Raw genomic sequence first — 72,089 nt, forward strand, 5'->3', positions numbered from 1 at the left:
GCAAGTGACAATGCCACTGAAATACCACCCGAAGTAGGTGCTAATTCCACCGAAAACACAGTTACCTCCACCCAAAAGGTGCAACCAGGGTGATGGAAATGAATCCACAGATTCAACCAATTGACCCTGAAAGGGAATGTAAGACCCACTCCTTCCCCCAAAACACACTTCCCTACACTGTACAGCCCCTAGCAGTAGCAAACGTCGAGATCAAGAACCTCCTGCTGTGCAATGAGTTCCAGAGGCATGCACAACAGCAGCACAGAGTACAAGCAGCAGAAAGGTGCGGGAGACATCTTGCTCAGCGAACGCCCAGTCCCCAGGTCAGACTTCACCCTGGGCACTAACCTATGCACAGCTGATAACACTCTACTGCCTTAACAGGGAGACCGTAGCAGAGCTAATCTCCCTGAAACAGCCAGATCTACAAAGCTGGATCAACATACGAACAGTCATCACACCACTGACGAAGCTTGCGTCAGTGTTGCACTTTTCTACCACATGTCGTAGCCCACATTTTCTATTGTGCTTGGCCAGCTGGTGGTTGTTCTCATGCAGCATGCACCCTAGCACATCTCCCTGCCCACTACCCCTGCACGGGTAAATGCAAAAAAGGCACCGTTCTATGCAGCAGCCCACTTCCTGAATGCCATTCCAAGTCTGGACTGCATGCATGTGACACTGATGGCCCCCAGGCATCGGAAGAGGCGTTCTGGAACAGGGAGCAACAACATTCCCTTAACGTACAGGTGATCTGTGATGCAGCTGTCACAGTGACCTACTGCTGTGTCCGTTTCCCCCCATGATGTGATGGCCCTGTGAAACAGTACACTGCCAGCATACCTAGAGATACACAGAGGACCACGGACCTGGGTCCTGGGTAAGTACAATCACCATCAAACAACACATACAGGCTTCTGAAGCACACAGGTTAGAAACAATGGGAATCACTTATTTGATGTCGATGTAATGGATGCTCTGTCACAGCACTGTGCATGAAGGTCCTGCCCTCTGACTTAACACATAAGAAGCTCTACCCTGTCATATAAGGCCCTTTAGGACACCAACAGGGCATGACAGAAACTCAAATGTACAAAGAGTGAACTTCAGAACCAAAATGCATAGGGAAACCATACCCAGACAGACACAGTACAGTTCTCCTGTGCAGGCTGACAGTGCAACACTGACAGAGTGTGCTGACATGAAGGCTGCACCCCATACATGCCAGATCCCAAGAGCATGATCCCTATCACAAAGTGCAAAAGGGTATCAGGGAGCATATCAGAGGACATGCATGAGTACCAGTACTGAAGATCCAGAGATAACATGGTCATTGGCAATCCAGATACACTTTATGTCTCTTACCTCTGGTGGTCCAGTGATGTGTGACATAACATATTCCCCCTAGTGAGAGTCACCCTTCCCCCTCATTCCATGATGCATAACATGATGTAGAGACAGAGGGACAACTTGTGAAAATGAAACATGATATATGTACAGTAGCCTAAATCATGTCACAACTACTTGCTGCACTTGCTGATTGTTCCGCAATGAACACCTATCCACATGGACTTTGCAGGGGACTCTAAGTATCCCCAGCTCCGGTGGCTGATGACATCTGTCTAGCATCCAAAGACAGCGCAGGAGGAGACGTACAATGAGGCACACATAAGGACCAAGTACTGCATAGGGCATACTTCTGGCCTGCTAAAGGGACAGTTCTGGTATATCCATCAGACAGGAGTTACCTACTGTACAAGCCAGACAAGGGGGACAACAATTTTGTTCTTTGTGCCATGCTGCACATCATGTGCATTAGTAGACATGCCCCCAGGCCTTCAGATGATGAGATGGCACTCCCAGAGGAGCATGATGACACACATGCTGGAGCCACTTGCGGCCGCATTGCACATCCAGTGAGCCACAGGGCCTGTGATGAGAGGGTGTGCCCCAGTTGCTTCTTCCACCAATCCTGCCTGGGCACTGTGTGACATGACCCAGATCTGCCAGACCTGCATCACAGGCAACCTGCACATAGACACAAGGTGAGTATTAATTAACATGAAGTTGCCGTCCGCCTTTTGCAGTAAAGCGCCTGTTGGTTCTTCAAGTAAAATAAATATATATGTGGAAGGATAGTTTAGAGGCCATTCACTTGCTTTTGGAACAAGAGGATGCAGTGCAACATGGGTTCAGTTCCCAGTGATTAGAAGCTGGAGGAGGCTGGCATTAAGCAACATATAAAGGACCAAAGAAAATAATAAAATGGGCCTTTTCTAGAGATTTCACAGAGATGCTGCTGTTTAGGTTTTAAAATTGTAAAAACATGCAATTACTGTGACATACAACAAATCCTTCCCCTCTATCTCCCATCTAATCAAAAAATGGTTGGTTACTTACCAAATAAGCAAAGAAGAAAGGTGATGGCTGGAAGGTTTCAATACATTCATAACCACTGTAAGAGCTCTGGGTTTAGGGTGTGTGCTTGGGGCTCAATGTTATGTAGACTAGTACTGAAGACTTAAGATGTTGTACTAGTGATTTACATATGTTGGTAGAGAGTGTCTGAGACGCAATGTGTTGTAAGAGAGAGTTGAAATGCATTGAATACAGATATAAGATGTTTGAGGAGGGTAACTGAGACACACTGTTGGGTTGTTGAAGGAGGGTACTGGAGACTTAAGTTGCTAGTTTGCTTAAGGTCGATGGTGTTGGATAATGCTAGAGACCTAAGTTCCTGGAGGGTGGCACTGTGTAAACATGAAGGTGTAAGGTGTTAGAGGGCAGGAGTGGGTGCCAGATATTTAAAGCTGTTGACGGAGGGCCTTAGCGGCTTGCAGTGGATGGTGGGGTGCCCCTGGTGAACATAGTTGGGGGATATCCAGGCTCTGGGTGACTGGTGGGAGTGGGTTGCTGTGCAATGGTTTAAAATGCACTGTTGAAAAGATAATCCCTGCACGTATTGTCCAAGTGTATAAACATGAAGTGGTACAGCCTCTGATTGTCCTCTGGTTAGACTTGTTGGTCAGTTGCTGGTTCCAGTCTGTGGTCAGACACTTGGCAGGCACTGGATGTCTGCACTTTGGGGTTTAGGACTTTTCGAAATGCTCTCGAAATGCTCTATCTATATCCAGTTTAGCCCGAGTGATGTACAATACTCCAGATTGTTGTGTTGGATGTCTGTTTACATTCACAGTAATTAGGTAAAATGGTCGTACCCACACTGATATTAACGCTACATATCATGATCCATTCTTGTATGAAATGTATATCATATTACAGTGATATAGTAACCATAATAGTTTTAGTGTACTGAGGAACAGTGTTATGTGATCAGACTTTCTGTTCTGTCATGGGGTGAAAGGTTGTGTGCCATCACTTCCTGTGATGTCACTTGGGGCTGGGGTCAAATGACATTCCTTCCTCTGATGTCATCACAAGCCAAAGGTCATGTGATGTCACTTCTTGTATCCCTGGCATTTCGGTGAAACAATGTCCCTGGGTGTGGTCACTAGTCTCCTCGGGGGCTTGCAGGCTCATGGGGCTGGAAGGTGGCGCTGCAGCATCTAAAGCCAGTCGTGATTGCCGGCATGTGGTGGGGCAACACTGGCAGAAGTGTCAGTGCTGGTAGTGTCAGTGCCCACAACTGTTGGGATGGGCTAGTGTGACTGGTGGGTGCAGCTTGCATGATGGTGCTGGTGCCAGGGGCTAATGAACTGGGCCCGGCTTCATCACCCTGGTTGGGCTGCAAACATGTTGGATGATGAATTATATGCAGTCACTCATTATGCAGACTGGTACATAACAAAGCAAGACACTCATGCATTTTGGAGGTTGATGACAATGGCTCGTGGGGTTAGGGAGGGTTCAGAATGACTACCCAACCATTGGTACATATGGCCTCTGACACGCACACCCCTTGCATGATGAGAGTGTTGACTTTCGTGTGTCATGGCCTTTGTTTTCATGTCCCCCATGTGGATTGCTCTGTGGAGTCAGCATGGTACAGTACCCTCATGGACAGGGTATTTTGTCAGGGTATGCACACAGCACTTGCAAGATTGGACTAGGGTAGGGAGACATGGGGACCCACCCCACTATTTAGGTAGGCATCATTGACAGATGCATTGCTCCTGTGACATTTACATGGGACATTGGTGTTTCCAATGTGCGTCAACAGTTATTTGGGTCTTGTACAGATGCATATGGGCAGAAGGGGTTTCAGGTGCCTGCATGGCCATAGGCTTCCCTCATAGGTGCATCTACAGATTGCATGAGGTCACATGTGCATATATGCAATGAAAGGTTTCTACTTTCAAAGCCATGTGGACAGGGTGTCCCCCCATGGATGGCACTTGCATGTTGTTGGCCCCGTTGTCTTTTGAGCAGAGCCCTGGCTAGGCCATTGTGTCCATCTGATTTTTCAGCCTGGAACATTCCTAGGCTAGGGAGTCAGGTAACTCAATCACATTATTGAGGTGTAATGCACACCAGGCTCTGGTTGACTGGCTGATCCGACCTCTGATCCTCCAATTCCCTCAATGCCAGCCACATGGAGGACACAGCAGGCCTTTTTCTCCCAGTTCATGAGGGTGAGTGGCTCGACTGTGCCACCGTCTATGGCAGCTGTCTCAGCTGTTAAATGGAGGGTAGGCTCTGTTTCTTAGCCTTCAGGTCACTCCACCTCTTTCAACAATCTTTGTTGTCCCGGAGTACAGGGCCAACTATTACAACCTTCTCCCATATCTCTGTCCAGATGGCTTTCTTCTCTGGACAGAGGTTCTTCATTGTTAGCCCACTAATAGCTCTTCGGCACGTTCACAGGGACCTGGAGCTCTGCCTCACTGAATTTGAGTTTTTGGGCCCGCATTGCAGGCAGCTTCCTTTCCCCTTTGTCAGCAGGAATGTTTAACACTGCTTCTAGGTTTGGATGATAACAGGAAATGGCTGATTCAGAATGTATTGGATTCTTAAACATGGACACTGCTGAGCTTCCCATTTGCGGCATGACTTCAGTCCCAGTCAGTGCTAGTTCTACCAGCAGGATTGCCATTCGGTAATTCCTCCAATTTTCCAGCAGTGATGCTAATTCTAATACTGATCAGTGTTGGTTTTCGGCACTAATTTCGGCTGACAGAATTAATATTACTACCGATTGTTTGGCTGTGCACACATGGACTAATAATGTGGCACTGGTTATCGCCAGATATTATTGCAGCAAAATGAATTCCTTATGGCGGATTTAGCCTTGGTTGTACTACTGCACTCATGATGAGGCCCAATGTCCCTAAACAGGTCATCATCATTAATTAGGGTGAGTTGACTAGAGTTACAAACATTTTGTTTGGCAAGGTAAGCCTCAAGTGATCTCCCAGCCATGTTGAATATGCACCTCATGTCAAAACTACTGTAGTGCTCTTTCTCTGTCTTATTTGGCAGACACCTCGAGTTCCACCAACTCTCTCCAGCATGAAGTGATGGAACTAAACTCAACTCCCATGAATGTATGACAAATTCAGCAATTCTCTATAATAGATCACAGGAAAAACCCTTGTTACCAAGGATATGGGAGCCTGCTGTTTCTATAAAAAATACAGTTGGCAAAATGACCACATTCTGTGGAGGTCTCAGCAGAGAGGAAGCGCCCTCCATAAATGCCTGGTGAGAGGGTGCTAGAAAAAGGCAGAATAAAGATTTGAGATCAGGTAAATAGCTATTAGGACAAATGTTTTAATAACTCAGCACCTCAATACCTTATCGAAAAATTCACAAAACACAACCCCTCATGAACCACAAGATCTAGCAACTCTGGCTGCCTAAGAGTCACCAGGTTTAAATTTTAAAAAGCAGGTGGCACCAGTTTTCCCGTTAGGGCTTCCAAACTCTGGAGCTCCCTTCTCGTCACTTTAAGAGCTGACCAATCCTTTCACAAATTCAGGAAAAATACCAAACTGTGGCTCACATCCAAAAACCTTACCAATATCTAGCCAATGCTGTATTTTTGGATATTACCTGCTGTACATTCACTGTATGCCATTTTCTGTTAATTATTGTATATACACACCTACCTATTAGGTATTATTTTTAATGTACCATAATGTGTTATCTTCTATATTGTAACTACGTTTCTGCATATTCTTGTAATGCGCCCAGATACCTCTGGGTGAGGAGTGCTTTAAAAATAAATAAACAAACAAACAAACAAAGGTATGGTGGCAGGATGGTCTGGCAAATGGCTCGCCTTGTGTTTTAGGATTAAATAAACTCCATAGATTCATTGTCAAAACATGTCAGGCCTAATTGTTATATTGGGTCTCTTTACCACCAAACTCGATTATAATTACTGCGACTTGGTACCGTGCTTTTACAATGGTATTTCATGTGGTGCTAATTCTCCATTCTTTTAGTCCATAGGATTCCATGGGGATTTTTGGTGGATTTACTGTCACAAAATGCACTGATGTTTGTAGGTAAAGTGAAGGATTTACCTCCAGCTTGTTGCTGGGGGGAAATCCTCCACTTTACCTCCAAAGCTACAATCCTGAAATGTGAAAAAAACAGAAGTATTTCTAATACCACCAAAGAAAGTGGAAGTAACTGAATCGCCACAACTTTTTCCCTACACAGCCGAACCGGGCCTCATTGCGTGTTTGGTGGTAATGCAGTAAATCCACCGAAATACCACCAAACTCGATTGCCATTACTGCCACTTCGCCCTGTGCGTTTTTCAGGGGATTACAAGTGGTGGTAATTTCCCCGGGAATTTTTGGTGTATTTTCTTCTGATGGGATTACTGTGTGTTAAATCCACTGATTTGTGGAGGTAAAATGGAGGATTTACCACCAGCTTGCTGCTGTAGGTAAATCCTCCACTTTACCGCCAAAGTTATAGTTGGGTGTTTTGTAAAAAAAAACAGTAGTAATTCCATTACCGACAAAAAAAGATTTGGTAACGGAATTACCTCCTATTTTTTCCCGCACCACCAAAGGTGTAATGAGGCCCATTGTGTCTACTGGACACCAGTGAGGATGTTTAAAACAGGCTTGTCAGGGGGAGATACATTTTGGGAATGCAAACACACTAGGTGCTCACTACTACAAAGGCTGTGAGGGCGTGAGAGGGCCACATAATTCTGAAATGGTGGAAGATTTAATATCAGCAGAGTACTGAGGCTGATAGTGACAGACATGTTTAATGTATTTATCTTGTCCCAGCACTCCCAGAGTTAACTTTCTGATAGGGGACTGCTTACGCAGCACACCGCACAGCGAGGTAGCCATTTGGGAGATGTGCTTGACATGCATAGGGCAGAGAAGAGACGTGTTCTGACAGTTGGAGCGCGGCAGAGTATAGACGTTTCATTTGTACTCTACTCTGTGTTGTCTGTTACTCCCAGCCCAATTCAGGGCCTAAACGAGCCGCTACATGATAATGGCAATAATGGAAAGTGTAATAAACCCCAGTGGCTACACTTTAGAAAGTAAGCCAAGGTGGCCTGTGCTCACGGGACCAAATATCATCCCACTTGGGAAAAGGCTTTTAGTTGACCCCCATTGACTTGATTCCCTGATTGTCCCTGATATGATATGATATGTCATTTGTAACGCGCCTATACACAGTGTTTCAAGGCGTGACGAGGCAATTAAGGGGGGACAGATGGAGGAAAGAGACATCGATCTTACTATGCCAAGTGACATGGCCAAGTGACGTTGGGATCACGCAAGTGCAGGGGAGGGGGGACGGAAAAAGTACCTGGGGAAAGGGGAGGGGACAGTGCTCTAGATGGAATCAAGACAATAACAAGAAGTACAGCCAGCAGGTGGCAGGTGCAAGATTAGATGCAGACAGCAAGTGTCCAAAAGTACAGATAGGGGGACTGTAGGTTTACAGATACAGACCCCAGTGCAAGGGTTGCCGGGAGGCAGTGTGGGTGTGCAACTGGGCGGCAGAGACCCGGGCCCAAAATCAGAGGGTTGCAGGTGACCAGTGCAGTAACAGACAGGAAATCAGCAGGGGAGAGGATGAGAGAAGACAGAAGCAAAGAGGAAGGTCTTGAGGTGCTTCCAGAACCAGAGATGGTTCTCCTCAAGTTTCAGAGAGGCAGGGAGGCTATTCCAGAGGGAGGCCCCAGCCAAAGAAAGAGATCTACCACCAACTCGTTGCTTGGAGAAGCGACTGACCCTGAGGGAGTTGGAGGTGGAGGAGTGAAGAGCTTGAGTAGGAAGGTATTTGCGATGAGAGAGTTGGAGGTATTGAGGGCCCAGGCCCCAGAAGGCCTTGTGGACAATCCAGAGGGTCTTGAACTTAATCCTTGCAGCAACTGGGATCCAATGCAGAGATTTCAGTGCTGGAGAGATACGATCCCTGGGCTTGAGGCCAAGGACAAGTCATGCAGTCCTCTTCTGGATGATTTGCAGAGTGCAGAAAGTAGAAGCAGGCAGATTTAGAAAGAGGCTGTTGCAGTAGTCCAGCCTAGCGAGAATCTGAGCTCTAGAGACAGTGAGCTCCTGGGGGAAGGAGCAGAAAGGAAGAATACCTCCGAGGAGGTGCAGTTGGTAGTTTGACTTCTTAGAGATGTCAGAGATGTGAGGAGAAAATGAGAGTGTGGAGTCGAAGATGACCCGAGGTTCTTAGTCTCGGAGGTGGGAGCAGGAAGAGGGCCAAGGGAGGCCAGCCAGAGAGTGACAGGAAATGAGGGTGCAGGTGTGCCGATGAAGTGAATCTCTGTCTTACTGGCATTAAGGCAGAGATCATTGGCGGCCCACCACTCCTGGATAGCAGACTGACAGACAAAGATGAGAGAATGAGAAGAGGTGGCAGAGGGTAGCCTGACAATGAGCTGAGTGTCATATGCATAGCACTGAAAGTTGGAGCAGAGAGCGGCAATGCGGTGTGCAAGAGGTGCCAGCTATTGGTTGAACAACCAGGGAGAGAGGTTAGACCCCTGGGGAACTTCGCTAGTAGAGGGTGAGATTGAGGAAAGGATGGACACAAGTTTAATCTGTGAGGGTCAATCAGAGAGGAAGGAGGTCTGCTAGGCCAGGGCCTGATCAGTGATACCCAGGTTATCACAAAGATGATCGAGCAGGATGGCATGGTTGCCCATGTAAAAGGCAGTAGAGAGATTGAGTAAAATGAGGGCAGAAGGGAGATTAGAATCAAGGTCAGAGAGCATGTCTTCACGGATGTTCAGGAGAGCAGTTTCTGCTCTTCTGGCTGCTCTGAAGCCAGACTGATGGTCATGGAGACAACCAACAGTTTCAGTGTGAAGATTAAGCTGGGAGATGGTCAGCTTTTCCAGGAGTTAGCCCAGGAAAGGAGTCATGGAGATCGGGCAATAGTTAGCCGGGCAGGAGGGGTCAGCTGAGGGTTTCTTGAGAAGAGGGTGCCCAAGTGAGTGCTTCATTAGGAGAAAGGAAGGCTCCAGTGTGTGGTTGCAGAAGTTAGCCATATCAGGAGCAGGGGTGTCAATGTGGTCTTTGATAGTTTTGGAGAACAGGGAAGAACCTGTTTTGATGAGATTTTCATAGATCGGACTAGAAACCTTGCCAAGAGAAGAACAGAGGAAAGGAAGAGAAATAAGGAGAGGAGGTGGCCACGGGGGGCCACAGGTAGAGGATAGAGTAGAAGGAGGAGGAGGAGAGGACAAGAGAGTGGACAGGATGTCCTGAGTTTTGGAGATGAAATGAGAAGCCAGGGCCCTGCAGAGATCCTGGGAGGGGACAATAGATGTAGAGACTGCAGCAGGATTGGCCAGCTGCTTGCAGATTTTAAAGAGTTCGGCAGAGTTGTTAGATGCCGCAGAAACGCAGGCTTCTTAGTGCGGACAGAGAGTCAGTATTGCCTTTGGAGCAGGTGGCAGGGCAGTTTGTCAGAGGATGCACACAAAGCTAGCCATTTCAGAGATAGATGGAGCATAGAAATGGCTATGCCTGGATGTTAGTCAGCCAGAGGAGGAGGAGGGGGAGAGAAAGTGGCGGCAAAAGTCTCAACTGACACATGTTTCATGGGTCTGATGGGTCTGATGACTGAGAAGGTTAGAGGCAGTGCTGGAGTTGGCTTGACCTGAGGGGTAGAGAGAGATGGGAGGAAAGGAGAAAGTGATCACTCTAGGAGAGAGGACTGGTGAGGAGGATCAAGAGGGGGAGGTCTGAGGGGATCAGAACATCCATAGTGTGCCCTGCAGAGTGAGTCAGGCCAGAGGGGAGAATAAAATGAGAGAGAGAGTCGCAGAAGTCGCGAAAGAGTCCAAAGGAGGGACAGGAAGCATCCAGGTGGATGTCAAAGTCTCCAAGAAGGAGGAGTTGAGTGGTCGAGGCCAGGAGGGAGGAGGAGAGGTCTGCCCACTCAGAGAGGAAGGAGGTGATCTGTCCAGGTGAAAGCAACTCCCTATAGCTGAAATCATGGATTTGATGCTATTGTATACAATGTAAATTATTTTAAATGTGATTGTAAAGTTTTTGTCTAAATTACTGTGTTGTTTTATACCTGCTGTGCAATTTTATTTTATGGCTCAATTCCAAAACAAAGTTAATGAATGATAATGGCAACGCAAATGGGATTCACACTTGCACTCGTTGAACAAATCTGCTTTGCAGATACATTAATACATATATAAATAAATACATACATACATAAATAATTACGTGAGATATATGCTTTGCAATAACAGAAGAAGCATACCTTCCTGAACAGAATCACGATCCTCACTACTCAGAGAAAATACACGTGTTGCTGTGCCTGGATGTCAAAGATGCAACAGTGAGTCTCAAACAATAATTGCAGTGGCCTATGTGTTTTCAAAGATTTTCTCAACCTGTCTAAAACTAAAACCTCCAGCGCTGAGCACTCTAGTGCAGCCGCATTTCTTCATCCAGTGCTCTTTGCATGTCTGATCTGCTGTCACTTGGCCCCCAACGGGAGCTCTGGTTGAGGTGATTTGAGAATTGCTTAGAGGCATTCAATGGAAATTAATCTGATAAATTTGGCAGGCGAATACTGATCCATCTTGTGGGAGACGAAGTTAAAGATCTCATTCCCACACTCCTGCTTGATCAGATTGATTCCTACATGGGATTGAAAGAAGCTCTGAGGCTATACTTTGATTTGCAAAGGAACATTAATTATGAAAGACACGCGTTTAACACTGTGTATCAGACTCAAGGAGAATCAATGGACATGTTTGCTACGAGGCTTCGAAGCTGGTGGCTCTATGTGACTTTCACAATTTCACAAATGAAGAAGCCATCCAACTTCACATCATAGGTAGATGTCTGTTATCTTCGTTTCAAAAGAAACTTTCTCAGGGAACCTCTTCCGTTAGCCACTATTCTCAGGATGGCCAAAACCAAAGCTATGGCTGAAGTGCAAGCAACACAAATAGAAGCCAGTATGGACTCTAAGGATGTGCCTCTATATCAAATTACTCATTCACTGAAGAGCAAATATGGAGGAAGCATGCTGATAAAGAGGTACCCATCAAGTGGGATATGTTATAGATGTGGGCTACCGTTTGTACATGAAGAAAATGTGAAGTGCCCTGCTATAGGACAAAAGTGCAGGAATTGCGACAGATCTAGCAAATGTGTGCAACTATGTACACACAAAGCCAAAGCGTGATGTAAACGTTAGAATAGAACTGGTGAGTCATGTTCATCACATGACTGACAAAGCCCCGTCACCGCCGTCACTTGGACACAGCGAGGGTGAAGATTACACATACATGATGCCTGACCTAGTAAATCCACAGGTTAGTGACATCAACATACTAGTGGACGATCACTCTGCTAAGTTTTGTCATAGACATCATATGTATCTCTGAAGTGAACAAAATGATAAATCAACTGACTCTACTATCATCTGAACTGCAGGTTTTTCATTGAGTGCCAAGCGCCCAGTAATAAATCATAGGAAATTCCATACTATGCTTCAGTACATAGAAAGGAAGCTACAATCCAGAGTTCATGTCCTTCAAGGTGAAGTCCCTGGGAGCAATTTTCTAGGGCGATCAACAGCTATAGCCATGAACATAGTGGCTGTGATGTACAACAGGACACCATCTGACATATTAGTGCACCAATGTCCTTATCTCTTCCAGGGACTGGGGAATCTCCAAGGCAATGCCATAGTACTCCACATCAGCAGATCTATAGGACCAGTAGCACAGTAGGCTCGATGCATACACATTCATATACAGTCTAAAGTCAAAAAAGGAAATCAACTGCTTACTAGCGAATGACAGTTGTATCATTCACAATCGGTATCGGGTGCCATGCCATGGGATTCCCACATTGTAGCTGTCCTGAAAAAGAGCGCGGTCAGTACCATTCGGGTCTGTGTAAACATGAGGCAAGCAAACAAAGCTATCAGGAGAGAAAGGCATCCAGGGGTGCATCTGGATGACATGATAAGTCTACTCAATTGTGCGCAATACTTTCTGATGGTATCAGATTGAACTGGATACGCTGTGGATATACATATCCACCTTCTCCACACACTTAGGTTTGTTTTGATGCAAATGACTAAGCTTTGGCATCTCGCCAGCCGCTGAGTGTTTTCAGGAAAACATTCGCAAGGTATTATACACATTGGACACCGGTGTAATTACAGTGATGGCATTCTGCTCTTTGGTTCTGCACTAGAACAACATGACTAAGCCCTATTGCAAGTGTGTGATGCCTTGGTGGCAGCCGGCCTGGCACTCAACGCTGAGAAGTGTGCGTTTCACAAGACTCACCTAAAGTTCATTGGGCATATATTTTCTTGAAAAGGCTTGAAGCCCGATACGGGCAAGGTGACAGTCATCTCAGAAATTTCATCTCCCTGGGACGTCAGTGATGTCCGTCCCTTTCTGGGGACGGCCAGTTATTGTAGCAGATACATCCAGGCCTTTGCTACTATACGTGTGCACTAAGAGAAAGAGTGCCCTTTCAATGGTTGTCTCAAGCAAAGTTTTCTTTTCAACAAATAAAATGGGATATTGCCTCCGCTGATCCTCTAGCATACTTTGACCCGTCTTTATCTACTGAGATGACTGTTGATGCCAGTCATGTTGGCCTGGGGGCCATACTTGCTCAGCACAAACCTGGGTGAGAGTCTCTGAGATCGGTGAACGCAAATGCCAGTATGAGTCTGTCTGACACAGAATGAAGTTATTCTCAACCAGAACAAGAAGGGCTAGCTCTGGTAAATGCCTGTGAGCACTTTCACGTGTTCTTTTTTCGCGAACCATTCACAATTGTTACAGATCATCAGGCGTTGATCACAATATATGGGAATCCTCAGTGCAAGATGCTGTCTCAACTAGAGTGATGGAGTCTTCACTTGCAGGGTTATGACTTCAGCATCATTCACAAACCAGGAGAAGATTATAATCCTGTCGATGTCACGTACAGGCATCCTCTGCCGGACCTGGCACTCGGTTCTTCCATGGCGGAGGAATATGCCAACTTCCCCACTCACTCTACTGTCAGGGCCTGTATCAATATATGTGCCATCATTGGACATACTCGACAGGATGACATGCTGCACAAGGTAAGATAACTAATCATATCTAGGGAATGCAGCTCTGTGTCCCTATAAGAATAACCACCTTGGTTTTACTTGTTGGACTCACTAAAACATAAGGCTTTCTTAGAACCCACCCCTCTTACATATTTAAATAAGCTTTCTGGACATTATGATAACTGGATTTATGGTGATAACTTTGAATATTGGAATGTGGCCTGTACTGGCTGGACATAATGGAATCGGACACTGTTGTTGTGCATGGCCATGAAAGTGTTTAGCCTCAGTGGGCTAAGTGGAGCGAAATTGAACATTGAATTGATGTGCTAATGGGGCCTAATGGAATCTGGCTGTGCTATGCTAACTAGGAGTAAAGTACCTGTCAGTGACATTTGTATGCAGCGTTCTTTTCTTTGGGATGAATCAGTGAACTGCCCAAACATGGCAACACTTTGTTTTACCTTAATATGACTTTCATGTACATTGTACAGAGCCTTGTGAGGCACTGTTTATCATTTCACTACAAGGGAGCTATTTTCCATTCAGCGTGGGTGGAATGCGCTGCACGTTTATCCAAAGACCCCTCGAGGAGGAGAGTCTATAGGCGCCAATCATCCTCTGCAGCAGCATTGGCGGTGGAGTTGAAACTCTATCTGTGGTAGATAGTGTGAGCCTGATCAATGGAGTGACCTCTAGAAATATTCTGGGTTTATATTGTTATGAGCATATTTATTATTTTCGGTCTTTATGAGCTGCCTACTCTTAGAGGTGCAGTTCTGTTTTTACTGTTGATATTCTACACGTATTACTTCCAGTTTACAATACCTACTGTTTTCATAGTGAGGCAAAGGGAGCTGGGTTTGAAGTAGTTACATTACCTGTGAGTCGATAGTGGCTACAAACTTCACCTTCCAGCACCGGTGCAGGCATGCGCTGGCCGTGTCCAAAAAGCAGAGGTCACAGTACGAGATACACGGTCTTGTACATTACCCAACTAACTAGTATTCCTTTAGGCGATTACAGAGGTATGAACGTCTGCATCATACATTCTAGTCAAGTGACTGACCCGGCCTCCACTTTACACCTTTTCTTGGTTAATGACCTGCAGCCACAGACTTTCCCTTTTATAAAATAATTAACCTCAATGGTCCTTGTGGAAGCAAACTCATTCGGATGGAACTTCATGCACACAATGTGCATGACTGACTCTTCCCCAGAGGTCCATGCCTGTCATAAATTCCCTATGTAGTAATATCACAAACCTTAATAATACTCAACCTCACATTGATTAAAATCAGACCGAGATATACCTGCCATGAGAGTGATCTGACATTAAATCATACAATTGCCCACTTCAACTTCACTAATTATTATTAATTTACAGAAGAAACAAAAGAGTTGTTCTTACACAGACACAAACCAGGGACCTTCACGTTACACACACATCTCTGTACTGTGTGGATTAACATTCAGGGATATCGGACTGCAGAGTTTCAAATGTTGTTCTGTTGGACAGGTTTCAGGGACGTGCAGGGCTACATGTCATATGGTGAACACTCCTATCCAGCCTCACCCTTGTTCCCTCCCTTTCCCTTTCTGCAGCCACTGTAGTTAATTTGTACAGGATCTCTGTACTGTGTGGATTAACATTCAGGGATATCGGACTGCAGAGTTTCAAATGTTGTTCTGTTGGACAGGTTTCAGGGACGTGCAGGGCTACATGTCATATGGTGAACACTCCTATCCAGCCTCACCCTTGTTCCCTCCCTTTCCCTTTCTGCAGCCACTGTAGTTAATTTGTACAGGATCTCTGTACTGTGTGGATTAACATTCAGGGATATTGGACTGCAGAGTTTCAAATGTTGTTCTGTTGGACAGGTTTCAGGGACGTGCAGGGCTACATGTCATATGGTGAACACTCCTATCCAGCCTCACCCTTGTTCCCTCCCTTTCCCTTTCTGCAGCCACTGTAGTTAATTTGTACAGGATTGTTCCCAAGAATTAACCCAAACCTGCCCGAATGTATGACGCATGTACCTGAAGGTCTAAGTCACTTCAGGAGATTTGGGCAGATTGAGGCTGGAAGACGAATCTACGGGAACTGACACACCTATCCAAAGCTCATTCCGAGATTCACAGGAGCCCGTGGGGCACTTTGGAAACAGTTTTCCCGGGTTAATCCTTGGAAAGTGAGAATTCCACAAGAAAGTGTAAAGTGTGATACAACTTTATTTTAGTATTTTCTTGAAGACAAGCCACATTAGAGACCCACCAAAGGGTTTTCAGAAGTGCAAGAAAACATTATTTGGTGGAACATTGATCAAAAGTTGTCAAAGATAAAGTATCCAAAATGGTAAATCAAGAATAACAGCCCTCCCTGATGACCTAATGTTGCAGGCCCATGCAGACTGCATGTAAAGGTCCTGTAAGGTTTGCAAACAGGTCCCGCGATACAATTTTCGTCATCTGCATTACCACGTGGATACGGGAGGTGTAAATAGCATGCAAAATCCTCTTGATGCCTTAGTTTTGCACCTCACAACGCAAATTGAGTAAACGACTCCTGCTATTTACGCATGGCAAGCAGCGCTCGCAATGGATGCCGCCTGCTTTTCGCTAATGTGAAAAGCAGGTGGTTTCCAAAGTAACCCACCACATTCACGCCAGCATGAAAATGTCAAGCAGGCATAGATCCTGTCCCATTTGTACGGCAGAGGATGGTATTATCATTCTGTGCCCTCTCCCTGCCATTCAAATTGATGAATATATGACATGGTGTAAAATGCATGCGTAACATTTCTGGGAATGCATTTTATGCTACTCCCTCGTGATCAAGAACTCCATTTCAAACGCTGTCTGTCATTCAGAAATGGCAGGCTGCGTTTGCACAATCTGCACTGCAAAGTGCAAAAGGACGGTGTAACGGTGGTTTCACTGCTATTTAGATCTGCCTTTTTTACTTCGGCGTGCAAATAACACCCATTGGTCACAGGGGACGTATGTGCGCGTGCCTAAACGTTAGTATGTGCATGCACGCAGGCTTATGAATCGCTATTTAAGCGGCGTTTTGTGCCACTGTTTCTGTTTCGAAATGATGTTAAATTTAGTTTTTGCTGCTTTTGGAGGCCAGCCAAGACAGGCTACGTTGTGTACTGGGTAATCTTAAATTAAACATTATTATCAATTATAAACAGAGAAAGGAAATCGTTGCAGGTGCAGGTGCAGCCACGGGTGAGGTCGGTATGAAAGAACAAGCAAAAGACCGAGCAGACATTTGGAAGGCTGTCGGGCAGCTTCCTGTGATTTTAGCTGCGCAGACATTCTGTTAAATGTGTTTATATTGAATGTAAAAAGTAAAAACAGGTTCCAAACAAACAACCTGGTGAGTTAAGCAACCCATGTAACCCTCAAAAACTTGTCATCTAAATATAGATTTGCAAAATATAAAGACTATGGGCCTCATTATGACCCAGGTGGAACGGGTGGAACGGGTTTAACGCTGCCGGTAAAGGTAACGGCCCCGTTAAATCCTTTGCGCCCTACTACGAGGTCCCCTTGCGGGACCCACTCTGGATGTCTGGTCATGTGTTTATTTTGAATGCAAAAAGTAAAAACAGTTTCCAACCAAACAACCCAGTGAGTTAAGCAATCCATGTAACCATCAAAAAGTTGGCATCTAAATATAATTTCGAAAATGTAAAGTATACGTATTGCATATGTAATAGAGACATGATACGTTAATATTAAACATGGAGTAATCCCACAAATATTCTCTGATTAAGAATAGAAGGGGACAAAGGCACATTCTTGATACATAAAACAAAGCAGATAGGGGGATGAAGGTCTGGAAAGGTGGTGGGGAGGGATGGAAGTGTTACTGAAAAGCACTGTTTGCTAGTACATAGCCACCTTTAGTGCTGTAACATAACAGATGTTTCAAGTGGGAACCTAAGGCAATGGGGCTCATTACGAGTTCAGTGATAAGCGGACAAAGTGGCCGTAATGGAATTAACAACCACCGGATGTGCCAAGTTGAAGACATTACACAAAATATACAGCCAGAAAATATTAGTGTAGGCAACTGTACCAAGACAACAAGGACCACAATTCTGTTTTAAATATATTACATTGAATAAGTAAACAATATTAATAACTTCATCATAGAAATGAATCAGATTAAAAACAATAATCCAATATAAAAATCAATGATCAAACATATTGCCAATTTATCACACCTGCAAATTAAGGGTCTCCAAAAATGGGCATTAATTGGTCCGACAGAATTACCCGTGGAGGAATTTACACGAGTAGTATTACCGCCGAACACCGGCAGTATTTCCCCTGGAGCTAATTCTGCCAGAGGAATTAGTGCCAGAACAAAAAATAGTAATTCCGCAAGTGACAATGCCACTGAAATACCACCCGAAGTAGGTGCTAATTCCACCGAAAACACAGTTAACTCCACCCAAAAGGTGCAACCAGGGTGATGGAAATGAATCCACAGATTCAACCAATTGACCCTGAAAGGGAATGTAAGACCCACTCCTTCCCCCAAAACACACTTCCCTACACTGTACAGCCCCTAGCAGTAGCAAACGTCGAGATCAAGAACCTCCTGCTGTGCAATGAGTTCCAGAGGCATGCACAACAGCAGCACAGTGTACAAGCAGCAGAAAGGTGCGGGAGACATCTTGCTCAGCGAACGCCCAGTCCCCAGGTCAGACTTCACCCTGGGCACTAACCTATGGACAGCTGATAACACTCTACTGCCTTAACAGGGAGACCGTAGCAGAGCTAATCTCCCTGAAACAGCCAGATCTACAAAGCTGGGTCAACATACGAACAGTCATCACACCACTGACGAAGCTTGCGTCAGTGTTGCACTTTTCTACCACATGTCGTAGCCCACATTTTCTATTGTGCTTGGCCAGCTGGTGGTTGTTCTCATGCAGCATGCACCCTAGCACATCTCCCTGCCCACTACCCCTGCACGGGTAAATGCAAAAAAGGCACCGTTCTATGCAGCAGCCCACTTCCTGAATGCCATTCCAAGTCTGGACTGCACGCATGTGACACTGATGGCCCCCAGGCATCGGAAGAGGCGTTCTGGAACAGGGAGCAACAACATTCCCTTAACGTACAGGTGATCTGTGATGCAGCTGTCACAGTGACCTACTGCTGTGTCCGTTTCCCCCCATGATGTGATGGCCCTGTGAAACAGTACACTGCCAGCATACCTAGAGATACACAGAGGACCACAGACCTGGGTCATGGGTAAGTACAATTACCATCAAACAACACATACAGGCTTCTGAAGCACAACGGTTAGAAACAATGGGAATCACTTATTTGATGTCGATGTAATGGATGCTCTGTCACAGCACTGTGCATGAAGGTCCTGCCCTCTGACTTAACACATAAGAAGCTCTACCCTGTCATATAAGGCCCTTTAGGACACCAACAGGGCATGACAGAAACTCAAATGTACAAAGAGTGAACTTCAGAACCAAAATGAATAGGCAAACCATACCCAGACAGACACAGTACAGTTCGCCTGTGCAGGCTGACAGTGCAACACTGACAGAGTGTGCTGACATGAAGGCTGCACCCCATACATGCCAGATCCCAAGAGCATGATCCCTATCACAAAGTGCAAAAGGGTATCAGGGAGCATATCAGAGGACATGCATGAGTACCAGTACTGAAGATCCAGAGATAACATGGTCATTGGCAATCCAGATGCCCTTTATGTCTCTTACCTCTGGTGGTCCAGTGATGTGTGACATAACGTATTCCCCCTAGTGAGAGTCACCCTTCCCCCTCATTCCATGATGCATAACATGATGTAGAGACAGAGGGACAACTTGTGAAAATGAAACATGATATATGTACAGTAGCCTAAATCATGTCACAACTACTTGCTGCACTTGCTGATTGTTCCGCAATGAACACCTATCCACATGGACTTTGCAGGGGACTCTAAGTATCCCCAGCTCCGGTGGCTGATGACATCTGTCTAGCATCCAAAGACAGCGCAGGAGGAGAAGTACAATGAGGCACACATAAGGACCAAGTACTGCATAGGGCATACTTCTGGCCTGCTAAAGGGACAGTTCTGGTATATCCATCAGACAGGAGTTACCTACTGTACAAGCCAGACAAGGGGGACAACAATTTTGTTCTTTGTGCCATGCTGCACATCATGTGCATTAGTAGACATGCCCCCAGGCCTTCAGATGATGAGATGGCACTCCCAGAGGAGCATGATGACACACATGCTGGAGCCACTTGCGGCCGCATTGCACATCCAGTGAGCCACAGGGCCTGTGATGAGAGGGTGTGCCCCAGTTGCTTCTTCCACCAATCCTGCCTGGGCACTGTGTGACATGACCCAGATCTGCCAGACCTGCATCACAGGCAACCTGCACATAGACACAAGGTGAGTATTAATCAACATGAAGTTGCCGTCCGCCTTTTGCAGTAAAGCGCCTGTTGGTTCTTCAAGTAAAATAAATATATATGTGGAAGGATAGTTTAGGGGCCATTCACTTGCTTTGGGAAGAAGAGGATGCAGTGCAACATGGGTTCAGTTCCCAGTGATTAGAAGCTGGAGGAGGCTGGCATTAAGCAACATATAAAGGACCAAAGAAAATAATAAAATGGGCCTTTTCTAGAGATTTCACAGAGATGCTGCTGTTTAGGTTTTAAAATTGTAAAAACCTGCAATTACTGTGACATACAACAAATCCTTCCCCTCTATCTCCCATCTTATCAAAAAATGGTTGGTTACTTACCAAATAAGCAAAGAAGAAAGGTGATGGCTGGAAGGTTTCAATACATTCATAACCACTGTAAGAGCTCTGGGTTTAGGGTGTGTGCTTGGGGCTCAATGTTATGTAGACTAGTACTGAAGACTGAAGATGTTGTACTAGTGATTTACATATGTTGGTAGAGAGTGTCTGAGACGCAATGTGTTGTAAGAGAGAGTTGAAATGCATTGAATACAGATATAAGATGTTTGAGGAGGGTAACTGAGACACACTGTTGGGTTGTTGAAGGAGGGTACTGGAGACTTAAGTTGCTAGTTTGCTTAAAGTCGATGGTGTTGGATAATGCTGGAGACCTAAGTTCCTGGAGGGTGGCACTGTGTAAACATGAAGGTGTAAGGTGTTAGAGGGCAGGAGTGGGTGCCAGATATTTAAAGCTGTTGACGGAGGGCCTTAGCGGCTTGCAGTGGATGGTGGGGTGCCCCTGGTGAACATAGTTGGGGGATATTCAGGCTCTGGGTGACTGGTGGGAGTGGGTTGCTGTGCAATGGTTTAAAATGCACTGTTGAAAAGATAATCCCTGCACGTATTGTCCAAGTGTATAAACATGAAGTGGTACAGCCTCTGATTGTCCTCTGGTTAGACTTGTTGGTCAGTTGCTGGTTCCAGTCTGCGGTCAGACACTTGGCAGGCACTGGATGTCTGCACTTTGGGGTTTAGGACTATTTGAAATGCTCTATCTATATACAGTTTAGCCCGAGTGATGTACAATACTCCAGATTGTTGTGTTGGATGTCTGTTTACATTCACAGTAATTAGGTAAAATGGTCGTATCCACACTGATATTAACGCTACATATCATGATCCATTCTTGTATGAAATGTATATCATATTACAGTGATATAGTAACCATAATAGTTTTAGTGTACTGAGGAACAGTGTTATGTGATCACACTTTCTGTTCTGTCATGGGGTGAAAGGTTGTGTGCCATCACTTCCTGGGATGTCACTTGGGGCTGGGGTCAAATGACATCCCTTCCTCTGATGTCATCACAAGCCAAAGGTCATGTGATGTCACTTCTTGCATCCCTGGCATTTCGGTGAAACAATGTCCCTGGGTGTGGTCACTAGTCTCCTCGGGGGCTTGCAGGCTCATGGGGCTGGAAGGTGGCGCTGCAGCATCTAAAGCCAGTCGTGATTGCAGGCATGTGGTGGGGCAACTCTGGCAGCAGTGTCAGTGCTGGTAGTGTCAGTGCCCACAACTGCTGGGATGGGCTAGTGTGACTGGTGGGTGCAGCTTGCATGATGGTGCTGGTGCCAGGGTCTGTCTTGGAAGTGGCTTTCGGCAGGTGCCATAACTGCAGCATACAGGGTTGGACTTTGTGGTATGTCCCATTTCTCCTAATGAACTGGGCCTGGCTTCATCACCCTGGTTGGGCTGCAAACATGTTGGATGATGAATTATATGCAGTCACTCATTATGCCGACTGGTACATAACAAAGCAAGACACTCATGCATTTTGGAGGTTGATGACAATGGCTCGTGGGGTTAGGGAGGGTTCAGAATGACTACCCAACCATTGGTACATATGGCCTCTGACACGCACACCCCTTGCATGATGAGAGTGTTGACTTTCGTGTGTCATGGCCTTTGTTTTCATGTCCCCCATGTGGATTGCTCTGTGGAGTCAGCATGGTACAGTACCCTCATGGACAGGGTATTTTGTCAGGGTATGCACACAGCACTTGCAAGATTGGACTAGGGTAGGGAGACATGGGGACCCACCCCACTATTTAGGTAGGCATCATTGACAGATGCATTGCTCCTGTGACATTTACATGGGACATTGGTGTTTCCAATGTGCGTCAACAGTTATTTGGGTCTTGTACAGATGCATATGGGCAGAAGGGGTTTCAGGTGCCTGCATGGCCATAGGCTTCCCTCATAGGTGCATCTACAGATTGCATGAGGTCACATGTGCATATATGCAATGAAAGGTTTCTACTTTCAAAGCCATGTGGACAGGGTGTCCCCCCATGGATGGCACATGCATGTTGTTGGCCCCGTTGTCTTTTGAGCAGAGCCCTGGCTAGGCCATTGTGTCCATCTGACTTTTCAGCCTGGAAAATTCCTAGGCTAGGGAGTCAGGTAACTCAATCACATTATTGTGGTGTAATGCACACCAGGCTCTGGTTGACTGGCTGATCCGACCTCTGATCCTCCAATTCCCTCAATGCCAGCCACATGGAGGGCACAGCAGGCCTTTTTCTCCCAGTTCATGAGGGTGAGTGGCTCGACTGTGCCACCGTCTATGGCAGCTGTCTCAGCTGTTAAATGGAGGGTAGGCTCTGTTTCTTAGCTGTAGGTCACTCCACCTCTTTCAACAATCTTTGTTGTCCCGGAGTACAGGGCCAACTATTACAACCTTCTCCCATATCTCTGTCCAGATGGCTTTCTTCTCTGGACAGAGGTTCTTCATTGTTAGCCCACTAATAGCTCTTCGGCACGTTCACAGGGACCTGGAGCTCTGCCTCACTGAATTTGAGATTTTGAGCCCACATTGCAGGCAGCTTCCTTTCCCCTTTGTCAGCAGGTATGTTTAACACTGCTTCTAGGTTTGGATGATAACAGGAAATGGCTGATTCAGAATGTATTGGATTCTTAAACATGGACACTGCTGAGCTTCCCATTTGCGGCATGACTTCAGTCCCAGTCAGTGCTAGTTCTACCAGCAGGATTGCCATTCGGTAATTCCTCCAATTTTCCAGCAGTGATGCTAATTCTAATACTGATCAGTGTTGGTTTTCGGCACTAATTCCGGCTGACAGAATTAATATTACTACCGATTGTTTGGCTGTGCACACATGGACTAATAATGTGGCACTGGTTATCGCCAGATATTATTGCAGCAAAATTAATTCCTTATGGCGGATTTAGCCTTGATTGTACTACTGCACTCATGATGAGGCCCAATGTCCCTAAACAGGTCATCATCATTAATTAGGGTGAGTTGACTAGAGTTACAAACATTTTGTTTGGCAAGGTAAGCCTCAAGTGATCTCCCAGCCATGTTGAATATGCACCTCATGTCAAAACTACTGTAGTGCACTTTCTCTGTCTTATTTGGCAGACACCTCGAGATCCACCAACTCTCTCCAGCATGAAGTGATGGAACTAAACTCAACTCCCATGAATGTATGAAAAATTCAGCAATTCTCTATAATAGATCACAGGAAAACCCCTTGTTACCAAGGATATGGGAGCCTGCTGTTTCTATAAAAAATACAGTTGGGAAAATGACCACATTCTGTGGAGGTCTCAGCAGAGAGGAAGCGCCCTCAATAAATGCCTGGTGAGAGGGTGCTAGAAAAAGGCAGAATAAAGATTTGAGATCAGGTAAATACCTATTAGGACAAATTTTTTAATAACTCAGCACCTCAATACCTTATCGAAAAATTCACAAAACACAACCCCTCATGAAGCACAAGATCTAGCAACTCTGGCTGCCTAAGAGTGACCAGGTTTAAATTTTAAAAAGCAGGTGGTACCAGTTTTCCCGTTAGGGCTTCCAAACTCTGGAGCTCCCTTCTCGTCACTTTAAGAGCTGACCAATCCTTTCACAAATTCAGGAAAAATACCAAACTGTGGCTCACATCCAAAAACCTTACCAATATCTAGCCAATGCTGTATCTTTGGATATTACCTGCTGTACATTCACTGTATGCCATTTTCTGTTAATTATTGTATATACACACCTACCTATTAGGTATTATTTTTAATGTACCATAATGTGTTATCTTCTATATCGTAACTACGTTTCTGCATATTCTTGTAATGCGCCCAGATACCTCTGGGTGAGGAGTGCTTTAAAAATAAATAAACAAACAAACAAACAAAGGTATGGTGGCAGGATGGTCTGGCAAATGGCTCGCCTTGTGTTTTAGGATTAAATAAACTCCATAGATTCATTGTCAAAACATGTCAGGCCTAATTGTTATATTGGGTCTCTTTACCACCAAACTCGATTATCATTACTGCGACTTGGTACCGTGCTTTTACAATGGTATTTCATGTGGTGCTAATTCTCCATTCTTTTAGTCCATAGGATTCCATGGGGATTTTGGTGGATTTACTGTCAGAAAATGCACTGATGTTTGTAGGTAAAGTGAAGGATTTACCTCCAGCTTGTTGCTGGGGGGAAATCCTCCACTTTACCTCCAAAGCTACAATCCTGAAATGTGAAAAAAACAGAAGTATTTCTAATACCACCAAAGAAAGTGGCAGTAACTGAATCGCCACAACTTTTACCCTACACAGCCGAACCGGGCCTCATTGCGTGTTTGGTGGTAATGCAGCAGTAAATCCACCGAAATACCACCAAACTCGATTGCCATTACTGCCACTTTGCCCTGTGCGTTTTTCAGGGGATTACAAATGGTGGTAATTTCCCCTGGAATTTTTGGTGTATTTTCTTCTGATGGGATTACTGTGTGTTAAATCCACTGATTTGTGGAGGTAAAATGGAGGATTTACCACCAGCTTGCTGCTGTAGGTAAATCCTCCACTTTACCGCCAAAGTTATAGTTGGGTGTTTTGTAAAAAAAAACAGTAGTAATTCCATTACCGACAAAAAAAGATTTGGTAACGGAATTACCTCCTAATTTTTCCCGCACCACCAAAGGTGTAATGAGGCCCATTGTGTCTACTGGACACCAGTGAGGATGTTTAAAACAGGCTTGTCAGGGGGAGATACATTTTGGGAATGCAAACACACTAGGTGCTCACTACTACAAAGGCTGTGAGGGCGTGAGAGGGCCACATAATTCTGAAATGGTGGAAGATTTAATATCAGCAGAGTACTGAGGCTGATAGTGACAGACATGTTTAATGTATTTATCTTGTCCCAGCACTCCCAGAGTTAACTTTCTGATAGGGGACTGCTTACGCAGCACACCGCACAGCGAGGTAGCCATTTGGGAGATGTGCTTGACATGCATAGGGCAGAGAAGAGACGTGTTCTGACAGTTGGAGCGCGGCAGAGTATAGACGTTTCATTTGTACTCTACTCTGTGTTGTCTGTTACTCCCAGCCCAATTCAGGGCCTAAACGAGCCGCTACATGATAATGGCAATAATGGAAAGTGTAATAAACCCCAGTGGCTACACTTTAGAAAGTAAGCCAAGGTGGCCTGTGCTCACGGGACCAAATATCATCCCACTTGGGAAAAGGCTTTTAGTTGACCCCCATTGACTTGATTCCCTGATTGTCCCTGATATGATATGATATGTCATTTGTAACGCGCCTATACACAGTGTTTCAAGGCGTGACGAGGCAATTAAGGGGGGACAGATGGAGGAAAGAGACATCGATCTTACTATGCCAAGTGACATGGCCAAGTGACGTTGGGATCACGCAAGTGCAGGGGAGGGGGGAGGGAAAAAGTACCTGGGGAAAGGGGAGGGGACAGTGCTCTAGATGGAATCAAGACAATAACAAGAAGTACAGCCAGCAGGTGGCAGGTGCAAGATTAGGTGCAGACAGCAAGTGTCCAAAAGTACAGGTAGGGGGACTGTAGGTTTACAGATACAGACCCCAGTGCAAGGGTTGCCGGGAGGCAGTGTGGGTGTGCAACTGGGCGGCAGAGACCCGGGCCCAAAATCAGAGGGTTGCAGGTGACCAGTGCAGTAACAGACAGGAAATCAGCAGGGGAGAGGATGAGAGAAGACAGAAGCAAAGAGGAAGGTCTTGAGGTGCTTCCAGAACCATAGATGGTTCTCCTCAAGTTTCAGAGAGGCAGGGAGGCTATTCCAGAGGGAGGCCCCAGCCAAAGAAAGAGATCTACCACCAACTCGTTGCTTGGAGAAGCGACTGACCCTGAGGGAGTTGGAGGTGGAGGAGTGAAGAGCTTGAGTAGGAAGGTATTTGCGATGAGAGAGTTGGAGGTATTGAGGACCCAGGCCCCAGAAGGCCTTGTGGACAATGCAGAGGGTCTTGAACTTAATCCTTGCAGCAACTGGGATCCAATGCAGAGATTTCAGTGCTGGAGAGATACGATCCCTGGGCTTGAGGCCAAGGACAAGTCATGCAGTCCTCTTCTGGATGATTTGCAGAGGGCAGAAAGTAGAAGCAGGCAGCTTTAGAAAGAGGCTGTTGCAGTAGTCCAGCCTAGCGAGAATCTGAGCTCTAGAGACAGTGAGCTCCTGGGGGAAGGAGCAGAAAGGAAGAATACCTCTGAGGAGGTGCAGTTGGTAGTTTGACTTCTTAGAGATGTCAGAGATGTGAGGAGAAAATGAGAGTGTGGAGTCGAAGATGACCCGAGGTTCTTAGTCTCAGAGGTGGGAGCAGTAAGAGGGCCAAGGGAGGCCAGCCAGAGAGTGACAGGAAATGAGGGTGCAGGTGTGCCGATGAAGTGAATCTCTGTCTTACTGGCATTAAGGCAGAGATCATTGGCGGCCCACCACTCCTGGATAGCAGACTGACAAAGATGAGAGAAGGAGAAGAGGTGGCAGAGGGTAGCCTGACTATGAGCTGAGTGTCATACGCATAGCACTGAAAGTTGGAGCAGAGAGCGGCAATGCGGTGTGTAAGAGGTGCCAGCTATTGGTTGAACAACCAGGGAGAGAGGTTAGACCCCTGGGGAACTTCGCTGGTAGAGGGTGAGATTGAGGAAAGGATGGACACAAGTTTAATCTGTGAGGGTCAATCAGAGAGGTAGGAGGTCTGCTAGGCCAGGGCCTGATCAGTGATACCCAGGTTATCACAAAGATGATCGAGCAGGATGGCATGGTTGCCCGTGTAAAAGGCAGTAGAGAGATTGAGTAAAATGAGGGCAGAAGGGAGATTAGAATCAAGGTCAGAGAGCATGTCTTCACGGATGTTCAGGAGAGCAGTTTCTGCTCTTCTGGCTGCTCTGAAGCCAGACTGATGGTCATGGAGACAACCAACAGATTCAGTGTGAAGATTAAGCTGGGAGATGGTCAGCTTTTCCAGGAGTTAGCCCAGGAAAGAAGTCATGGAGATCGGGCAATAGTTAGCCGGGCAGGAGGGGTCAGCTGAGGGTTTCTTGAGAAGAGGGTGCCCAAGAGAGTGCTTCATTAGGGGAAAGGAAGGCTCCAGTGTGTGGTTGCAGAAGTTAGCCATCTCAGGAGCAGGGGTGTCAATGTGGTCTTTGATAGTTTTGGAGAACAGGGAAGAACCTGTTTTGATGAGATTTTCATAGATCGGACTAGAAACCTTGCCAAGAGAAGAACAGAGGAAAGGAAGAGAAATAAGGAGAGGAGGTGGCCACGGGGGGCCACAGGTAGAGGATAGAGTAGAAGGAGGAGGAGGAGAGGACAAGAGGGTGGACAGGATGTCCTGAGTTTTGGAGATGAAATGAGAAGCCAGGGCCATGCAGAGATCCTGGGAGGGGACAATAGATGTAGAGACTGCAGCAGGATTGGCCAGCTGCATGCAGATTTTAAAGAGTTTGGCAGAGTTGTTAGATGCCGCAGAAACGCAGGCTTGGATGTGGCACTCTTCTTAGTGCGGACAGAGAGTCAGTATTGCCTTTGGAGCAGGTGGCAGGGCAGTTTGTCAGAGGATGCACACAAAGCTAGCCATTTCCTCTTAGCCACCATTCACTTGCATTTAAGGGTGACACGGTCAGTGTCATACCAGGAGTTGCACTTGGCTTTGGACTTAAAGCGTATCCTCATGACAGGGGCAAGAACATCAAGAGTATCAGAGATAGATGGAGCATGGAAATGGCTATGCCTGGATGTTAGTCAGCCAGAGGAGGAGGAGGGGGAGAGAAAGTGGCGGCAAAAGTCTCAACTGACACATGTTTCATGGGTCTGATTACTGAGAAGGTTAGAGGCAGTGCTGGAGTTGGCTTGACCTGAGGGGTAGAGAGAGATGGGAGGAAAGGAGAAAGTAATCACTCCAGGAGAGAGGACTGGTGAGGAGGATCAAGAGGGGGAGGTCTGAGGGGATCAGAACATCCATAGTGTGCCCTGCAGATTGAGTCAGGCCAGAGGGGGAATAAAATGAGAGAGAGAGTCGCAGAAGTCGCGAAAGAGTCCAAAGGAGGGACAGGAAGCATCCAGGTGGATGTCAAAGTCTCCAAGAAGGAAGAGTTGAGTGGTCGAGGCCAGGAGGGAGGAGGAGAGGTCTGCCCACTCAGAGAGGAAGGAGGTGATCTGACCAGGTGAAAGCAACTCCCTATAGCTGAAATCATGGATTTGATGCTATTGTATACAATGTAAATTATTTTAAATGTGATTGTAAAGTTTTTGTCTAAATTACTGTGTTGTTTTATACCTGCTGTGCAATTTTATTTTATGGCTCAATTCCAAAACAAAGTTAATGAATGATAATGGCAACGCAAATGGGATTCACACTTGCACTCGTTGAACAAATCTGCTTTAATACATTACTACAATAAAGCGTACAATTAATACATATATAAATAAATACATACATACATAAATAATTACGTGAGAGATATGCTTTGCAATAACAGAAGAAGCATACCTTCCTGAACAGAATCACGATCCTCACTACTCAGAGAAAATACACGTGTTGCTGTGCCTGGATGTCAAAGATGCAACAGTGAGTCTCAAACAATAATTGCAGTGGCCTATGTGTTTTCAAAGATTTTCTCAACCTGTCTAAAACTAAAACCTCCAGCGCTGAGCACTCTAGTGCAGCCGCATTTCTTCATCCAGTGCTCTTTGCATGTCTGATCTGCTGTCACTTGGCCCCCAACGGGAGCTCTGGTTGAGGTGATTTGAGAATTGCTTAGAGGCATTCAATGGAAATTAATCTGATAAATTTGGCAGGCGAATACTGATCCATCTTGTGGGAGACGAAGTTAAAGATCTCATTCCCACACTCCTGCTTGATCAGATTGATTCCTACATGGGATTGAAAGAAGCTCTGAGGCTATACTTTGATTTGCAAAGGAACATTAATTATGAAAGACACGCGTTTAACACTGTGCATCAGACTCAAGGAGAATCAATGGACATGTTTGCTACGAGGCTTCGAAGCTGGTGGCTCTATGTGACTTTCACAATTTCACAAATGAAGAAACCATCCAACTTCACATCATAGGTAGATGTGTGTTATCTTCGTTTCAAAAGAAACTTTCTCAGGGAACCTCTTCCGTTAGCCACTATTCTCAGGATGGCCAAAACCAAAGCTATGGCTGAAGTGCAAGCAACACAAATAGAAGCCAGTATGGACTCTAAGGATGTGCCTCTATATCAAATTACTCATTCACTGAAGAGCACATATGGAGGAAGCATGCTGATAAAGAGGTACCCATCAAGTGGGATATGTTATAGATGTGGGCTACCGTTTGTATATGAAGAAAATGTGAAGTGCCCTGCTATCGGACAAAAGTGCAGGAATTGCGACAGATCTAGCAAATGTGTGCAACTCTGTACACACAAAGCGTGATGTAAACGTTAGAATAGAACTGGTGAGTCATGTTCATCACATGACTGACAAAGCCCCGTCACCGCCGTCACTTGGACACAGCGAGGGTGAAGATTACACATACATGATGCCTGACCTAGTAAATTCACAGGTTAGTGACATCAACATACTAGTGGACGATCACTCTGCTGTTTTGTCATAGACATCATATGTATCTCTGAAGTGAACAAAATAAGAAATCAACTGACTCTACTATCATCTGAACTGCAGGTTTTTCATTGAGTGCCAAGCGCCCAGTAATAAATCATAGGAAATTCCATTCTATGCTTCAGTACATAGAAAGGAAGCTACAATCCAGAGTTCATGTCCTTCAAGGTGAAGTCCCTGGGAGCAATTTTCTAGGGCGATCAACAGCTATAGCCATGAACATAGTGGCTGTGATGTACAACAGGACACCATCTGACATATTAGTGCACCAATGTCCTTATCTCTTCCAGGGACTGGGGAGTCTCCAAGGCAATGCCATAGTACTCCACATCAGCAGATCTATAGGACCAGTAGCACAGTAGGCTCGATGCATACACATTCATATACAGTCTAAAGTCAAAAAAGGAAATCAACTGCTTACTAGCGAATGGCAGTTGTATCATTCACAATCGGTATCGGGTGCCATGCCATGGGATTCCCACATTGTAGCTGTCCTGAAAAAGAGCGCGGTCAGTACCATTCGGGTCTGTGTAAACATGAGGCAAGCAAACAAAGCTATCAGGAGAGAAAGGCATCCAGGGGTGCATCTGGATGACATGATAAGTCTACTCAATTGTGCGCAGTACTTTCTGATGGTATCAGATTGAACTGGATACGCTGTGGATATACATATCCACCTTCTCCACACACTTAGGTTTGTTTTGATGCAAATGACTAAGCTTTGGCATCTCGCCAGCCGCTGAGTGTTTTCAGGAAAGCATTTGCAAGGTATTATACACATTGGACACCGGTGTAATTACAGTGATGGCATTCTGCTCTTTGGTTCTGCACTAGAACAACATGACTAAGCCCTATTGCAAGTGTGTGATGCCTTGGTGGCAGCCGGCCTGGCACTCAACGCTGAGAAGTGTGCGTTTCACAAGACTCACCTAAAGTTGATTGGGCATATATTTTCTTGAAAAGGCTTGAAGCCGATACGGGAAAGGTGACAGTCATCTCGGAAATTTCATCTCCCTGGGACGTCAGTGAGGTCTGTTCCTTTCTAGGGACGGCCAGTTATTGTAGCAGATACATCCAGGACTTTGCTACTATACGTGTGCACTAAGAGAAAGAGTGCCCTTTCAATGGTTGTCTCAAGCAAAGTTTTCTTTTCAACAAATAAAACGGGATATTGCCTCCGCTGATCCTCTAGCATACTTTGACCCGTCTTCATCTACTGAGATGACTGTTGATGCCAGTCATGTTGGCCTGGGGGCCATACTTGCTCAGCACAAACCTGGGTGAGAGTCTCTGAGATCGGTGAACGCAAATGCCAGTATGAGTCTGTCTGACACAGAATGAAGTTATTCTCAACCAGAACAAGAAGGGCTAGCTGTGGTAAATGCCTGTGAGCACTTTCACGTGTTCTTTTTTCGCGAACCATTCACAATTGTTACAGATCATCAGGCGTTGATCACAATATATGGGAATCCTCAGTGCAAGATGCTGTCTCAAATAGAGTGATGGAGTCTTCACTTGCAGGGTTATGACTTGAGCATCATTCACAAACCAGGAGAAGATTATAATCCTGTCGATGTCACGTACAGGCATCCTCTGCCGGACCTGGCACTCGGTTCTTCCATGGCGGAGGAATATGTCAACTTCCCCACTCACTCTACTGTCAGGGCCTGTATCAATATATGTGTCATCATTGAACATACTCGACAGGATGACATGCTGCACAAGGTAAGATAACTAATCATATCTAGGGAATGCAGCTCTGTGTCCCTGGAGGGTCATCTAGGGAGCAAGGTATCAGGATCAGATTAACTATCATTCTCTGCTGGGGGGCTTGTCATGAGAGGCTCACCAGGGATAATTCCCTTTGAACTTCGATTGCAGATTGCTGACCTAGCCCATAAAAAGCATAGAGGTGTAGTTGCAACCAAACGACAATTTAGAGAAACCATGTGGTTTCGTGGACTGGATGCCCTTGTTGAACGCACTGTGCAATCCTGCCAACTCTGTCAGAGTATCATGATGCTGGGGAAGCCAGATCTGTTGCAAATGTCTGACCTTCCTGATGGTGTGCAGTTAAAAAGTCGAAAATATTATGTCGAAAGACATGGGGCCTCTTTACGACCCTGGCTCTAATGGTTTAACGGCGCCGTAAAGAGCATCGGCGCCGTTAAACCATTAGCGCCTGATTACAAGGTCCCTTAGCGGGTTGGAGGCTTTAACGCCTGATTTTTGCAGGCGTTAAAATCCAACCCGCTATGGGACCTTGGAGCTAATTACGGCTACAGTCATTTAGGGTGCCGTAATTAGCGCCTTCCCCATTATGCCCTATGGGGCAAAATGGGAATGGGGAAGGGCAAATGGTGAATGGGGAATTACCGCCCCCGCCAACCTTGTGATGGGGGCGTTAATTCCGCCATCCACCATGCCGGAGACCGGCATGGACCATGGTGCTAGTAGCACCATGGTCCAGCGCCTGGGTCGTAATGAGGCCCATAATGTGGAGAAAAAAAATGTCGAAAAAATGTTTTTTGAATGTTTTATTTTTTTCTTTATATGTTATTTTGGTGTTCCGTAAGTAACAAAAAAGGGGTAAAACCAAAACAAAAAGGGGGGGTTTAGGGAGGAAACCCCCCATTTCGAACAAAAAACAACCAAAAAAAGACATTCGAAATTTTTTTTTAGACTTTTTTTTTTAGACATGTCTTTCGACTTAATGTAATTCGAATGAATCACTATAAACCCTTCCTGATAACATCTGGAGGGATATGGCTATTGATTTTTTTTTAACCTCCCAAGGATGGGAAATACCTACTTGTGCTGATGGATGAATATTCACAATTTCCCATTGTACAGATGACTTTGTCTGCATCGTCTTCTGCAGTAATCCCTGAACTGGATTGTATTTTTTCTGCATAGGGAATTCCGGATTTCCTCAAGTGCAACAATGGGCCTCCCTTCAGTGGTCTAGACTTGCGCTACACAGGTGTTCATCAAAGGAATATAACCCACTTTGGTCCCAGGCCAATGGAATGGTGGAGCGATTTATGGACAGTCTCAAGAAAGTGATACAGCAAAATTATCAGAGCGCTATGTCTCTCAATCAGGTGGTGTGCAACATGTCTAGAGACTAGGAGCAGTCATGTGTGTTGCCATTCTTTCAAAGTCCTGAGTATGTGTAACCTGGTTGAGATGTTCTGAAGTAACCTTGATGCAGATTCTTGTCATCCTTACCGACTTAATAAATGTATGGCCACTCATGACACACAGGAGGTTTAGTGTGATGATGTTGTATACTGTGCATTGCATTTGGAATGTATGTCAAGGCTGCATGGAAGATATAGGAATGTTGAAAGTGTTGCCTGGGTGAGTGTTGACTGAGTGTCCTGAGAGAGTCCGTTGGTGTCTGGGAGCTGAATATGATGGTGTGCCCAGTGGGTGTCTTCCTCTGTGTATCCTGAAACTGGCCTGTAACCATAAGAACAAGACTGAATCATCCTGAATTTGCACCACAGGCTTCCATGTCATCCTTGAACAGGTTACTGCAATTTTGGCGAAGAGGGGCATCATATAACCCAGAAGTACCCAAACAACCAGGAGTTGAGCTCTGTGAGGGGGTAGCAGTGAACACGCACTGTCCCTCAGCCCAAGTCACACGACCATCAACATCCAACTGACATACTCAATTCAACCTTCATAGAGCACCTCTAACTAATGGAATAAGGAACATAGAGAAGCTACTGTTGTTAGTCAGAAGATATTTTAGAATTGCCCAGAACAGGACGGAGTTTTCACCTGTTCACTAGGCCACTCTAGAGCAATCAAAAAGATGTACCCCCAGAACTATCTGTCCCATAGCAGCCAGTGGAGAGTGAGGGTGCTGGTAGCACGAGTGCAGCTGTGAACAGAAATCTGCAACTGCAGTCACTAGATGGGCATGCATTATCAATGGAAGAATCCCTGGTTCAAGATGCTACGAACATGGCCTATGGGGTGGAGCGAGGTCTGAAGAGGCCAGGCCATGCTCCTGCTTGAAGACCAGCCGGGATTGATGTGTCAGGAAAGGAGATGCTGTAGTTGAAATCGCTGAGTATTGTTAGATGTTGGTGCTCCGCACAGAGATTGGCATCTGTAAGTTGGTTGGTGAAAGCTGGACTGCAGGAAGGGGGTCTGTTTACGAAGAGGAAGCTTGGAGATGAGCTTTGAGTGATGGAGGAGTTAAGTGCAAGCAATTCACCATCCCGGATGTTTTTGACAGATGGCGTTAAGAGTTTGATAGAGTGAATACATGAAATGCCGGAGAAGATATCTGAAGACCCTAACAAACCTGAGTGCCAAGAAAAGGGTGGAGCCAAAGGTCCACCGGACACCAAGAGCATTGCAGGTAAAGAAACGATGTAGTATTGTTCTACTTGTGTAATCAGAGTGATCGCCCGTCCTGTTATTGGCTCTAGAATAGACTATTATTGCAACGCACTATTCCTCTGATCTCCCAAATATGTGACACACCGGCTTCAGATGCTGATTAAATCCACAGCAAGGGTGGTTACCAAGACTCCCCACAGGCACCACATGATCACAGTTTTATATGAGTTGCATTGGTTGCCATTCACTGCAAACATCACATTCAAGGCAATAGTCATAGTAGAGAAGACCATTTGCAAAGTTACGCCATATCATCTCAAACGTCGACTTAAACCTTGTATTTGAAATCCGAACTTAAAGACCTCAAACAGACTGCTGATTGAAGTTCCCCGGTTCCATGGCTCTCGAGCCTATGGACAATCCTTCTATATGCATGCAGGCTTATTGGGGAGTTCCTTTCCAGTTAACTTTCTCTTGACCGAAATGCACCCTTCCTTCAGACAAAAGCTAAAAAGCTGGCTATTTCAGTTATTCTTTCTTTATTTTCTTATTGGTTTGGATTCTTGCTTTTTTGCAATTCCACTTCTTGAAACGCACTTGAAACGCATGATGGGAAATGCAATCAAATACCTACTTTGTCGGAGCGCCATACAAAGGCACACATATGAATACAACTGTAATGTCTAATGTCATCATTTGCCATTTGGAGATTGAATGAATAACACAATTCCATTGATTTTATAATGTTTACTTCACTTCAGAAAAAAAACTACCGTGTGATGCTGACCCCAAAGAGCTCCAAATAGCCTTAACTGCTAGGTCATGGCTTAACTGCATGGGAACATGAGCACGTCCACAATTGTTTTTCCATTATTGGGCCTCATCCATGGGGTGCAGGTTGAGATCCAAGTTACAATGAATTCAAGACCTGGGCCTGGATTTAACCCCTACACTTTCTCATCGCCTGATGACGCCTAACACGTTTGAAACATGCCTCTCGTTGGTTGGTTCAAGTGTAGAAAGGACAGAAACTAGCAGACAAAAAATTGCTTGCTTTGAGGAATGGGACAAAAGGGATTTTCACACGGTTGGCTATATTTGAAAAGGGAAAGACAAGCAAAAAAATACATTGTTTTGTCCTCTAATTCGCCTCTGTCTTTTATTTTGAAGAAATGTCTGTTGGGATACAGCTGAGTATAGCATCCCAAATGAGAGCCATACACAAAATGACTGGTTAATGCATTCCTAGAGCAATTATCAGACATCCACAAGATTAGATTTGTCAATGTAAGGGTAAGGAAATTGCAAACAAAAAAAATGTGTTATCCTTCTAAAGACTGAAACCACATGAGATTATAGTCCATAGCAGAAGGCCTGAAAAAACAATTTAAGGAATGGATTTTAGGTATGTGCAAACATTTGGGTCTGTTTGCAAATCTTAAGAAACATTTGTTCCAGCCCAAAAGGGCCAAATCAAAGCTCAAAAGGTGCATGGTGGTTCGATCTCAAGGAAAATAATTACATAAAAAAGCCTCAAAAGGATTACATCAAAGAGAGCAAAGGCTGCAAGAAACGAGAGAATTGGGGGTCATTCCTAGCTTGGTAGTGCAGTACAAAAGTAACAGTAATTCTGTTACCGCCACTTTTTTAATCACAGCTTTGATGGATTTATTTTGATGGGGTTACTTGGCACAATATTCGGGGATGCATTATTCTGTTGCTCAGTCATTTTCTCAGGTGGACAGGGTTGATGGTAACCACCAGCGGATAAATCAAACCACCCAAATGGGCTACAATCAGGCCTGGTCACAGGTATAGGCATTGATATATTGTTCCCCCGTGCAGAGTTGGGACTAATCTCAATCCCATTAAAGGTGGTGCCTTGTTTTCCCTGAGATTTAAAACTAGATATTTGCTGTTCCAAATCTTTGTACGTTTTGTGAATTCAGTCTAGCTCCTGACAAAAGTTCTCACCATTAATCCTATTAATCAATTCATTTATTTGCACTTGGCCCTGATTAAACTCCCTATCCTTCTGGTCATTTTCATCCAGAATATTGCCAATTTCGTGTTCAATAGTGTGAAATTCGTTTTCTCTCTCCATGTTATTCTTTTGGAGCTTTTGCATCTCCAGAATGTTATCATCTTTGTCCTGTCTGATCGCTTCTATAACTCCTTTTAATAGTTTCAGTTCCTGTTCACTCTCCTCATCTCCTCAAACTGTCTCCTTCTCTGAGACAGCTGTTTGTCTAATTTGCTGCATTTGGACTGCATCTTTGTGTTACGTGACTCTAGTTCCAATTTCAAACTTTTTGTCTGCTCACTTGCCTCCTCCAGATTGACCTGTAACCTGTAATTACTTCGGTGTCATTCTCCTGCAGTCTTAAAGACCGATTTAAGAGGAACTAAATCTGTGCACATAGCCTTATTAAGCATACCCATTTCTCTTCTGACAGCTCTCCTTTGGGGATGCGGATCCTGTAGGCGACAGGTCTAATTTTGTCTACAATTTCAAAGGAGACCGTGCCAGGAGGGTGGCATTTTGTCTCCTTAGTCTGGTTCCTCTGAAAATTGTACAAGTAAACCCTGTCGCCTACTTGGTATTCTTTTTTATTTGTTTTTAAGTCGTATTAGGTTTTCATCCCCTCTACCGATTTCTCCAGGTTCTGCTGAGCGTACGCAAAAGCATGCTGAAGGTGTTTTCTTAGATTCTCAACATAGTCATTTGTTGTGGAGGCATTTATCAGATACTGCTGTTCTATAGATAGATGCTGAGGTAGCACCATTTTTCGTCCAGTCATTAGCTCAAATGGCGAAATTTTGGTTGCAGAAGATGGCCATCAGGACAAGCAGTAATTGGATGTCTCAACTAGGCCCAGAATCTGCCACAAACTTCTTAAGAATGCTCACAATGGTTTTATTGTTTACAACCCAAATAAGCAGGCCTACGACTGAGCTCCTCTCCTGGCGCTGCGATGAGGACGGGCCAGCCACTCACGTTGTACACACATGTGTGATCGCACGGTGTAATTTAGGCCCTGTGGCACTGTTTCACACTAAACTTTCCAGGAATATTCCTATGTAGTAGTAGAGAGCTTCCACTGATTTTGGAGCTGAACCGGACTGTTTCGGCAGTGCTGGTCACATTACACCCTGAAGTGTCTCAAGAGCGCACACAGCAGCAGCCATGTCTCTGTGTGCACAATAGCACCCCCTTGTATTCTGGAATGACCCTTAATCTTTTGCCAATAGATGGTCATCCCATTAGAGGTGACCAGATCATCAATATTTTGTATGAGTTTGCCATGCTTGAGTGGTTTGTTATTTGCACACAGCATGCTTCTGGTTTTCCATTTGATCAGGTGCTCCATGAACCCGTTCCGGACATAATCTGAATCAGTGATTATGACCAGTTTGTGGCGTCAGTGTTCCATGGCAATAAGGATGGCCTGCTGAACTGCCATCAACTCTGCCATCTGACTACTGCGGGACCGATGTTGTACTGAGTGGAGGGCTCCGGGGGAACATTGTTCCAGGCATTCCCAACGCCGGTCAACATTTCCTTTTCCCTGTTGTTGTCAACGTGGTAGAAGCACCCGTCCACATAAACTGTGGGCATCCCCAGGTACACCTCCATGTTGTCTTGGGTTTTGAGACTTTCGTCCTCGAGACAGTTTTCTCGGGCACAATCATGCAAGTCAGCCAAACCTTGCGTGAGGGGACTCTTCTTGTTTTGGCCATATCTGACCTCCACAGGAAAGCCTTGCATGGACAGAATCCGGGAAGTAATTCTGGAATTACTTACATTGTCTGCCTGGATTCTGTCACTTTGGAGAAATTGCAAAGGCTGGTGCGGAGTCTCCACAATGATGTTCTCCCCCTGAATGAATGGCTGGTAATTTTTCAATGCCCACACCGTCTCCAGGAGTGCCTTCTTACAATCGTTGAATTTTTCCTCCACAGAGGATAAAGTTTTACTTGCATAGGAGATGACTTTATTGGCCTTGTCATGCTTTTGATATAATACTGCTGTTAAGCATGTATTTGAAAACCCTGTCTCCAAGAAGAACTCCTTGTTTTTGATGGGGTAAGCTAGACAAGGCTCTTGTGAGAGAATTCTTTTGAGTTGTTTCACTGCCTTGGATTGTTCTGGACCCCACTCCCACTTGACCCCCCCCTTTAACAGATGGACCAGAGGTCTTGTAACCTCTGCGTAACCCTCAATGAACTTCCTACTGTAATTAGTCCGTCCAAGAAGGCTCCTTAGTTCACACAGAGTTGTGAGGTCTTTCAGTTTTAGTAGTGCTTCCACTTTCTTTGCCTGGGGACAGAGACCCTCCGGGGTGATTTCATGTCCCAAGGAGTTTACACAGGTCCTACACCACTGTGCCCTGAAAAGGGCAGGTGGGAATAGTTTCCCTGTGCAGGCCGCTCAATACTGGAACGCCCTTCCTCTGCATCTCCGAATAGACCAGACCTTCCCAAGCTTATGGAAAAACACACAAATCTGGCTAACTACGAATGACAGCTAAAACTACCCGATGCCTACAATTCGAAGACCAGACCTCTTTACAGTACTTCTCGATCCTTTGCTTACACCTTTGCACCTTTCTGTACTTTACTTGATTCCTGCTTGACGAATGTGTTACCGTTTATTCTGGATATTATGTCTGTAATTTATCTGTGTATGTAATTGCATATAATTGTAAATATAATTGTAAACTCTCTGTAACTTTATGCTATGCGCCCAGATACCTATGGGTTTGGTGCACTTTAGAAATCAATAAACCAAACAAACAAACTGTTCATTCTGGAAGGACAGTTTTGCTCTGGAAACCCTCAACTGGGTCAGAACATAGCGGATTTCGCTATGTGTTCCTCCACAGTTGAGTTTTTAATCAGGGCATCATCCACATAAGCCAGGTTACCCCTTTCACCCAAGTCAGGCATGGCCTTGTGTAGGAAGATGTTGAATTCATTGCCAGAGTTTATGTATCCAAAGGGAGTCCGGGTCCATGTGTGTTGCTACCCCACGAAGGTAAAGGCCAGCTACTACTAGTCCTCCCTACTGATGCATACTGTCCAGTATCCATTGGTCAGGTCAATGGCGATGTACACCTTTGACCCCTGGATCTGGACCAGTCCCATGTCAATGTAGGGAAGAGGCCATGAGGACATGTAAACCCGTTTGTTCAGCGCCCTAAGGTCTGTGCAAAATCTCCATTGGCCATTTGGTTTTAAGATCCCCAGTACCAGATTATTAAAGGTACTGTGGACTGGCCAAATCATGCCACAGGACTCTAGGTTTTTGATGATTTCTCTGAGGGACTTCATAGAAGCCAGAGGCAAGCCTCATTGCTTCACAAATACAGGTGTCATTCCAGGGTCCGTGGGAATTGAGGTAGAATGTATCTCGGTGCGACCACAGTCGTACGAGTCCAGGGCAAAGATATCTTGAAAATCTAAAAACACCTGTTTCAACTTTTGCTTTTGTTCCTCGGTCTTACAGGCATCCACAAGGTTGACCCGTTCTTCAACCATCTGTCTGAAGCCTGGGAAGACCTCGGGTTTCGCAATCTCAGCGGCCTCCTCCAGTTGTGTGGAGAGATCTCTGGGTGTTGACCTGGACAGAGGGTTTCAGGTATTACCTCATCCTTCCTGATGTCACAGGTCACCTCTTTCCCCCATAAAGGCAGAAAGAGGACACCTGGAAATTCCCCCCTTGCCAGGTGAAGATCCGTTCTGGCGGTATGTCATTGTCACAGTCATAGCAGTCATTGAGGATGGGTCCTATAATTTCATTTCCAAAGTCCATGGAAAAATGCTGGTCATCAACCGTCATTCCAATAATGGTGCCTGCGCCCAGAGTGATAATCCTAAAGTCGCTGTTATCCACCAATATTGGAATGGTGTTGTGTTCTACATCAACTAATGGTGTTGGGTTTAATCCCACCTGCTGTCAGATATGGGGAATTGAGGTGTACATAATCGTCTGTCCTCTCTTCATATTTAAGTGAAGTGGGAATTGTCGGGTCCGTCCTGGGATGGTGACCTCCTCTCCAATTTGAACTTCAACTGCTTACGGTAGAAATTGAGCTGACTGAAATGCCTTTTCAGAATCAATAAAGCCCATAGGGTTGCCCTCCAGTCGGGACCAGGCCTTGTAATTTATATGGTCCAAGTTAATTGCGATTGAGAATGTCACTGCCTAAATAGAATGCAGCAGGGATATCTCGCACGACCCAACAATTATGCTGTATGCTTTTATCACCTATGGACATTTTTAGCATAAACCTGCTAGCCTGGAGATGCTTGGAATTGGGAGTTTCCAGGCTCATTTCCCACTTATCAATCCATTTAAATGTGGGAATGGTTGGCTCTTTTGGGAGTGTCCTGAACAATGCTTCGCTGATGAAGCTTTTTCTATTATTCAGGCACAGTCTGGCGAGAACAGGGTCCCTTCCCTCATTTTACTGAATAGGGAGGAACACGTGTTCACCCCTTTTTCTGAATATCAGCCAGGATTTTTGCTGGTTTTTCATCACTTTTGACTACCGAACTTCAGATTGGGGATTGGTATACAATTTCAAGGTATTTCCTTCCAGTGTGGAATGCCACTTGAAACTGGAAGGAAGGTTGATTTTCAGGAATGGAGAGGAGTTCCCATCACCAGTTTGTTGTCCTACAGCAATTACTGTAATGTCAGGTATTTGATTGTTTTGGAAATGGAACTCAATTTGGTCCGATTTCTGTTCAACCATGTGGCATGTGCCATTTAAACTGATATTGTTGATGCTTTGCTTTAATTGTATTGGCCGGTTAGCCTGAGTCCAGAGGACCTTGTTCACACAGTCTATTAGAGGAGACAACCTCCGAAGGATGTCATTCCCTAATAGACAAGGTGTTCCCTCTGGATTCATGACTATGACCGGTTGTTTCACCTTGTGTCGCCTAATTTTCATTTCCAGATCCACAGTCCCCCTGATGGGAATTTCATTCCCGTCGAAGTTCTCGGCTTGTCCAGGAAGATGTGCGAGAGGGATTTGATGTCTCTCCCTTCTTCCTGAATTTAGCTGCTCAAAGGACCTTTTGGACAGAAGAGTGGCTTGGGATCCAGTGTCCACCAGTGGTAGAAATGCACATTGCCCTTGCCATCGGACGGGGGCGTAGAACCTACCTTCTTTCTCCTCCAATGGGCAAAGGAAATGGGCATTTTGGGCAAGCTGGGAGGTTAGTTTATTTTTTTGGCCTCCGACACTTGAGAATCTTGGGCAGTTTTCTGGGTCGGAGTTCGGGAATCCATTAATAAAATGTGGCGTCCTGAAATAGGCAGGATTTTGGAATCCCCTTTTTTCCCTTATCCCTGTGCTGTCCCTCCCTTACCTGGAGACAGTCACTAGAATCGCTTTGTGGGGAGGATCCCTCAGTTGCTGTTACATTCACAGGATGACATTTTTGGGGTTCAGGGATGGGTGATTCGGAATCAGTCCCCACCACTACCCAGTCGGGGTTATGGTCTCTTGGGACCCACTTTTCTTTGGGAGGAATTCCCCCATCCTTGAAGGAGAAGACTATATTCCCAAAATCCTACAAGGATTACTCCCCTTCAGACTTCCTCCACAAAATGGGCATTTTTGGTCTCTTCATTTCTCCTACCCACCTCCGTTCCCAGGGTTGCAGTTTTTCGGGAGCAGGATATTTCAGTTCCAGTTCTGAGGTGTCTAGGGGCTTTTCATGGGTGAGGAAGGAAGCTTCCTATAGGGGTTTGCATTCCCCTTCCTCCCGTGCCGCCTCCTCTGGAGCCGTTCGGTTGTCGGGGGTTCTCTCTCCATCATTGTTCCGGATTGCCAGACCCTGGGTTTGAGTTATTCTGAGCCGCCATCTTCAGCTGAGGATTCTGCTGAGCCTTCAACATGCGACTCAGATCTTAAGTGAGGTTCTGGACCTGACGCTCCAGTTGGGACACCGACTGCGGCTGGTACAGGAGTCTTAAATCAACTCCGGGTTGCTCTCGGATGGGTAACTATCCCTTCTCCCGGAGTAACCTGGGTACTGGGGATTCCCCTGTTATCCCTCCACCCTTGGCCTCTCCTCTCCTGGATTTGGTGATCTGGACTCTTGAAAGTGGGGAGAGTAAGGAGGGTTGTCCTGCATATTGGGGTTTTGATGGTACCTGGGGAAGAAACTTAACGCAGAATTTTATAAGATTACTGCCCTTCTGAGGGAAGTTAGGAGGGAAGTTCCCTGGGGCCGTACTCACCTGATTGGATCCCCCTCTTGGGCTGGGGAGTCCACAGGTACCCAGGATGGGTCTGCTGCCCTTATACCTAGGGCTGATGTAATTGGCAGAGTTAGGGGGCACATTTGTGGGGTACCCTACCTGGCTACCACCTGCTTGTGAGTGATCAGTCTTCTTTGCCTCTGATTTGGTTGGTTTTGGGAAGGTGTATTTTTAGGCCCTCCCATTTCTAGATCCAAAATCGGGGCAACCTTCACCTCTGCCACCTTGGCTGCTGTGGGGGTGTTGGTTTGGGGTTCTTGGTTGGGTTATTTTTTCTATAGGTTTTTGGACCTCGTAGATCCAGGTAGCTTGCTCTATTACCCAGTCCAGTGCATGAAAATATTCATTTATAAATTCTTGACTGTTCGTAGGCACCCACCTAGTAGTTTGCGCAAATGCCGCAAATGCCGCTTTAGCTCCTGAACAAGTTCTCTGGGGGCCTGATCCTCTCCACACTGCATATTGTAGGCCACCTTGCATGCCTCCTGGGGGTTTCTGTGTGTGAAGAAATGCTTCAAGATGGCCACCTTGTTGGTTCTGGTCTTCCAGCCCAGCAAAGAAGCTGGAGTACTCTAGAGGGAACGTCCATTTTGCAAATTCTATGGAATTCTGGTTATTTTTAATGTCAAAAGAGGTCATCAAATGTTCATATAGCTCCAGATGCTCCCAGACAGAATATTTGGCATTCTTGTGGTACAAAGTCATGAAACTTCTAATAGCTTTAATCTGTTCAATGGGGTCTTTCACCAGAGCACTCATTTGCTTGTTAGCCTTCTTTTGCCGCTGCACCTGAGTCCACTCACCCTGAGACTCAGAGCTGCTGCTATTTGAGGTCCCCTCATTATCCGCTGAGCACTCCCTAATTCTTTGAGCTTTTGAGTTTCTCACCTAGTCTCATCTCTCCTGTTGTGTCTTGGGCTCTCTGGGTCACACCCCTTGGACTTCCTCTTTTGCACACTTCCCTGATTGGGTGGAAGTTTTCAAAATACTCTTTTGGGGCATCAATTCAGACTCTTTTTTCTCTGCAAAGCGAATGAAGTCGTTTTTTTGTAGGTGATGTTTCTGCAGGTCTAGCTCCCTGATTTTCTCCTCATAGGAGCTTTCCTGGTCAGATCCACCAGCCATGTCTCTGATGGATGTTGACCTGGCAGCTCAATCATGCTAGGCCTATTTAAGTCTAGCTGCCTCATGGTTTCCGGGTCATGTGAACCTGCAGACAGGAAGTCAGTCGTGCCTTGTGCATACACTGTGGTAAATAGGTCTGAGGTCCTTGGTACAGATTGCGTCACAATGTGATCAGGGGATGCCCTGCCACTCTCTATCTGTTCTGGGTCCCTCAAGTTTTGATTCAACCTAGCACACTCTTTTTCTAACTTCCCAAGTTTCTCCTTTTCAGCCCCTACCTCTCGATAGTAGGCAAAGGCCTGAGCCTTTTGCTCTGCTATCAGGGATTCACTTGCCTCTGTTACCTTCCCTTGGGATGCTACCTGACTCTGGAGTCCCCTGTTCTAATCACAGAGGGCCTCATTTATTTTCTAGGCCTCTTGTATTTCTTGGGAACACTCAGACCATTTCTGTTGCAGTAGATGAACCTCCTGTCTCTGCACATTTTTGGCCTGGATGGTCTTTTCTAGATGACCTTCTACTTGTCTTGTTCACCCCATTAAGGTTTCATAGTCTACTTTTAGTTCATTCAGTTCCTGAAGGTCTGACTCTCTTTTTTGTAGGTCTGTTTTTAATTTGCACACTTCCTGGTATAGGGCATCTTTTTCCTGGTACAGTGTGCCAACCTGTTCAGTCAGTTCATCGCTTCGTTGTTTTATAGCACCTAACTTCTGCCGTTCCTGGTCAAATTCTGTTTGGGAATGGAGTTCCTTAATGATTTACTTATTACTCTCCTCTTCCAATTTCTCAATCTGTTTTTGTAAAGTAAATATCTGTTCTGAGCAGGCTCTGTTATATTTTATGTGTTGATTCAATTTTCGCTGTCTCTCTTCCAGAGAGTCAACCTTGTCCTAACACTCCTCTTTTAATGTCGCTAATCGGGCCTCTTGCTGTAAATTGTTTTGTTGTTGTACAGTCAAATCCTCTTTTAACAGTTTGATGTGGTGTTCAAATTCTACCTCTGAATTTTGCCTCTTTTGCAATTTTTCTTCTACATGTTTTAATCCACTCTGGGTTTGGTTGAAGAGCTCAGACTGGTTTTGCGCAAGAGTTATACTTTCTTGGGATGCTTCCTCCATAACCACCAGGTGGAGGTATATGTAGGCAGTGAGTCGGATATTTTAAGCTGCTGCTCTTTAATATTCAGAGTCATATACAACTCAGTCAAGGCTTGATTAACAGGCGACTGTCTTGCTACACATCCATGTTCATGGAGGTGACATGTTGCATCATGCTGGATAGCCAAACTTCCTGCCCCTGTCACGCCCATTCCCCTCTAATGAATAGTTTGGACCGAAGGTGCTGCCTGGCTATATTAATCTCTACAGTGCTCACTATGATCTTCCTTTATTTAATTATCATTGCAAGGACAGATCTATACTCTACTTTTGTCTAATTTAGGGTTAAGTTTACTTTATTTTTACACACAGGCGTGATACCTAGGGTGTACGTTTTGGGCTGGCGCTTTTACAGTGTAACACCGTTTTCTAACTACAAAAAGTATCACTACCTTTTCTTGGTTAGCCTGCTGTGTTAAACTGTCATGGGTGGAAACACTTAGCTCAATCCCGGAGAGCCCCCAATGTGTTAAGGTTTTAGAACACGGCACACATCCGCCAAGGACTCTTTCCACCCACAATAATGTGGTGCACAATAAAAATGCTTTTTTATCTTTATTGATTCTTGGAATGTACTTTGAGAAGACACCCAACCAGTTTCAGACCCACCTTAACAAATACCCCGTGTCGCAATGGACTATGAACCAGGCCTGTGTGTAAAAATGAAATATTTATAAATTTTATGATCAAATGAAAAATCAAGCAAAATGACATACTTGGGCAGCAACACCAAAGTTTTGGCAATACAGTTCAAAAGATTCCCACAATACAGTTAGTTCCAAATCCTAACAACATATACACAAATCTTTAATAGAAAACAGAAGCAAAATCACTTTTGTTCAAAATGATGAATGGCACAAGGGTTACGCGCTCCCCCTGCAACACTTCCCCCAAACACCTGCTGGCTCAATTCTTTGTGGATGGAAAGTAGTGGCAAGGAGTCAGAATGAGGAGGGAAAAACTGCAGCCCACCATCCCAAGATAGGAGGCCAAAGATGAAATTGCAAACCTTCAAAATGAGCAAAATAGCATTCTCGGATTTCATTTGTTACATGTATCTCAGTTTACAAGTGAGGTAGGAGAGCTATGACAGAAATTTGTGTGGCTTGACTAAAGAGACAAAGAAGCGTACAGGCTACTGACCAGAGCACTAAAGCAACGTGAACACTGGTGAGATAATCGATTTTAGGAAGGAAAACAATGCAACAGAATCACACGCAGCAGAATCGCAATTTCTTATTTCACACAGGCTTTAAACTAGCAAACAACTAAGAAAATGGGCTTAGCAGTCAAAATCAGAAATCGTTTTTTGGTATGGGAAACAAAGGCACAGAAAATGAAATAGTGCAGGTTTTTTCTAGGGAAAATGTAAGTTGGATTTTAAAGAAAAGCAAAATACACAGGCAATTTCGGTTTTGGTTGTACAATGGATAATTCCACTGAGACTATATTTTAATGAATATATATTCTTAAGGAAAGACACTGCACGCAAGGGGGTTAATTTTGATTGTTAACCAGCTCATACTATGCACTTCCTTATTGAGGAATGAATTTATCTCAAAATGGTACTAAGGCTTACACAGATAACTGAACATATCATAAAAGGAATATGCTGATATGGACTAACACAGATTCTTCTAAGGAAAGGGTAAACAGAGGATCCTGGCAATTTGGGATATGAGTGGGATTTTAATGGGATTTTTATAAGATTTGAATAGGATGCCAGGGGAAAAGAGCGGTATATGCAGTATTTGGGTACTGGGTGATGGGATACTTACAAGGCATGCTTGAGTTTGGTCATTTGGACAGCCAGCAGCATCTCTGGACAGTGGGCTCTCTTGGATGGGAACAGCTGGGCAAGGTCTGGTTACTGTCGACAGCGGGATGGGACTGCTGGGCAAAGGGTCTGGTCACTGGATTCTCCTAAAGGGGATCAGCTGCCTTTCCTCCTTTCTCTCTGGGTTATGGGTATGCCTGGATCTGGATAGGTGGTTCTGCCTGGATCTGGATAGGTGGTTCTGCCTGGATCTGGATAGGTGGTTCTGCCTGGATAGGTGGTTCTGCCTGGATCTGGTTTCCAGATGCTTGTGCCTAGTCATTCCCTCTCTCCTTCTTATATAGGCAAAGTGACATCAGAGAATTTTACAATCTAGGGAGAAGTACTATGGACTTGCCCCTCTATCGGGATAGGCCAGGCTACTGGTGTCCCCACCTAACTCCGGCCTGATTGGTTCAGAGGAACTGACATCATTCTGTGTGTGTGATTTTATGACTTCATTTGTCTCCCAAGAGTTATTTTTTACAAAAATAAGTTATGGAACAAAACCTTCACATTTACACTAGTCATCTTCATAAAAATCAGATAGGCAGATCCCATATTTCACAAGGAATTGAATCATCCGATCGCCAACTCTGTGCGAGGTAGCATCACTTTTGGGCACAATTTCATAATTTTTAGGAAAAATATAATATTTACAATTCTGCAAATGGCTACACATATGCATACAAGTATTTGGCATATTCACCCAAAAATGCATTTTCCCTGCCATTCCAGTTCCCCGGGTGCCAGCAAGATGCCCTGGGTCTCATTTTGCTTGTTTAAAAATCACATTAAATACTGGCATAATATTGAATTGTTGCTTATTTAGGTTGCTAGAACAAATGTCTTAATGTATCCTTTATTGTCAATGAGGTAGATTTGCCCTTGATGTGGGCGGTACTACAAATCCCCACAGCAACTGTCTCTGCCAAGCTTGGCTGGCAATAAAGAACTTTTATGATGTCTTTGAAGTTGTTGCCAGTTCCACCTTCAGAGGGATGCTTGAGGAAATCGCTCCTCACGGTTATGCCCAGCCCAACTGGCCTCCTTTGTTCATTCTGGCAGGGATGTCGGCCAGTCTTATGAGGCTGCGAACTTCCAAACCTATGGGCCTTTCATGTACCCATGGTGGCTGGATCACTGGTGGAGGTAATTCTGTTCCCATGGGAGGCAAGTCACCTTTGGAGTAAGTGCCAGCCAAACCTGTTCTGCTGGTTTGCCACGTTTATTTTTTCTTCCTTTCAACAGAAACCAAGTCTTTTGGGGCATAAAGATAATGCACATTTTAGAGCAAGACCCCCGTATTCAATCACATTTCTGTGCAAGAACAGGGCATCATTTAACACTTCACTTTCAGAAGGCATTTTCCTGCTTTGAAAAAACACTGTTTTACACATGGGTTAATTTTTCTTTTGTTATTTACAGAAATGTTGCTTCTGCCGCACATAGTTTCACTTCAATTTGTCTTCTGGAGGACTTTTACTGATACGGTCAGTTTCTGACACATAAAGATATACTGCAAAACATCTCTTTCAAATGGACATGAGAAAGAAACACTGCGTTATTCCTTGCATTTACTGCAGCTTGTTGGCAATGGTTTCTTAGCGAAAGAAAACACAAGCTGTGTTTAAGAGGAAATTCAAATTGTATTCCTTTAAAGTGATTTCCCAGTACATCATCTGTCTGGAAATGTATTGCCTCACTTCTTGGTACTCAGCAGAAGAAAAGCATGCCAGGGTGGGTTTTCATGAAGAGCACAACATTGTGATGTTTTAAAAATGAAATCATGAGCAAATTGCAAAGTCGTCTTGGATGTCATGCGTGCAGCTGAAGTATTCAGAAAACAGTACAGAAAAGGTAATGCCGTTCTGCATGTACGTCATTTTCAGATGGTTAAAATGGAGGCAAAATAATGCAGAGCACTTCTTTTGGTGGCATTCATGTATTCAGTGCTTGCCACACATCTGTGCCATGGAAGAAAAGTGCAGCCATTCTTCCGCAATATTTCCATGGGGTTTCGAGGTAAAGGGATTTTTGTCGTGGGCTTCAAATGTACCCCGTACCTCCCAGTTTCGATTCAGCTCAGTCCAGTGTCTATTTTCATCCATCCACTTGACTGCAGACCATGATTTCAGAGCATTTTCCTGTATTAAACTCTATTAAATGAAGAACTTCTGACGTCTTTATTGTTCCTCCATCTCATCTCAGCAGGAGTTTGTTCTGTTCACACATCATTTGCAACTTCTGTAAGAACACTCTGACTCGTGGTGGCCTTGATTTGTTGGTGTTAGGCCAACCAAGCCATTCTTTGATCCACCTACATGGTTAAGCTATCCATTTCCATCTCCAGCACACTGAAAAAGCCTTTCTCTCCACAGTGTCCATTATCGAATATCTTTAGTCCATGCATTCCTATATGCATAGGTTGGCATATTGCCGTAATCTATTCACTATATAGCCAGCCTTAAAGAATACTTTTCTCTACTTACTTTGCTGCAACTGTACATTTGAAAAATGACTTAATATCTTCTTCATTATTTTCTGTAGCATGACAATCTTCATCTCGAGCCCGAAATGTTGCTCATCTTTAACACCTCCTCTGCTGTTTCTATAGAATGCTTTTGTTATTTTGTTTCCGCATCTCTTCTTGGTGCGTCAGCCCTGCTTTTCTGTGACGTCACCAATCTGCAATTTTGCTCGGTTTTTCCCACTTCTTCCGGGATTTCATTCAAATGGCCATCATATTGTTGTGAATGTGTGTATGTTGTTCTCAATGGGAACCTCGTTTCCCGGATCCTCTTTGGTATGAGTATTCTTATGGGAACTGCACTTGTCTCACACTCTGGCTCCCAACATATCGGCAGCATAGGGGAGGAGCTTGGGGAGGGGGTACTTGGCTGCACCTTTGCAAAAGCCTTTCTAGAGGTCTTTTATTTAACAATGTAATCATGCCTGGTGGGATAGCAAACCCCCCTGTGGGTTCAGACTCGAGCAGACACATTCTCCTGGAGCCTGCTAGTGTTGTGATGGTACTGTGTCTATCCATGTCTCGTCCATCGGCCGGTGTTGTCGCGATCGTGGCATCACTTGACGGGTGCTACCGCCATCTACGCCATCTCCTGGGTGTGATTCTCCCACCCGCTGCTGTGCTGCTCCTGGAGGCTGCAATTACTGCATTCAGGCACCAGTGTCGATAAATTAACAACCTTTAAAAAAGAAACAGAAAATAAATGGAACAAGAGAGATATTAAATGCCACCCCGCATATGGCCTCCTCTAGCTCCTTCTCACACTGGCCTCCAAATGCCTAGCTGAGCATGACCTAACTCCATATATTCGCATTTATTTTGGGCATGTTTTTAAACTTAGGTTCCAGAATGGTGTAGCTGCAGCTTGTCTGGTGCGTAGGTGGTGCCAGGTTGGCTTTTCTTGCTCCTCCTTGTTCTAATTCTTGTTGTATCCCTGCAGGCTGCTGTCACTTCAGCATTACTAAAAAGAAAACAGTCAACTTGAACTCAAATGGCACTAGACCAAGGATAACATTGATTGTGCTAACGGCAACTACTATGTAACAATCAGTCAAATTAATCATCACCACCACCGAAGCATTATGCCAGCCCACAAAAAATGTATGGAAGTCTTCAAAATCTTCCGAGAGTTGGAAACCTGGTAAAATGCTGTGCAATAGCTGCCCTCGCTCAAAAACAAGCCAATATCTAGCAGCTTTCCTTCAGATCAAGACCATTGAAATCCCACATTCTTTCAATACCCAGGCTAGCTCCAATTTGCCTCTTCAGCTGCCCTGACCATGTCCAAGCCCCTTTTCCTCTTTTCACCCACCCACCACTGCAGATTTGATAAAAAACTGTTGCCGAAATAAGTGGCTAATCATAGGAAAAGCCACCTCTGCCCTGCTATCACAGGCTATAAAACAATTATAGACACCTGGGCTCCTGCCTTCACCACCCTCATCAATTGCTTCTTTTCCAAAGGCAAGTGTCTCTAGATGCCAAGAAAGTCATTATTGTGCTCCTCTTGAGAAAAACATTCAGTGTTTACTTGCTATCACCCAATCACATTTGTGGGAAAGATCATGGTGAGAAGGGCCACTAAACAGTTTAGGGGTTACTACGAAAAAGAACACCTCTTACATTACTTCCAGTCTGGGTTATGTCCAGCATACCTCATGGAATCCACTCTGCGGCACATGGAGGAAGCTATCCCAACCATGGTAGAAGAAAGCTCACCAATGGCCCACTTTTTATTTAACTTGTCTGCTGCTTTCGACACCGTATGTCACACTACGTTGCTCGAAAGACTACAGCTTTTTCTTGGCACTCACGGGTTTGGCCAACAATGGATATCACCCTACCTACGCGACAGAACCTCCCAAATGAAATTAAGCTCCTTCTGTTCCAAACCCTACACTTGTGTAACACTTGTGTATGAGCGCGATAGAAATAAAATATCAATATCAATATCAATACACCACTATCTCCCTAACCCCCAAGGCTTGGTCCTTGTAGGATTTTTTTTAACATATAAATGAAGACCTTTGCTAACATGCTGGGGTCCTTCAATTCTCCTCTTCAGCTGAATGCTGATGATCCACAGATTCTCTTCAAGATGCAAGACTCATACAGCCCCATTGGCTGAAATGCTGCAAAACCAGGGATCATTTTTTAATAGGCATGACCATTCCCAGTGTCCCCTCTTTACATGGGCTTCCTCCAGTGAACCTATCCCTAAGCCGGTCAATGAAGCTAAAAACCTTGCCACCTTTTTTGATCACAGTGCATCTTTTAGCAGACAGGTTCAAGAACTCTCCAACACATGTAATTGTTCCCTGCATATGCAGAAACAAATCCTGCCTTTCTTGAATATGCACCAGAAAGGGGCAGAGGACAGACCACTGCAACAGCTTGAAAATAACGTACACTCATCCTTTAACTGATCGAAACTGCAAGGCCATGTTCATCCTAAAACCTAAAGCATTTGACCAAATCACACCAGCCCTGAAAGCGCTACAGCGGCTGCTACTTAAAACAAGCATTGTCAATGCCAACGGTTTGGGCCTTTGTGTAGGAATGGGAAAGGCACTTGCCAGACACTACCGTAGTGGAATTAACTGGCTTTTGTTGGTAGCAGGTGGACAATGGGGAGAGTGACTGGGCATCTAATAGCAGTGCCTGACAAGTGCCTAATACTTAAAAGTCAAAACTGTTGGCTTTGCCAATACTCGTTTTTTTTTTCTTGGGTGATTTTTTTGTGAATCATCCTTGTTGTGTTTGTTGGTCCTATTACACTTACATTTGGTTTATCCCTTACAAGAAAAATGGAGGGTCAGAATTAAATCAGGAGTTACAATAAACTCACGGGTCAGGATACGAAACCGCAGTGACTATAAAGTCATGAGCCCGGATAGAATTCTAAACAAATGTGCAGACACAAGCTTGTGCAGTACCGTCAAACCAGACGCCGGGCTCCGTAGAAAGTTCTGTTCCTGACAAACAAACCCAGCAGCACTCAGGTAATGACGGCGCCTGGTTACAAAAGCAAAGGCTGTCTGTAAAGCAGCAGTCTTCAGTCTGTGGTGCTCGGCACCATACCTGGGGTGGGCGCAAGTCACTGGCGTCCCCACCAGCACATGGCTGGGAGGGGGCCCCAGTAAAAAAAAAAAAAAAAAAAAAAAAAATATATATTTTTCTAAAAAAAAAAAAAGTTTCTTTTGAAATTCACTCTGCATTCATAAAAAACATTTCTGTAACAGAAATAATTTCTTTATGAAGGCAGAGTGACTACAAAAAGAAACTTTCTTTTTGAAGTCTGAGGGCCCCCGTACCCCATGACATGGAAGACCCTAGGCTGGAGGCCTCCATGTCATGGGGTGGGGGGGGGAGTTGGGGAACCCTATGCCTTCAAAAAGAAATTGTTTGTTTTTGAAGCCACTCAGCCATCATAAAGAAATTATTTTGATTATGGTTCGGCCCTTAACTGAAATAATTTCTTAATGAAGTTTTAGTGACTTAAAAAAGAAACAATGGGGCTCATTCTGACCATGCCGGTCCGGAAACAACGGTGCTGGTAAGCTTACAGGCACTGTTGTTTCCGGACCGGCATATTACAGGTCTGCCTGGTGGGGCTGCCGTGCCCGACAGGTCTGACCCTGCCAGGCACAGCAGCCACGGTAGGCAGACCTGTCACGGAAGCACCGGCACCGTTAACAATGGTGCAGGTGCTTCTGTGTCCCCATTCCCGTGGAGTCTGGGGTTTAACGAAATTACCGGCACCTGATTTCCCAGCCGCCGGACTTGAAATAGCACGGTGGCACCGGGAAGTCAGGCCACAGTAATTTTTTATGGGTCTGGCGGCAACCCGCCGGTAGCACCGGCACGGTTACCGCTGGACCCGTAATGAGCCCCAATTTCTTTTTTAAGTAATAGGGCCCCCCCTCAACTCCATGAGGTGTGCGTGTATGAGTCTATGGTGAAAGGGTGCACACTCAAATGTATAGCCGGCTGCCTGTGTGTGTATGGTGAAAGGGTGCACACTTAAATGTATGGGTGGCTGTGGGGGTGTGCCTGCATGGTGAAAGGGTGCACACATAAATGTATAGGTGGCTACCTGTGTGAGTGTATGGTGAAAGGGTGCACACTTAAATGTGTGGATGACTGGGTGTGTATAAGGTGAATGGTGTGTGTGCTTGTGTACAGGGGCACAAGAAAACCTTCATTTCAGGGGGGGCTAACCCTTCAAATGTTGGGAGAGGCGCTAACTTCACATGCGGTGGGGAGGGGGGAACTTATTTGTGTGGGCGCATCCAAATTATTTACGCATTTTAATGAGACTATTCTAGTGCAGATTCAATGTTACAAGCAGTTAACTCTCTCCTATAAGTCTCCTGTTCCCTCTCTACCGTTCCAATCACTCTCCTGGCATGCAAGTACTAAACCCACATCACGATTTCAATCGCCTAAACAATGTGGAATTTGAATGCAGGTACTAACAGTGAAATGCTTTACGTTGGTAATTGCTGGGTTCTTGTTAACAGCAAAAACCAGGTGCCGTTTAAAATCTGTGTCCTGTTCGGTCTGGCAACTGCTCTAAAGGTTAGCCAAGTTGAGTCAATATAGCCCAAAATGTCAGGGGGGGGGGTAGTGCTGAAGCCCAGTCAACTCAATGGTGTTGCGCTACTACTTGTGTTTAATGCCTTGCTTACTCCTAGCCCTATTCTTCCTCGTCCCAGTACTTATATACGAGGCAGTACGTGTGTTTGAGGCACTCTGCCTCATACAAAAGTACTGGGAAGAGGTAGAGGTACATGGAGGTAATGCCTGATTTAGCTACCTGTAATCTTCATCACTCCTAGTCCCACTGTTCCTCATCCCAGTACTTACCTATGAGGCAAGGAGCCTCATACGAAAGCTCTGGGACAAGGAAGAGGGACACAGAGGTAATTCTGGGCCAAGGAGCTGATTGTGGAGGTTGGGGTGGTGGGTGGGAGGGAGAGTGGATGTGTGGGGGGCAGGATTGTGTGATAAATCATAATGGTTGTGCATGTCCAGGCTAAGCAGGCATGATATGTGGTATTAGTGGCTAGAGAGGCATTTTGATTTAGCCAGTCTAGTCATTCCTCAGTTTGGTATGACTTTCTTTTAACTGGACATTTCTGATAAAGTAGTCCTGCTAACTTTAATTACCTGGCTAGATTGGCATTTGGGTGCTGCCAGTCTAGCCATTTCCTACTGCGGCATTGTATATTTTTCTGGGCATCTGTGATAAAATGATATGATGTGATTCAAGTCATTTATAATGCGCCTGTACACAAGTGTACACAAGGGAGGGATGATAGAGGGAGGACAAGACAAACAATCTCACTAGGCCTTGTGTCATTGTGAGAACGAGAAGTGCAAGGGAAAAGGGAGCAGGGAAGTGCAAGTGAGAGGGGAGGGGAAAACAGGGCAGCAATGCTCTCAGTAAGTGCAGCCAGGGCAGAGCAGCTATTGGTTGTGCAAGGAGAACAATGGACTGCAGGGTTACAGTTACAGCCCCTAAGTGCATGGTAGGCCCGGAGGCAGTGCAAGGGTGACCATTCAAGAAAGAGCCTGGACTCAGAGAGACTCTGAGGGTAGCCAAGCAGCCAGTCAGTACAGCAGACATGTAGGTCAGGTAGGTCAGCGGGGGGGAGAGAGAGCGAAAGCAGCAGAGAAGAGGAAAGCTTTTAGCTGCTTCCGAAACCTCCGGTTGTCCGCCTCAAGTTTGAGAGGGGCAGGGAGGCCATTCCAGTTGGAGGCACCAGCAGAGGAGAGAGGTCTACCCCCACTCTCTGCCTGGAGAAATGTCTAAGCCTTAGAGAGTTGGAGGTAGCTGAGTGAAGGGTTAGAGAAAGAAGGTATTTTGGAAGAGAGCATTGGATTTAGTGTTGGCACTGGCCCCAGAAAGCCTTGTGGGCAATGCAAAGGTTCTTGAACTTGATCCTTGCAGCCAGTGGAGAGATTTCAGGGCTGGAGAAATACAATCCCAGGGCTTGAGGCCAAGGCTAAGTCTTGCAGTCCTGTTCTGGATTATTTGCAGATGAAGGAGACTAGAGGAAGACAGATTGAGAAAGTGGCTGTTGCAGTAGTCCAGCTTAGAGACAGTGAGCTTCTGGTGGAGAGTGAGAAAGGGAAGAGTCCCTTTGAGGAGGAGCAGCTGGTAGTGGGACTTCTTGGTGATGTCCGAGATGTTAGGAGAGAAAGAGAGTGTGGCGTTGAAGATGACACCAAGGTTTCTTGCCTCGCAGGAAGGCAAAGGAAGAGGGCCCAAGGTGGTCTGCTATAGTGAGAGAGGAAACACAGTGGCAAGGGTCCCAATGAGAAGGATCTCTGTCTTACTGGCATTAAGGCAGAGATTGTTGGAGGCGCACCAATCCTGAATCGTGGATAGACAGTCAGGAATGAGCAAGAGAGGAGAGGAGGATGAGGGGAGCCTGAAGGAAAGCTGAGTCATCCGCACAACACTGAAAGTTAGAGGATAAGGTAGAGATCAGGGAGGCCAAAGTGGCCAAGTAGAGGTTGAAAAACCAGCGTGAGAGGATAGAGCCCTGGGGAATGCCACAGGTAGAGAGAGGTGGCGGAGAGAATGGGACCACGATCGTCCTGGGAGCGTAGTGGCTGTCCAAGTGGAAGTAGGTCAGTCACTCTAGGGTCTGATCTGTGATGCCCAGGTTCTCACAGAGTTGATTGATCAGGATGGCGATGTTGACCCTGTCGAAAGCAGAGGAAAGATGAAGGATGAGAATAGAAGGAATGCTGGAATCAAGGTTAGAGAGCAGCACAGGTGTTAAGGAGAGCAGTTTCCATGCCTCTGGCAGCTCTGAAGCCAGACTGATGGTCATGGAGACAACCAACAGATTCAGTGTGGAGAGTAAGCTGGGAGATGGCAAGCTTTTCCAAGAGTTTGCTCAGGAAAGGTGGAGATTGAGCGATAGTTTTCCAGCAGGTAGGATCAGCAGACTGCTTCTTGAGAGTGGGTGCACAAGGGAGTGCTCAAAGGGAGAGGGGAACATTGCAGTGGCGAAAGAGTGATTACAGAAATCGGCCAAGGCTGGAGCGAGGGTGTCAATATGGGCTTTGATGGTTCTGGAGGAGCAGCGGAGCACCTGTTTGGACGACACTTTCATAGATCGGACTTGTCTAGAAACCTCGTCAGGTGTTGTCAGAGAGAAAGAGGAAAAAGGAGGAGGAGAGAAGAGATGGCCAAAATGGGCCGAGAGAGGAAGAGGACATAGAGGACAGGATGTCCTGAGATTTAGCAGAGAAATGAGAGGCCAGAGCTGTACAGAGGGCAGGGGAGGGAACAGAAGAGGTATAGACCACAAAAGGATTGACCAGTTCCTTGCAGATTTTAAAGAGTTTGGCCGTGTTGTTCGAGGCCATGGAGACACTTGCTTTATTGTGTGCTCTCTTCTTGATGAGTGTTATTGCTTTGACTGGCATTTTGCTGAAAACAGTCTAGGTATGTCTAAATGTGGCCTGGCATTCTGTACTATAATGTTATTACATGTTTACACTGGTCTACATTGTGCAGCCAGTTGGAAGCATTAATGTTCCTGTGCACTGTTGGTGACTTGCATGTATTGGATTGTGTTACCCTACAAAACAATTGCAAACACTCTGGCTTTATAGCCAATTTATCTCAGAAAGTGTGCTGTATATTGCATTAAAACACATATTTATATCTTTTTCCTAGTGCAGTGTGCGGCATACCCCTTCAGCAGCACGTTCATGCGTATTGTGCAAGCGTGACAGTCTAGGCCGGCCCAGAGTGTGGCGCAACCCGTGATTTGTTGCCGAGTTGGGGGGCCCCCTCAGCATGGCTCGCAGGGGGGCCCCCACATTTTGTGTTACGCCACTGGCGCGAGTCCGGCTTTTTGTGCACCTTTCAGTCAAGTGTTTATTTTTTTTGTTGCCAGCGCAGCTTCAATGACAGCTAGGCACTGTGATCTTGGCCCTCTCTCTAACACCTCCCAGAGAGCAGAAGACACAGAGAAGACTGGCGAAATGGCATATTTATCTCCAGGACTCGGACACGCCAGAACGAGATGAAACAAACTTTAAGACTCGAGAGGCTTTGAAGGTGGCTAGGATATGGCATTTATAACGTGCCTTTTGTTATTTGTTCTTGTAGGGCTCAAATCATCCATACACAGACCAGCTGTGGAGCCAAGTGCGTTAGTCCAGGAAGGCATTATTGTACATATTTACATCTGTACAGGATCCAGTTACTCTCAATAAGTACGGTACCAGTTCAGGTAGTCACAGTGGACATCGCAAGTGCAGGGACAGGTACAGACAGGTAGAGACAGGGACAGAGACCCACCAGCCATCCTTACACACCCAGCTCAGACCCCCAACTGACATTCATGGAACACTCACAGACCCACTCAACATTCTGCTGAGCTGCCTATCATACAGCAACATTCCAACAGCATGCACTCCTGGCCAGTGACAATACAAGACTTACATTACAACATCTCCCTTACATAACATTCACACATCCGGGCCGGGTGGCGCGAGCCTGTAATCCCAGTATGAGTCCAGGAGGCTGAGGTTGTGGATGGGGAAAAAAAGAGAAGTTACGTCAAATGTTTGTGTTTTGAAAATGTTTAAAACTAGGTGAGGTTTTTGTAAGAATTTTATTGGAAATGTAATGTAATGAAAAGAAACTGTCAAATGTCCTTATAAAGTTTTTAGGGGTTTGTAAAATTGTTTCTTTGCAAAATTGTTTCTCTGTATTTTTTTGTGTGCAATGTACAGATGTGTACTGTAATGCACGATTAATAAAATAAAAATAAAATAAAATAAAAAAACATTCACACATCACAACACCTGTACACAAGTGTTTCTAGGATAGAAGTGTTAAGGGATATAATGCAGAAGAAAGGCAGACAGTGAGGACAGGAGAGGGACATAAATATAGAAAAATATAGCACGTGAACACCACATTCACTTAATACCTTTAAGTTTCATTTTCTTCTTTAAAACAATGCCATTTTTAAAAAATGTGTCAAATGTATTCCTTTTTTACAAAGATATCAACATTTTAAAAATGTTTTATTTATTTATATATTTGTAGAGCTCCGCAGCCCGCAGGCATCAGGGCGCTGACAAAAAGACATGGACAACAGCACAGGGAAGTATAGGCAGCCAATCAATGGGGGACGGTCATGTCGTTATTTAACTCATTTGAACAGTACAGTTTTCAGGTTTTTTCTGAACTTGAGTTAATTAGGTTCGAGCCTGAGGTGTGGTGGGAGTTTGTTCCATTTGGCAGTAGCTCTACTAGGGAAGGCCCGTCCCAGTCCGTTGGCTTTTTTCGTGTGCCCAGCTTTAACTAGCCCTTTGTTTTCAGACTTTAACGTCTAACCAGGTACATAAGGGATAATTTGCTTTTTGAGATATTCCGGGCAGTTCCGTACAAACAGTGATGGACCAAAGACATTGGGCCTCATTACAAGTCTGGCGGTAGCCATGCCGGTAGAAATGGCAGGCTGCGGCTGGACTTGGGGGGGGTTTACCGGCTGCGGATTTGCCAGAATCACCGGGGCATTACAGCCCCAGTGGTCTGGTAATTCCGGAGTCGGCATTCCGTTACTCCCCATTCCTGTGGAGTCCCATAGGACTACATGGGATTGGGGGCAGTGGAAACACCGGCACCATGCGGTAATGGTGCCGGTGTTTCCACATCCGTGTGCGGCCGGGGACGTTACGCCCGCCAGTCAGACCTGGCGGGCGTAACACCACATGACCACATAACTCAGAGTTAGCCGGTCGGGAAAATGATGCCAGTACGGTTTTACCAGCACCGTTAAATCCGGACCGGCTAACTCGTAATGAGACCCATTGACTTGAATGTAATTCGATCTTCAATGGAAAGCCAACGGAGGGCTTTTCTCTCCTTGGTGATATGTTCTCTTTTTGATTTGCCAGTGATTGTCCTTATGGTGTTGTTTTGGACAATTTGGCACTGTTTTATGCATTTATTGCTGGCCCCTAGCATTAGGGAGTTCCCATAATCTAGCCTGGAAAGTATTATGGCTCTAGCAATAATGGAGCTATTTTGCTGGTTTATGTGAGGTGTGATTTGTCTTATCAGTTTTTGATGTTATTGACAGGTTTGTTTGCGACTGCGACATGCGGCATGCGACAAAATTATGCTAAAAACAGTGCAATGTTATACGTTACTTTTACTAAACCATCACATTCTAAGTTTGGATGTGATACACCAACATAAAACTGTAAATAACTACATTTCAAGATGGCGGCTCTGGGAATGGGAGGAAAATCATATGGATTTGACTTAGAGATGGGCTTTAAATGGGTGGGACACAGAGCAAACAACACAAGTCCAGCCTTATATGTCATCTGCATTGAAAAGCATTAGGTACCCTCATTCAAAGCCCCTATTTCAAGCTCTTATTTTAATGACAATAGTTTTGGCTTAAAGGTAGTGCTTATTTGAAATCCCTGTGCTTTGCCATAAAATGATGCATGGCAAGCCATCAAAGTATTTATCTACTCAAATCTAAAGAACTTAACATCCTCAACAACAAAAAATGAGTGCCTTCTAATTTCCAGAAAATGTTCTAGGAACAATGTTCTATCAGTGCAGGAGGCACCTGCCTGTGAAACATACTTCCTGCAAACTTAAATGAAGAAGAAAGCTCTTTAAGATTCGGAAAAAAAAAACGAAACAACATCTTTTTTAAAGAATCGTACGCCCCAGAATGACTCGCCTTCTTGGGGAAACTTTCACCACCTTTGGTTTCTCAACAGCTTTGTGATTATGTTTTCAACCTGGTCACCAGACTGTCTCCTCAACTCTGTCCTCTCCTTCCCCGGTTGTTTTTCCCCAGCTTGAATTACAAGCACTTGTTTATTGCCTTTGGAAGACCCACGAATTAGCAGCTTACTGTGCCCCTCAAGTGTAAATTGTGTGAGTGCATGGACCTTCGCTTCCAACTATGTCATGCAAACCAAGAAGTACAAAACTTTATCAAATGTGACTGTGCTATGTTTTTCACTAAATGCAAAGTCCACAAATGTGCTGATGCAGGTTTTATTCTCTGCTAAATTAACTTGAGCGAGTAAAAAACTTCACAACTGGGGTTATGTATATGTTAATTATTGTATTTCTGAGAACTTCACATACATGTATGCAATGAATTTTAGCGAAAATGAGAATTAACTGGAAGAAACCCAGAAACGTTCCTATTTTGTGTAGTTGCAAACCTACGAACTCCACAATTACTCTGGAAGAAAAACAACTTTGCTCACCCATATTGACAATCCATACTAGATGCCATGATCCTGGTGACACCTTCTCACCACAAACACCATCTAGAACTCTCTTCCTCAAAATAGTCGTGTGATTGATAACATTTTGATGTTTCACCACATTTTAAATACCTTTTAATTACCTTGCGATGTTCATGCTAACAGCCTCTCCCTCTTTTTCCTTATAGATTGTGCCGACTCACTCAGTAGCAAAATGCCTTTTTATTCCCGTATTTTAAACACGTGTCTGGGGTTATTGTTGGTACTCCTGTTCAGAAGAGAATTGCCTAGCATTTCGGTGCTGGACTGCCCATGTGGGCGGGACAAAGACGGATATGCAAATGGTATTTCCCTTCTGTGACAGGTACAGTGAAGTAAAGTGTGGCTACAGACTCTTGAGTGGGTAACTTCCCAAAGAACAGGTATTCTAGCCACGTTCGTTCTAAAATTGACTATTTGTTTACAATATTGGTCTGCAACACATAACAGAGGTTGTTTATTTCAATTGCAATACGAGGAAACAACTTGACAGTGTAACCCATCTGAAAAAGTGAAATCTCCCCAGCAGACAGAACAAGGATTAATTAGTTGCATAAGCAAGATCGTTGTTGTCATGGTTTTGTGGAAAATAACATTTTATCAGCATAGTACCATATCCTGGCATTCATTTGGTCACATGCATTATCTCTCGCTTACACATCCTTGATCCAGCTATACCCTGCCAGGCTGTCTCCTTTCATTGCAATGAAACAAACAGGCCCTGTTTCCTTTTGGAAACTGAAATTCTAGACTGGAGCTTTTGCTTTGTAAGATTGGTTGGCTGGCGTCTTGGATGGAGACACCCAGCTGAGACAAAAAAGGGACCGCAGATCGCTGCTCTCCAAACTCCAGTTGCCAACCCAAGTGTAGAGAAGGAGGCAAGTACCCCCACCTCAATCACTTTACCCATATTGCCCATATGTTGGGAACCAGAGTGTGAGACACGTGCGGTGCCAGTGAAAATATGAATATCGCGGAGAGTCCTGGAGGCAAGGTTCCCATTGAGAAAGCCATACGTGAATATGAGACAGTATGATGGCCATTTGAATGAAATCCCAGAAGAAGCAAACCAATGAATGAAAGTGCAGATTAGTGACGCCACATGATGCCAGACTGAGATACATAGAAGAGATGCAGAGACAAGAGAATGAAGATATTCTATAAGGCATCAAGAAAGTATCAAAAATAAGTGACATCTTGGGATCAAGATGAAGAAATGTATGCTACAAAAACGATGAAGACATCAAGTTATTTTACACGTGTATATATGCAAAGAAACACAAGCAGGAAAAGTATTCTTGAGGCTAGATTTATAGTGAATAGATTGCGGAATGCACCAACATATATATTGAAGTGAGTAAAGAATGGATGTTTCCACTACGTATTATAGCAGAGCTGGACCAGAGAAGGAAGGCCTCTTTTCCAGTGTGTCACAGTTAAAAAGAATTGAACAAATTAACAGGAGTGAAACTCAGAAAGGCGAAGCTGTACAAGCCACAAGAAGCCAGGGTCTTATCAGGCAACATTTAAGGGAACATTTAAGGGAATGAAGAAACTGGCCAGCAACAGGCCCAGGTATAGGTGCGAGAAACACAGAGGCAACAACAAGCTACCTATTGATGTTGCATGTAGGTTGGAAATTCAAAGACACACTGGGTGTATGCTGGTATTCATCTTGTGTGAAACATATACCACATACTAAAAAGGACACCAATAAGTCTGTGTTCTAAAAAGACACATGTGACAACGTAAAACATATCTAATAAAAATTCATAAACACAGAATTGGTGCTATAACAAAAAAGTACTGATTGGCATATTTGTGTCTCAATCAAGTACATCGACAACTCAGTGATGTTAGTAATCAGATGTGGGTGACTTCAGCTAATATCAAATTTAGTTCATTTTCAAAAAAGCCCCCAGATATTTGTGCCGACTGAAGTGAGTCTGTTTCCAGCCTTAGGCTTGTGGACACTTATTTTAACACAATGTCATCTGATAGACACAGACGTCTGATGATCCGCCTAATACTTTCTCAGGACACATGTACCCCTGGTGTAGGGGATTATTAGATGTCGTGTCTTCGAAACAAAGTTTTTTCTTTCTTTACATACGTATCTACAAAAATAATAATGCACAACTTTAACCAACCTATTTAGCACTATTTTCGAACATATTTCTCCCTTACTTCACTTTGTTACAATGATTCGTTTGTCATCATATCTCATTTTGGTTCTATTATTAACCTAAGTTCAACTGTACCTATTTGAGATCATAGATATAGGTTTTAGTCATATTTGTCCTTTAAAAATATGGACCAGTTTTCTACACATATAAACAATTTAGTGCAGAATGAGGCAACCGAAGAAGTGAAGAGGGGGGTGGGGGGAAAGGGAAAAACAGTGACTAATAATTATATCACTTTAATTTTGTCATCAAATACCTCAGTAATTTCCTTGAGGAAGAAACTCGCTGGCTGTAAGTGCCTTCAACTGCTTTTTATGCAGAATCCGTCCGCTTTACTAGTTTAATGATGTTCTTGCATGATACGCTCAAAAATAACATGTGATTTATCTCGATTTTGCTGTAAAGTAACATCAAACAGGAAAATAATTACTTTCCAAAATTCGAGTTTGTGTGTGTTACAAGCACGAAAAAGGCATTATATTTGTCGGATTGTTAATCAGGGCTATGCAGCCCGCCCACATCGTTGTGTGGGCAGACCGCCGTTGCGGTCTCAGTTCCCGGGGAGGGAAGTGACGTTGGGCTAGGGAGGGGGCGGGACAGGAAAAGGGGGTTCTTGTGTGTATGGGGAATAAAGCAGTCGCACGAATCCCCGGCTCCCGTGTGACTTATTACACGGTTCGGGGACCCGCGTAAAACCCCACAACTGGCGACGAGGGGTACGCGTACCCACTCGTGCTTTAGGGACCCGCAGGAGAGCGGGTGAGGCGCATCGGCGCAACGCCACAGGAGTACCGCGGAGGTCCGCAGTCGAGCGGCGTGGCGCGTCGGCGCACCTCCCATTACCAGCTGAGAGGCCGCAGTCACGGGCGGCCGCAGCATTAGGAGCCGCGAGGGAGCGGGTGCGGAGGCGCCTGCAAAAGCACGCGCGGGCCCGGAGGCAAGTTGCCAGGGTCCCGCCCCCCCTCCCCCACTTCAACACGCGATCGGCGGGAGGCCCAGAGGTGGGCCCCAAGAAAAAACAAAAAAAAAAATAATAAATAAAAGAAATACAACATAATATCCTCAAGGCCAGCACACGCTCCAGCCACGCCAGAGCCGGCAAGGAGGCTGCACATCGCCACACGGCACCGCCGGCACGCACCAGCCCGTGAGGGTCACAAGGGCAAGCTAGAGCCAGAAAAGAGGCGGCACATTGCCACACGGCGCTACCGTCACAGCGACCATGTCAGGCCCAGCAAGCCCCGTAGCCTCCTCGTCAGATGGTTCGGGAGCAGCGAACGATGGAAATCAACAGGCACCGACTTCAGGTACGGCTGCCCATAACCTACCACTACCGGGCCCATTTGATGTGAGAGACACTTCTAACCTAGGACCCAGATGGGTCATATGGCTCAGGGATTTCAAATTCTACACGGGGGCAATAGGGCTGATAGACAACGCAATGCTGAAAAACACCCTCTTCATGACAGTAGGCCCCGCTGTCAGGGACATCGCAGGCGAGCTGATGAACGTAGACACCGTCACCTATGCGGAACTACATGGAAAGCTATCAGAATACTTCACGCCCCATAAGGGGAATCCCTCGACAATTTCGTGATGCGCCTACGCATCAAGCTAAAGTACTGTGAGTTACATAAGTACTCTAATGACGAGGCGTTAAGATCTCAAGTTATAGCAGGCTGCATCTCACAGCCATTCAGGAAACAGCTTCTCCAGAAACAAAGGTCCCTGGAGGAAATCCTTGCACTTGCCAGGATGGAAGCAGCAGTGGAGTCGCAACTCGACAGTCTAGGCAAAGTCACCATCCAACACCCGCCACCGACCGCTGAGACCATCAATAAACTATACAAGGCCCCCTCACGAAGTGGGAAAGGAACGGACGCCACGTGCTACAGATGCGGATTCGAGTATCCGCACGCGGGAGACTGCCCGGCACTTGGACAAAAGTGCGCCGCATGTGGCGGAATGGACCACTACAGAGCCGTATGCAAAAATCCACCGGGGCAGGGACCCAGCAAAACGAGACACCTAGAGAGAAGGAGAAGCTCGCGACACAACCCACCAGCAGGCAGAGGTGAGGAAGACCAGCCGGGACCCAGGAGAGAAGAAAAACCACGAAGGAGCGCCTACACCAGAGACGACAGAAGGCCCCCGGACGGATCGAGGCGATCGCAAAGAAGAAGGTTCGTCCGGTACATCGAGATGAGATCCCCATCAGGCAGTGAATCCCAATCATCAGAGGATGATCAACGAAAAAAAGGGTATGTGTGGGCTCTCAACAACGCCACAGCCAACCAGCACAGCCCAACGCTCCAGCTTCAAGTAAACAAAACACCGTTAGAATTCCTCATAGACACGGGGGCAACTGTTAATATAATAAGTGAACAGGCGTACAACTCGCTCCCCAGCCCCCCAAAAATCCGAAAGGCATCAGTGGACATATACCCCTACGGTGCCACGACCCCGCTGCCATGCAAAGGAACCATATCAGCATGGTGTGTGCACAAATCGCACGCCGCAAAAATCACGCTACACATCCTGAAGACGGAAGCCAACAGCGGGTGCATTCTCAGTTTCAAGACTGCCGTTGAGATGGGTCTGGTGCACATCCTGTATCAGTTAATGGCCCATAAATACTTTGCCAGACCGGATGCCATCGAGCAAACATTCCCCAACCTATTCAAAGGCCTAGGAAAACTAAAGCACCGCAAGGTACAGTTGCACATAAACCCGAAGATACCGCCCGTAGCCCAACACTACAGGGGCATTCCGATAAATATACAACACCAGGTCGAGGAGGAGCTGGACAAACTAATTAAACTCAACGTTATTGAACCTGTCTCAGGACCCACTCCATGGTTGTCCCCCATCGTTGCCGTCCCCAAGAAATCACCAGACGGATCCATACGCCTGTGTGTCGACATGAGGAGGGCCAATGTGGCCATCGAAAGAGAAAGACACCAGGCGCCCAGAATCACGGACATGATACACCTGCTCCACGGGGCCCAGGTCTTCTCGAAACTGGACCTCACCAAAGGCTATCATCAGATAGAGATCGAGCCCGAATCCAGGTACATCACGACATTCGTTACACACCTGGGCTTATTCCAATATAAGAGACTTAGCTTCGGGATATCCTCCGCCGCAGAAATATTCCAGGAGGAAATACACAGAGTCATCAGGCACGTGCCCAACTGCCTAAATTACTCCAACGACGTCCTCGTATTTGGAAAGACCCAGGAAGAGCACGACACTGCTCTCCACAGAGTGTGCGCTGCACTGCAAGAGGCAGGACTAACGCTCAACAAAACCAAATGCGAGTTCGGGAAAGGCTCCCTACGATTTTTCGGCCACATATTCTCCGACAAAGGGATGCGACCAGACCCGGAGAAAGTGGCGGCACTCAACTCAGCTACACCCCCAACGAACACGACGGACCTTCGCTCTTTCTTAGGACTGGCCAGCTCCTGCTCCAGATACCTAAAGGACTACGCAACCATCAGTAACCCGCTGCGCCTCCTAACGCGCAAGGATCAACCATACACTTGGTCCACGGACTGTCAAAAGGCATTCGAGGTGATCCGTAAAGGGGGGAGATGTCGGATTGTTAATCAGGGCTATGCAGCCCGCCCACATCGTTGTGTGGGCAGACCGCCGTTGCGGTCTCAGTTCCCGGGGAGGGAAGTGACGTTGGGCTAGGGAGGGGGCGGGACAGGAAAAGGGGGTTCTTGTGTGTATGGGGAATAAAGCAGTCGCACGAATCCCCGGCTCCCGTGTGACTTATTACGCGGTTCGGGGACCCGCGTAAAACCCCACAATATTACCTGGAAGTGCATATGCATTTTACTCCTAGAGAGGAACTGGAAGCTCTCTCCCTCGTTCGTCGGGCGGTGGATTAGCTATTGTTCCGTTTTGCCGGACGACAGTTAACCAAGTAATTTGTCATGTGCGAATTCCCGTTTATGCGGATACTCTGCCACAAACAGACATGGGAAAGGCTATTAAGGACCTGATTGTTTTAGCATAAAGAGACGTTTTCTTAGTGGCGATGTGTTCGCCTCTGTGAGATGCTATATCACTTACTTGAGTTCTTCCTTAATGTCAGCGTTCCGAGATACGTGAGGTGATTGCAGCGGTAGCTGTAGAATCATGTGATCGAATGGATATATTGGCCATCGCATGTTTACGTCACTTCACGGCTGGAGCAGGAAATGAAAGCACCCAGCCGTGGTGATTACCATGGCGGCCACTGTTGACTTACTCTAAACACACATAAAACGAATGTCTCCTTATAACTGTTTACAGTGCAGGCACCCATAAATGATGTTCGTGAGTATGGTGACATGCTAAACTCCGGGTTTCATAATCCATTTAAAGAATCGGTGTAAAAGATGTAAATTGTTATTAAATGAAGTTCCGGAATCATGCAAATGATAGTTACGTGACAATTATGTGCTCACGTGTTTACGTGACCACCTTGGACCTGCAATCACTTCTTCCATGATTCTGCTGGTCGGATCTGAGGGAATGGGTTTATAAACTGAGATGTCTAACAGTTGCTTTTCTACCTCAGTTTTGGTGTCTTTCATGTTTTTCCACCCAATTTCCATCTCAGCCAGATCTTTTATTTATTTATTTAATTTATTTATTTATTTAATTTATATAGCGCGCAAGCAGCCCAGGGGCATTGAGGCGCTGTTACTTGCAATAACTTAGTTACATGGTACATATGATAGCGATTGTTGACAAATTATGAGTAGTACAGGAAATCATACTGTTGTTACAAATATTGCATTTGGGCGTAAATTACATACATAAATGATAAGTATTTGTGCTGATGTGTCGGTCCTTTTAACCTACCTGCACTTATATTCTTATTGACCTCATCTTCTGCCTACCGCCTGTTCCATGGATTCTGGCACATGCACTGTGATTCTCACTATGCATTTAGAGTTGTACATGAATTTGGATAGTTATGGAAACAGCTGTGGTTTTTAACTGCGGCAAAACCACCCATCAAAATGTCTCTTTATATCTCTTTCCTTCTTGATGTTAAGTTACTCAAAGACAATGCGCCACATACAATAATCAGGGAAATGGTGGACACTCTAAGGGAATAATTAACAAAATGATCAATTCTGCTGAATCCTCTACAGGTTTAGACATAGGCTTTGTACCCCCATCCTCCAAACCCGGAGCTGTGCCAATGTCACAAACAAAATATGATTGGCACAGCATCAGTTCAGCGGATTGACATTATGGGTCAACCGCAGGGGTAGCAGCTGTCACCTTCGCTCATGTTTGTACACATGCTGTAAAATCCATTGTCAAAGATTTAAAAATGGTTTCATGGAAAATTGCAGGCTTATGAAACACGATGGAACATAAGAATTAGGTGAAATGTATTAGAACAAATCACAGGGCCTCATTCCGACTTGGGCGGTAAGGGATAACGGTCACCAGTAAGGAGACCAGTGCCGTTAAACCCTTAGCACCCAACTCCGAGGTCCCTTAGTGGGAGCCGCAAACAACGTGTGGTCTGACCACACGTCCTTTACGAGTCCCGCTAAGGGACCAGGGCGCTAATTATGGGCCTGCTATTCGCGGGTCCGTAATTAGCGCCTTACCCATTTCCATTGAGCCCTATGGGGGCTCAAATGGCAATGGGGAATGGTTGGTTGAATGGGGACTTACTAGGTCCGCACAGATCGGAATGTCCCGGTAAGTCCAGTTTTGGAGGCAGCCATGGCGCTAATAGCGCCATGGCTGCCTCCAAACTCGGAATGAGGCCCACACTGTCTGTTTACAAGAAACCTGGGCAGCTGAGGGAGTTATTATTTATTTATTTTTACATTTATAAAGCGTGCTAAACCCATGGGCATCAAGGGGCTGTTACACTTGTGGTTAAATAGTGCACTGTTACATTACAAATTACAGGATCAAGGCATTCAAATGTCAGGGAGGAGTCGGATTGTAGTTGGATCAGGAAGTGTCTTAATTGAAGAGACATGATTTAAGAAGTTTGCTGAATGCCCAGTGAGACTGATTGGCTCTCTGGGCTGCTGGGAGTGTTTTACAAAGATTGCCTACGATGACTGGGAAGCTTGAGCAGCCAACTTTGGCTTGTTTAAATTTGGCATGATGAGGCAGTGAACATAGGCCGATCTGGGCGGTCTCAATGACTGGGCTTTTGTGGTTTTCTGTGTGAGGTAAGGGGGCAGAGTTAGTTAGGCATATGTAAGTGATGTAGAGTCTTTTAAAGTGGATCCATTGTCGTATGGAGAGCCAGTGTGCATTTCTTCTTGCAGCAAAGATGTGCTCTCATCTGGGTATATTGACGGCAGCAAGCAGAGCATTGTTCTGTATTACTTGCAGCTTTTGAATGTTGCGCATAGAGGTTCCTGCGAAAAGCGCATTGCAGCAATCTAGTCTGGAGCCTATGACGACTCAGGCAATTGTAAGGCAGCTGCCAGAAGATAAGAACGGTTGTGGTGTGGGCAGCAGAGGAGGTAATGGCATTCACTTGGTGAGTAAGGGAGAGTGAAGCATCCAGGTGGGCTCTCAAGGTATTCACTGATGGGGAGATGGGGGATGGAGATGCCATCAAGGGTGAAGGAGTCATATTGGTGGTTAAGATTTTTTGGCACTGCAGTGGCACCCACAAGGAGGATTTATGTTTTTTCATCATGAAGACATAGAAGGTGTGTGGCCGCCCATGCCTGCATGGTTTGGTAGACAGTGTTTAGAGTGTCTGAGTCCTCAGATTAGTTGTGTTTGAGGGGTAGGAGGAAGTGAGTGTTGTCAGTGTAATTGGTATAGGAGATACCTATAGATTCCAGGAGGTCAAAGAGTGGTTTGGTAAAAATGTTGCAGAGGGTTGGGGAGACACATGAGCCTTGGTGAACCCCACAGGAGATAGGTGCGGGGGGTCATTAACATTCTCAGCGAATACTCTGATGGATCTGTCCTCCAAGAAGGAGGAAATCCAGGTTTTTGTTTCGGGTGAGAAGTTGGCGGCAGAGTTGAGGTGTTGGCTGGGGGTTTTATGGTCTACCAAGTCGAACGCTGCTGACAGGTCTAGGAGTAGATGGAGGGCTGGCTTTCCAGCATCCTTGATCTTATTGTGCTGGTTTTTCAGGTCATGCAGAGATGATTTTGTTCCATGCCTGGGGCGGAATCCGGATTGATGCATTCCCAGGATGGGGTTGGATTCCAGGTATTGCTGAATTTGGAGGTAGGCAGCCCTGTCCAGGATTTTAAGAAGGAAGGGTACTGTGGTAAATGGACAGTATTTAGGTGGAGTGGAGGGGTCTACTTATGGTTTTTTAAGTAAAGGGAGTACCTAGTCTTCCTTGAGACTAGAGGGGACCAGACAGGCGGAGAAGGAGGCACTGATGAATGTGGTGAAGAAAGGGGCCAGGGTGTCCGAGCAGTCCTTGATAATGGTGTGTGGGCAGGCGTCCCCTTCGAATCTGTATTGTTTCAGGTCTTCCACGATGGCTGTTACCTCAGCAACAGTCACTAGGTTAAAGCAAAAAAGGGTTGGGGGCATGTCAGGCAGGGTGTTGTGAGTCGAGATGACATGAGGGAATAAAATGTTGGTGCTGATGGTGGCTTGCTTAAGTCGTATTTTGTTGCAAAGGCTGAAGATTTCATCAAGGAGGGCATTCTGGATCATGTTGCACCAGGCCTCATCTTTGCTGATGTGGAGTGGGGTGATAATGGGATTCCACTTCTTTGAAGATGGTAAAGATCTCACTTGTGCTGGACTTGCCATTGGCAATTCTTGAGTTGTACGTGGTAGATTTAATCCGAAGGATGGCTTGTCTGCAAAGCTTGACTGAGGTGGCAAACAGTCATTTGTGGGAATCAGATGTGATCTTCCATTCAGAATATGCCTCACATCTTTAAAGCAGAGAGCTAAGAGGTCTGGAGTGAACCAAGAGTTGAGGTGCATAGTAGGCTTGGTTTTGCAAGGAGCTATGGGACCAATGGTGTCAACAGTGTGTTGCATCGTTTTCGAGTAGAGGTCTTCTAGCAAGGCCGGGTCAGTGAGAGGGCGATGCGCAGGATGAAGAGTGCTAAGCAAGGGCAGAATACGTTCTTTAGTGAGATTTTGTGAGCTGTGGGCAATTGTTGGCGGCAGTGGAGGGGTGATACGAGTAGGTAGGCTGGTAGGTGACACAGTGAAGGAGATGATGTGGTGGTGTGACCAGGGGAAAGGCTGGTTTGATTGGATTCAGTTGAGGTCTGCTATGCAGTCTAGGATGCATACTTTAGAATAAGTGGGTGGCATAATACATTGTTTGAATCCAAGGGCGTAGAGGGAGTTGGCTATGGAGGTAGCATTTGTGTCTCCCAGGTCATTGAGGCCTAGGTTCAGGTCACCCAAGAGGATGGTTTTGGATGTGGGCTGGATGTTAGTTCCAGGACATGTGTGATGTCCTCTTCAAAAGAGAGGAGAGGGCCTTGAGGGTGGTAGATGACATGCATGATTATGGTCTCTGCATGAGATAGGGTTTTGTCACTTGCGGAAGATGGTGAAACCCAGGGGGATAGCAATGGACAGGGTAGAGCCTGAAGCAACATGTAGCCAGGTCACTGTGATGGCTAGTATGTCTATGTTATTGGTGATGATAAGCTCATGGATGCCAAGGGGGAGTGCTGGGATAGATCTGGCATTGATTAATACACTGTTCTGTGGTTGGTTAGGCATAGTGGTACTGGTTGGGTGTAGAGTAGGCTGGAGGAGTGTTGAGGTACTTGGGGAGCTAGTGTCACGCAGTGTGAGTGCTGGCTAGTATCTGCCGTGCTAATATAAATGGAGCTATAAATGGAGCTGAGCTGGGCACCTGTAGCACGTAGTCGAGGGAATAGCAGAACAGTGGAATGGGCTGTTTGGAGCTTTGAGCTAAGGTTGGTATCTAGTGGCCCGCACAAGGGCGTGGTGCTGTGGGGTGCAGGCATGGGGGCAGGCTATTTGCCTTGGTGATAGCTGACTGCAGAGTTGCATCTTTCCTTGGGGCCTTCTTTGGTGAGGCTTGGAATAGGGACAAGGGGTGGAGCAAGGAGGCTGGCCAGTGGTGGGTGTAGGGGTTGGGCAGCAGTGTCCAGCGCCAGTGTGTCCAGGGGCAGTGAGGACATTTAGCAGGGGTAATGCAGGCATGGAGGCAGCAGAGAGAGTGGCCACGTTCCCTTGGAGGTTAAGTGGGGGGAACATCTGTGGTTCTACCTCCTTGGCTTGGAAGGTGGAAGGTGAGACATAGAACAAGTCATCTTACTGGCCATAATACAGGGGACAAGTTTGTATCGTTTAGGCAGGTGGGGGTTATCGGAGGTGCTCTTCCTTGTTATGAGGCCGCGCGTGTAGATGTTTTGCGTGAGGCATGTGTGCTCTCTC

Source organism: Ambystoma mexicanum, chromosome 1p (assembly GCF_040938575.1).
Source record: "Ambystoma mexicanum isolate Mex_15411 chromosome 1p, UKY_AmexF1_1, whole genome shotgun sequence".
Taxonomy (NCBI): domain Eukaryota; kingdom Metazoa; phylum Chordata; class Amphibia; order Caudata; family Ambystomatidae; genus Ambystoma; species Ambystoma mexicanum.